Genomic DNA, 72,089 nt, shown 5'->3' with positions numbered 1-72,089 from the left:
GTCAAAGCTGCATCCCGACAACTGGAAATATGTGGCCATGTTGGGGTTTATGTTGAAAAGACATTTGACAACTTAAAGTGGTCATGGTTGTTCGAGATTCTGGAAAAAATGTCATTTATGGGAAAGTTTATATCATTTTTAAAAACTATGTATCACTCCCCTAAAGACAAATTGGCTCTACAGGGCTCAATCTCTTGGGTTTTTGGAGTGTAGACAGGTATGGGACAAGGATGCCCTCTGTGGCCACTGCTATTTTCCAGGATTAAGGTCACTATTTTCCCCAAACATTAGGCATATTTGGCAGTCATTAGGTGTATTGCATATGGCAGCTTTATAATATTTTAGAGATGGATCTGAAATTTTATTTGATGAAATGGAAAATATCTATCAATTCCTAAAATCACATTTTCTTTTAATGCCTGGATTATAGGTTTATAAGGATCAGGTAAAAATAGCTTAAAAAATAATAGGAAAATCTCATATTGTTGGAGAATTTATTAATTATAAAGCATAAGAGATATCTAAAATATATAATGTTCAGAGGTCATAAATCAAATCAAAGGAGGAGCTAGTCATAGACATCTCACTAAGGCCCCCTTCACATGTTTGTGTTTCTGGTATGTGTGGTGTCCGTTTTCACATGTACCGGAGACATGTTCACACAGACACACAGACACACAGACACACACACACACACAGACAAACACACACACACACACACACACACACAGACACACACACACAGACACACATACACACACATATACACACAGACACACACACACACACACAGAGACACACACAGACACACACACACAGACACACACACACACACACAGACACACACACACACACACAGACACACACACACACACACACACACACACACACACACACAGACATACAGACACACAGACACACACACACACACACACACAAACACACACACACACACACACACACGCCACACACACACACACGCACACACACACACACACACACACACACTCATTAAAATCAATGGGAATCATCACATCTTCATGTGAACCACCTGTGTGTCTGTGAGATCCACATGGAGACATGTCCATTTTTTACCGTCGACTTGGATAAAAAAGGTCAGTGGAAGTCTAGGAGGCTAAAGGAAGGCTCAAGCTGTACATAGGGGCTATGTGAGGGAAAATACTGTATATATGGGCTATGTGGGGGGCTCATACTGTATATAGAGGGGCTATGTGGAGCTCATACTGTGTATAGGAGGAGGAATGAAGGTTTTACCCAGCTCACCTGCTTGATAGGAGACCGAGACCTGTGGACCGTGCAAGGAAAAAGTCAGCAATTCTTTGGTAATGATGAAGGAAGATATTCCAGCAACTTGAGTCCAAACAGGAAATTCTTTAAAACGTTGATTCTTTATTATTTACATATTAAAAAGTCCATGTTGGGGTGAAACAAACCCAGGACAGAGGGGACGCGTTTCAAACACTTGGTTCTCAGTCAATCTCTAAAGCATGTACTCACAGGACTTGTTTAAAAAGGAGGGAGTAAAGACCCAAACATGTGTTTAATCAAATGGAAAGAGCTTTTCACTAAAGCATTAACCCTGTGAGGGGAACATTTTTTATGCAGGTATTCACACACGGTAACATAGGAGTGAATATCAAAAAGAATAGCCGCATTAGTAAGCAAACAGTATTTCATTTCTTTTGTTTAAACCTGTGGGAGTTCTGATACCCATTAGAAAAATCCACTTAATTTCCCTCTGAAAAAGAATATCCTTTAAGTTTCCTCCTCTCTTAGGAAGTTTTACTTTCTCAATAGCGCAAACTTTCATGCCCTCAAAACTACCGGCATGTACATCACGAAAGTGCTGGGAGGCGCTAGACAACTTCCTAGATGTAACATTATTCACATCATAGATGTGTTCGGATATTCTTTTTCTTAGGGAACATGAAGTGCGGCCAATATACTGCAGTTGACACATCGTGCAAGAAATCAAATAAACCACATGGTCTGAACCACAGTTAATCATAGAAGTAATTTGGTACGTTTTTTTATCGGCATAGGAAGAAATTTTTTTTACATTCAACATATAATGACAAAGTCCACATTTCTTGTGTCCACACTTGTATGATCCTGTGGAGGTAACCAATTACGGGCAATTTTTTCATCCTTAATAAAATCGCTTCTGCTAGTGTGATCACTCGGTGATAGGATGGAACTTAAAGTCGTGTTTCTCTTGGAAACAAACTTCACTCCATCCCTTAATATATGATGTAAAGTGTCATCTGTAGACAAAATTGGAAGATATTTTTTAACAATTCTGATCACATCATAGTAGTTGCTGCTGTATTTTGTGGAAAAAACTACCGGTAATTTGTTCTGAAAGTTACCTTTATTTTTATCCTTATTGTTCATTTCAAGATATTGGGATCTGTTTTTAATATTCGCTTTGATTTTTGCCCTCTGAAGATTTTGAAAATTATACCCTCTGGCCAAGAACCTTCTATCACTACTACTGCATTCTGCCTCAAAACTTTCCTGACTGCTGCAGCACCTCTTTGCGCGTATATATTCACCTGTGGGGATATTCTCCACCACATGCTTGGGGTGACAACTTTTAGCATGTAGTAGAGAATTGCCTGATATGGGTTTGCGATATAAACTACAGTCAATTTTGCCACTATCAATGTTTCCATGGAGTGACATATCCAAAAAATTTATTTTCGTTTGATCATGAAAAAAAATACTGTATATATGGGCTATGTGGGGGCTCATACTGTATATAGGAGGCTATGTGAGGGCTATGTGAGGCCTGATACTGCATATAAGGGATCTGTTGAGGCTCATACTGTATATAGGGGGTTATGAGAGGGCTCATACAGGAAGCTAGATGGGGGCTGATACTGTATATAGAGCTATGTGGATCTCATACTGAATATAGGGGCTATGCTGATCTCATACTGAATATAGGGCCTATGTGGGACCTCATGCTGTATATAGGAAACTATGTGGAGGCTCATGCTGTATATAGGAGACTATGTGGAGGCCCACACTGTATGTAGAGGTGCTATTTGGGGATACATACTGTATATAGGGGGCTATGTGGAGGCGCATGCTGTATATAGGAGACTATGTGAGGGTTAATGCTGTGTATAAGGGACTATGTGAGAGCTCATGCTGCATATAAAGGGTATGTGGGGCTCATACTGTATATAAAAGGCTATGTGTGGGCTCATACTGTATATATGAGGGCTCATACTGTATATATTAGGCTATGTGGGGGCTCATATATATAGGAATCCATGTGGGGGCTCATACTGTATATAGGGGCTATGTGAGGGTTCATATATATATATATATATATATATATATATATATAGGGGCTATGCCCTTGCTTACAAATTCTGAGGTAAAAAAAACCCCTCAGAAATATTCATATGCACATGGCATCAATGTGACTATCTCAGCATCCGTCAACAAGGAGATGGATTGATATGCTGGTGTGACGCCCCTGGACTATCAGGTCGTCACAGGGTACTGCACAATCTGCCCTTCTGTGTGGTATTCCACCTCCCTCTTGGTTCTGGGTCCCTATCTTAGTGGTCTTGCCTCCAACAGCAAATCAAATCCTAGATACACCCTGCACCACACCCACCAGGCACACCAGTGGACGGCTTGAGTGGAATAGAGTCGCCCACCTGGGGGGTCAGGGAGGGGAAGTGAGGAGTGTAGTGAGTGAAGAGTTGGAGTTGAGAGAGGAAGTCGGGAGCGGTGGCTCCTGGAGAAGTTATCCAGGTTGCAGACGGTGGTCTGGGCCTAGGGGTGTTGGACCCCCGGTCGCAGGGGATTGCGGCGAGGTGTCTGGACCTGTCGAGGAGGACAGCCGGCAGCCTAGCACTGTCACCGGTCCGGGACCGAAGACACAACGGGGTACACGGACCCTAGGTCGGGGAGTAGCTACAGGCAACCCGACAATTCACTTGAGGAGAACAAAGCCTTTATGATCTGTTCCCACCCGCTCCAGAATCGGGGCACTAGCGCAACGAGGGGGATAGGACTTTCCAACCCAAAACAGTCCAGGAAATCCCAAGCGGGAGCCCTGAGGCTCCCATACTTAGCCACAGTGGGGAGTGGGACCCAGCAAGTTCCATACTACCGGGCCATCAAGTTAAAATTAAACTTAGTGCCAGGAGGCAGGTCACGGATCACCAGGCAACACCATAGGGGACGGGACACGGATGAGCTCCCCTTAGCGGCAGCGGTACTTAGAGAATTGGTTTACCCGGTTGTCAGCGTCTGCTTGTGAACTGAGTGAGTACGAAAGTGACCCCTGCATCCCATGGCACCATCACCACCCCACACCGAGTCCCGGAGCATTCCCTCTACCCGTGGAGGGCTACGACACCTTGCTGCCCCACTTCATCACCCCGGGTACTCCCAAAGGCAGCGGCGGTACTTCCAAATTACCGTACACCACGGGTGGCGTCACGAACTATACATCAAATCCCCTGTAAATATCCCCTTTCATTTGAGTGACCGCACGGCCCCCGGGTCCAGAGACCCTCGAGCCACAGCGAACCCGGATCCGAGCAGCTCGGCTGCTTCCACGAGGCGGCACACTGGGAGGTCCTTTCCTCTGGAAAAAAACTTTTGAGCTTGTACCAAATTGAGCATGCAGTGTGCAACATTAAATGATATAATTTTACTTATATTTTAAATTAAATTGATAAAATCAACTGGCAGAGAAAATACTCCAAAAAAATGGACTTTATAATTTCCATTGATCACACATTATCCCCTAAGAATTGATCATTATTGATACATATGCCGCACTCCATGCTACCTGCCACTTCCCGCCTGGAATCTTTCTTTCCTCCTTCCTTCCAGGTATCTATCATGTTTGTATTAATTCAGTAACATCACTTCACATGGACACGCCGCACGCTCCGTCATGTGCTGTAACTTGTTCCGTCAAGTGTCCTTTGTTTTACATGATATGTACAGTGAGATCATGTATTTAACTGCTCGCATCTTACAGAGAAGCCTCAGAAAACGGGATATTTCATAGAAGGAAAGAGCAGAAGGACGAGAAGCAGTGAGCTGTATGTAGCTATGTATATGATATTTAATAGGATTGCATTCTCCATGGCACTTATTTATTTTTCTTTTATATTTGTACTTTGCATTTTATGGGGGAGGGGGGGTTGCATTCTTTTGGTATAAGGCAGACACTGATAGAATCCCTGAGACTTCTGAGTATAGAAAAAGCCATTCTTAAAGGCACCTTGCATTTTATGTATTGGTAGCACAATATCTTACAAGTCTCTATGGCAAATAGATTTACAAAGGTGTAACCTTGATTTTTGTATTTGGTGTCCTATTACTAATTTTTAACTTTACTGTTTTGGTATTATCGTTACTATAGTTGTTATTACTCAACACGGTTGTTTGCAGGAGTATCTATGAATATCTAAATATTTGGATCTTCAGCAGCTAATTTATATATTTAGTAAATTATATTTATTATTATTACTATTGTGTGATTATTTTATTTATTTTATTTTTATTTATTTTATTTTTATTTATTTTACTTTTTATGTATTAATTATAATTATTATTAATTTTTAAATTATTATTTATTATAAATTATTTGATTATTATTCATTATTTTTTATATTTAAAAATTGAGATCAGTATTAAAAAAAATTCATTACTGGTTAAATAAAAAATACAATATCCCCCAGTAATCCCCATTCTCCCATTCCAAAGCTAACCCATCCCCATTAGTTTCATCTCAAAAAGGCAGAGTATGTTCAGATAAGGTTGTCCTAGGTGAAGCCTTTTCAGGAAAAAGCTGACGGTCTCTTACTGGAATGGACTCGCGGGCGGTTTTTCTGTCGTATTTCAATTGGCTCTTCTCTCAATATAATTTTTCTCTATAGTTTATACTATATGTGTGGATACCTACCGGAAACCACATGAAGAAGGACCATGCTGCTTCTTTTAATCCCCTCACAGTTTTCTTACCTTGAAGAGGTTAAAATAAGTGAAAAAACTCTTAACGTGTGATTTTTACATTACTGCACACTATGTTAATTTTTTTCCAGTGGTTTTGCAACACTTTTGTTAGCGGATTCCAGGCAGAATCTGCCTGAAAAAGATGTTGTGTGCACATACCGTTAAAGGGGTTTTCCCATGAAAAAAATGAAAATAAAATAAAATAAAAAAAAGAAAAGTTCATTTTAATCAATAGATCTTGGAATGATAAGTTCCACAATTGGATGTGTTTAAAAATAATGTTCCTGTGCTGAGATAATCTAATACATGTGCCCCTTCTATGTACTGTGTAATGGCCGTGTCTGACCCTACAGGACATGGTCTGATGATCCCACATAACACAGATGGACGTCCAGACAAAATATCAGAGACAACAAGTCGCTCATCACAAGGTCTATCAGTTCTGGTGACACCCGGCAGTGGAGGCGGCTCGTGCTCCATAATAGTGAGATCACAGACGTCCATGAAAGCACCAAGCGACGCACGTTACACAAGTCTGGAATGGTGGCCCGAAAAGAGGTGAAGACGCCTCAACTCCAATATCATTGTAAGACGCGGTGGCTGGAGTTTGTAAAAAAGTACAAGAAGTGGAAGATTGGAAACGAGTGATTTGGAGACATGAAATGAAAGTCAATAGACGGCTCTGATGGTGACAAATGGGTCTGGAAGAAACAAGGGAAAGAAGGGTGAACGGATCGAGAAATTGAAGGAACTGTCAAGTGAAGGAAGTTTGATGATATGGATTTTTTTCACAGCCAAAGGCATTGGATACTTGACCAGGATGGATGGTGGTCTCAATGCTGAGATATATGTGAGGATCCTACAAGATAAGTTACTTCATACACTCAAATATTATGGGTATGAGAAGGACGAGATAGTGTTCCAGCAGGACAATGACCCGAAGCATACGGCGAGATTGGGGAAGAAATAGTTCAATGACAATGAAGTAGATGAGCTTGATTGTCCCCACAGTCCCCAGACCTCAACCCAATCCAACATTTGTGGGTGAAGAATAAGCTGTATACATCCCCCAAGAGACAACCAGTATACACCAACACTGGGAACGTATAGAAGAGACCTGACCAGTATACACCAACACTGGGAACGTGGAGAAGAAACCAAACCAGTATACACCAACACTGGGAACATGAAGAAGAGACCAGACCAGTATACACCAACACTGGAAACGTGTAGAAGAGGCCTGACCAGTATACACCAACACTGGGAACATGGAGAGGAGACCTGACCAGTATACACCAACACTGGGAACGTGTAGAAGAGGCCTGACCAGTATACACCAACACTGGGAACGTGGAGAAGAGACCTGACCAGTAAACACCAACACTGGGAACATGGAGAAGAGACCTGACCAGTATACACCAACACTGGGAACATGGAGAAGAGACCTGACCAGTATACACAAACACTGGGAACGTGGAGAAGAGACCTGACCAGTATACACCAACACTGGGAACGTGGAGAAGAGACCTGACCAGTATACACCAACACTGGGAACGTGGAGAAGAGACCTGACCAGTAAACACCAACACTGGGAATGTGGAGACCTGACCAGTATCCACCAACACTGGGAACATGGAGAAGAGACCTGACCAGTATACACCAACACTGGGAACATGGAGAAGAGACCTGACCAGTATACACCAACACTGGGAACGTGGAGAAGAGGCCTGACCAGTATACACCAACACTGGGAACATAGAGAAGAGACCTGACCAGTATACACCAACACTGGGAATGTGGAGAAGAGACCTGACCAGTATACACCAACACTGGGAATGTGTAAGAGACCTGACCAGTATACACCAACACTGGGAACATGGAGAAAAGACCTGACCAGTATACACCAACAGTGGGAACGTGGAGAAGAGACCTGACCAGTATACACCAACACTGGGAACGTGTAGAAGAGGCCTGACCAGTATACACCAACACTGTGAACGTGGAGAAGAGACCTGACCAGTATACACCAACACTGGGAACATGGAGAAGAGACCAGACCAGTATACACCAACACTGGGAACATGGAGAAGAGACCAGACCAGTATACACTGTGAAGATGTAATTTACCCTCTCACTGTATATGCTGTGATACTATGTCATGATATGCATATTTCCCTGGTTGTATTAGTTGTAATTCATGTATTTCCTTGGGGGAGCTACTGATCTCAATGTGTCTCTCTCATACAATTGTAGTCTTGGCATCTAATGTGATTATGTAAATAGCCTGTCCTCTTCTATCCAGAGTTGTGTATCTAATCTGTAATTGAATTGGCCAGTGAAGGAATAGTCATTGTTCTGCACAGCAGGGGATCCCTTCATCTACTGTGGCTGGCAGACATATCGGAGCCCTGTGATGGACCAAACCATTGATGATAGGATGTGTGACCCCCACCCCCTGAACATGGTGGGCTGGTCAAGGAGCACAGACAATGCATTTTCCCTTTTTGTAACTTCAGAGTGAGCTGAAACTTGAAGGGAGCAGGAGCTCCAGCCTGTGTGGCTGTGGACACGGACGGAGCTAGGCCTGTGTGGCGGCCCGTGGGATTGTGTGGAACTCTTTGGACTACTGTAAGGACGATTGCTTTGTAATCCGGTCCGAGGATTGTCGGGAAGGGCCCCCGAATCTGTTTTACGTGGACTTATCGTGTGCTGTTCCAGTGTTCTTGTGAATAAACCTGTTGGATCGTTCCTCGGCCTGTTGTCTCTCCTTGCTCTGCTGTACACCCCGTCACAAACTGGTTGGCAGCGCTGGGATCAGAGCAGAAGGAATGGAGGACAATGGCTCAACATCAGGAACCAACACTGCAGAGTACAAGACCTGGACTTTGGGGAGCCTGCAATCAAAGGCCCGTGAAGTAGGAGTTCGTTTCAAAGGACTCTCCAAGGAGCAGCTGATTGAGGCGCTAGAAGGAGTCTGCTCGCAAAATGACGTGGAGGAAGGATCCTCACAGCAAACGGAGCAAAGACGGGAGCCGGAGGTGAATACCCAAAAAAGTCAATGGGTTGTGTGGTACAAGGAAAAGATGGCACTGCTTGGAGATGAGGCCACCATAGAAGATAAGAGGGAGGCCATGCGTGGAGCTGAAGAGAAGGAGCGCAGGATGGAGGAGATGGCATTGCTGGATAAGCAGCTCGCTGTGGAAGCCGCGAGAGGTTCCAGACAGACTGTAACCCCAGCACCCATCATGAGGGAACTTCCCAGGGTGTCCCGCAAAGACTTTAAGCCGTTTAATGAGGCTGCAGGCGACATTGAGGGCTTCTTCCAGGACTTTGAGCATCAGTGTCGATTAATGGAAGTCCCGGACAGGGAGCGTGTCCGGCATCTGGTTGGGCTCCTAGAGGGGGGAGCTGCTGAAGCCTATAGAGCTATGGACCCTCGGTGGAACTGTGAGTATGCGGATATTAAACAGACTATTCTAGAACATTATGCTGTGACCCCAGACACTTACAGGACTCAGTTCCGTGCTTTAGCCTGTGATGGGGAAGTGTCTTTTAAGATATATGCTCATAGACTCAAACAAATATGTAATCGCTGGCTGGAGGCAGAAGAGGCCTTATCTTGGGAGACCTTCCTGCAGGTCATCCTAAAAGAACAATTCTTTGCCCAGTGCCCCGCTGAGATCCGGGAATGGGTGCGTGAGAGAAAACCAGCGACAGTGGAGGAAGCTGCTGCTCTCGCTGATGAGGCTCTCACCATCAAGCCTCAGTGGAGGGTTCTGTTGGAGGATGGAGAGACGCCTAACAGCTCCACAACACCGGATGCCCCCAGTTATTCTGTCCCCATTGTTCCCCGTTCCTCTAAGCCACCACATGTTGATACCCGTGTTAATGTGCCTTCAGTTGCTTCTACTGCACTTTCTGGAATACGCCGGGGAGAGGAAGTAACAGAGCACAGGTGTTATGTTTGTAGGCATCCCGGGCATTTGCAGGCCTCATGCCCAGCCAGCCCATGCAGGAATCATCCTCAAACCCCTACAGCACCTTCAGGTGGGAGTCGGCCTCCAAGTTCCCCTACCCCTTACCCAAGAGGACGCCTTGGATGGAGGGAGACCCAGCTCAGATGCTATCAATGTGGACAGCCAGGGCATCGGCAAGTCTCCTGCCCAGCTGTTCAAATGAGGACTGATCCTGCGCCCAATAGGATTGTTAATTATTTACAGCCCAGCGCCATGGAGGAAGATGTGGCACCGCTATGTGAGGACTGGCCTAGTGACTCAGCCCATGTTGCACCACCAGGAGTTTACGGGGTGCGACCTGCAGTTATGACGACTTCTGCTCATCGAGGTAAGCACTTGCAGGAGGTTGTGCTGGATGGACAGAGACTTGTTGGATTTTGTGACTCGGGTGCTTTCCTCACACTGGCTGGTCCCCGAGTGGTTCGGCCTGAGGCAATCCATAGAGGACCTGGGATTGTCATTGAACTGGCTGGTGGACAATGGAGGACTATTCCCACAGCCACTGTGGATCTGAACTTTGGTTTTGGGGTCAGGCGATGTGTGGTTGGGGTGATGGGTGGTCTGCCTGCAGCTGTTCTCCTGGGCAATGATGTGGGAGAGCTACGATGCCAATTCGTGGCTGCATGAAGCCACATGTAAGTAACGCTCTGCCTGTGTGTACTTAACCAGTGACCTGTAGAGGTCCCTAGTACGTACACAAGTTGGGAGGGGGAGGGATTGTGAAGATGTAATTTACCCTCTCACTGTATATGCTGTGATACTATGTCATGATATGCATATTTCCCTGGTTGTATTAGTTGTAATTCATGTATTTCCTTGGGGGAGCTACTGATCTCAATGTGTCTCTCTCATACAATTGTAGTCTTGGCATCTAATGTGATTATGTAAATAGCCTGTCCTCTTCTATCCAGAGTTGTGTATCTAATCTGTAATTGAATTGGCCAGTGAAGGAATAGTCATTGTTCTGCACAGCAGGGGATCCCTTCATCTACTGTGGCTGGCAGACATATCGGAGCCCTGTGATGGACCAAACCATTGATGATAGGATGTGTGACCCCCACCCCCTGAACATGGTGGGCTGGTCAAGGAGCACAGACAATGCATTTTCCCTTTTTGTAACTTCAGAGTGAGCTGAAACTTGAAGGGAGCAGGAGCTCCAGCCTGTGTGGCTGTGGACACGGACGGAGCTAGGCCTGTGTGGCGGCCCGTGGGATTGTGTGGAACTCTTTGGACTACTGTAAGGACGATTGCTTTGTAATCCGGTCCGAGGATTGTCGGGAAGGGCCCCCGAATCTGTTTTACGTGGACTTATCGTGTGCTGTTCCAGTGTTCTTGTGAATAAACCTGTTGGATCGTTCCTCGGCCTGTTGTCTCTCCTTGCTCTGCTGTACACCCCGTCACATACACCAATACTGGGAACGTGTAGAAGAGGCCTGACCAGTATACACCAACACTGGGAACGTGGAGAAGAGACCTGACCAGTATACACCAACACTGGGAACATGGAAAAGAGACCAGACCAGTATACACCAACACTGGGAACATGGAGAAGAGGCCTGACCAGTATACACCAACACTGGGAACGTGGAGAAGAGACCTGACCAGTATTCACCAACACTGGGAACATGGAGAAGAGACCTGACCAGTATACACCAACACTGGGAACGTGTAGAAGAGGCCTGACCAGTATAAACCAACACTGGGAACGTGGAGAAGAGACCTGACCAGTATACACCAACACTGGGAACATGGAGAAGAGACCTGACCAGTATTCACCAACACTGGGAACGTGGAGAAGAGACCTGACCAGTATACACCAACACTGGGAACGTGGAGAAGAGACCTGACCAGTATGCACCAACACTGGGAATGTGGAGACCTGACCAGTATACACCAACACTGGGAACATGGAGAAGAGACCTGACCAGTATACACCAACACTGGGAACATGGAGAAGAGACCTGACCAGTATACACCAACAATGGGAACATGGAGAAGAGACCTGACCAGTATACACCAACACTGGGAACGTGGAGAAGAGACCTGACCAGTATACACCAACACTGGGAATGTGGAGAAGAGACCTGACCAGTATACACCAACACTGGGAATGTGGAGAAGAGACCTGACCAGTATACACCAACACTGGGAACATGGAGAAGAGACCTGACCAGTATACACCAACACTGGGAACGTGGAGAAGAGACCTGACCAGTATACACCAACACTGGGAACATGGAGAAGAGACCTAACCAGTATACACCAACACTGGGAACATGGAGAAGAGACCTGACCAGTATACACCAACACTGGGAACATGGAGAAGAGACCTGACCAGTATACACCAACACTGGGAACGTGGAGAAGAGACCTGACCAGTATACATCAACACTGGGAACATGGAGAAGAGACCTGACCAGTATACACCAACACTGGGAATGTGGAGAAGAGACCTGACCAGTATACACCAACACTGGGAACGTGGAGAAGAGACCTGACCAGTATACATCAACACTGGGAACATGGAGAAGAGACCTAACCAGTATACATCAACACTGGGAACGTGGAGAAGAGACCTGGGATCAGATTTTCAGTGGATACATGATTGAATCTGATGAAGAACATGCACAAAAGGATTCAGAGGGGGGGAAAGCCAAAGGTGGATTTATAAAATACTAACAAAATAGTAAAAATGTAAATTTAGATTTTTGTGAACAAAACAGTAACAATGCAGTGACAGGACATGAATCTGCATAACTAATCTTATGCTACATAACTGCAAGTCACATTTATGTATACGATAGCCAAAATGATTGTCTATAAAATAAAGGTCGTCTCACACTCAAAGCTGTAGAGGATGGTGAGATATGGAGCCTAGAGGTCAAAAGTGCAAAACATTGTTACCCTTTTGCTCGACAGTTTAAGCCTTTAAGAAACTGCTCAGAAAACACAATACTCACAGCCAAAAGCCTAAAAATGGCACCTAAATGCCATAAAAATACATTTAGTCTTCACCACAATTTGGCATAGACCATAATGAAACATTGGGTTCCAGCATTTTTTAAAAATGCAGGTAAACATTTCAATGTAAATACCACAAAATGGATCAGATCACTGTGTGTGAATCCAGTCTCACACTGATCGGCTAGTACTGATAGCTAGCCTCTGTTAGCCCCGTGGCTTCATAATTAGTCCATTATTCAGCAATCTGTCTTCATTATGCTCTTCAGCTCCTCCTAGTGGTGGCTGAAGACAGACAGAATCAAGTAAACTGTAGAATGTGTTATCTACTTCTTATTAAAGGTGCACTCCAGGAAAAATATACATATTATCTGTAAAGGTAGATGATGTTTATTAATAATAATAATAATAATAATACTAATAATATATATATATATATATATATATATATATATATATATATATATATATATATATATATATATACCTGTATTACTCCTTTTTTCAGACTAAATATGACCCTCAAAAAATGCAATAACCCGATGGAAGAAAGACGCATGAACCTAATGGGCTCTCTGGCAAATCCATGGAAATTTCACAATCAGGACTTTGAAAACTTAAAAGAGTTTCACCTAAAGAAGAAGACCCTGTTTACAGATGAGTATTTCTCTGCAAACATGAACAGTATTGGATCACGCCTGAAGAATGTGGTTGATACTAGCAAAATAGTATGGAAGAGACCTAAGGTTAGTAATGTGTGTTATACTGTAAGGTACTGATTTTAAAGATCTGATCACTATGACTAAGGAATACAAAAACTGAAAGAGCAGGGATTACTGAGAAATCTAAAACTCAGAGCAGAATTCTGAATGCAGCTCTGGAGGAGCCTAATTTTGTAAAAGGAGATCCATACAGTGAGAGCGATGTACTCAATATGAAGTATAATGCTCTTTATGCAGTTTATGTAGTCTGGAAATGATTGTTAAAGGTTCTCTAAAGCTTAAATATCTTTCTAGACAGATCTACATTTTTTTCATAAAGATCTCCAATTATATGGTGGCAGGTTATTATTCCCTCTACACAATTTTTTGTGTCGCCACTTGTCTAAAGTTGAGCCATCAAGACCAAGACTGATACTGGTACCTGACAAGGGGCAATTAAGAAAAAAAAAGTTTATTAGTAAAAGTTCTTATATAAATACATATAAACACATTTAAAGGTTTTAATACTTTGTTTTTGCAAAAATTCTATGTAGCTGCAGACTCCACTAGGAGGATCACAGTATTACTGAAGCTGCAGACTCCACTAGGAGGATCACAGTATTGCTGTAGCTGCAGACTCCACTAGGAGGATCACAGTATTGCTGTAGCTGCAGACTCCACTAGGAGGATCACAGTATTACTGTAGCTGCAGACTCCACTAGGAGGATCAAAGTATTACTGTAGCTGCAGACTCCACTAGGAGGATCACAGTATTACTGAAGCTGCAGACTCCACTAGGAGGATCACAGTATTGCTGTAGCTGCGGACTCCACTAGGAGGATCACAGTATTACTGTAGCTGCAGACTCCACTAGGAGGATCACAGTATTACTGTAGCTGCAGACTCCACTAGGAGGATCAAAGTATTACTGTAGCTGCAGACTCCACTAGGAGGATCACAGTATTGCTGTAGCTGCAGACTCCACTAGGAGGATCACAGTATTACTGTAGCTGCAGACTCCACTAGGAGGATCACAGTATTACTGTAGCTGCAGACTCCACTAGGAGGATCACAGTATTGCTGTAGCTGCAGACTCCACTAGGAGGATCACAGTATTACTGAAGCTGCAGACTCCACTAGGAGGATCACAGTATTACTGTAGCTGCAGACTCCACTAGGAGGATCACAGTATTACTGTAGCTGCAGACTCCACTAGGAGGATCACAGTATTACTGTAGCTGCAGACTGCACTAAGAGGATCACAGTATTACTGAAGCTGCAGACTCCACTAGGAGGATCACAGTATTACTGTAGCTGCAGACTCCACTAGGAGGATCACAGTATTACTGTAGCTGCAGTCTCCACTAGGAGGATCACAGTATTACTGTAGCTGCAGACTCCACTAGGAGGATCACAGTATTGCTGTAGCTGCAGACTCCACTAGGAGGATCACAGTATTACTGTAGCTGCAGACTCCACTAGGAGGATCACAGTATTACCGTAGCTGCAGACTCCACTAGGAGGATCACACTATATTGCTGTAGCTGCAGACTCCACTAGGAGGATCACAGTATTGCTGTAGCTGCAGACTCCACTAGGAGGATCACAGTATTACTGTAGCTGCAGACTCCACTAGGAGGATCACAGTATTACTGTAGCTGCAGACTCCACTAGGAGGATCACAGTATTACTGAAGCTGCAGACTCCACTAGGAGGATCACAGTATTGCTGTAGCTGCAGACTCCACTAGGAGGATCACAGTATTACTGTAGCTGCAGTCTCCACTAGGAGGATCACAGTATTACTGTAGCTGCAGACTCCACTAGGAGGATCACAGTATTGCTGTAGCTGCAGACTCCACTAGGAGGATCACAGTATTACTGTAGCTGCAGACTCCACTAGGAGGATCACAGTATTACTGTAGCTGCAGTCTCCACTAGGAGGATCACAGTATTACTGTAGCTGCAGACTCCACTAGGAGGATCACAGTATTACTGTAGCTGCAGACTCCACTAGGAGGATCACAGTATTACCGTAGCTGCAGACTCCACTAGGAGGATCACACTATATTGCTGTAGCTGCAGACTCCACTAGGAGGATCACAGTATTGCTGTAGCTGCAGACTCCACTAGGAGGATCACAGTATTACTGTAGCTGCAGACTCCACTAGGAGGATCACAGTATTACTGTAGCTGCAGACTCCACTAGGAGGATCACAGTATTACTGAAGCTGCAGACTCCACTAGGAGGATCACAGTATTGCTGTAGCTGCAGACTCCACTAGGAGGATCACAGTATTACTGTAGCTGCAGTCTCCACTAGGAGGATCACAGTATTACTGTAGCTGCAGACTCCACTAGGAGGATCACAGTATTGCTGTAGCTGCAGACTCCACTAGGAGGATCACAGTATTACTGTAGCTGCAGACTCCACTAGGAGGATCACAGTATTACTGTAGCTGCAGTCTCCACTAGGAGGATCACAGTATTACTGTAGCTGCAGACTCCACTAGGAGGATCACAGTATTGCTGTAGCTGCAGACTCCACTAGGAGGATCACAGTATTACCGTAGCTGCAGACTCCACTAGGAGGATCACACTATATTGCTGTAGCTGCAGACTCCACTAGGAGGATCACAGTATTGCTGTAGCTGCAGTCTCCACTAGGAGGATCACAGTATTACTGTAGCTGCAGACTCCACTAGGAGGATCACAGTATTACCGTAGCTGCAGACTCCACTAGGAGGATCACACTATATTGCTGTAGCTGCAGACTCCACTAGGAGGATCACAGTATTGCTGTAGCTGCAGACTCCACTAGGAGGATCACAGTATTACTGTAGCTGCAGACTCCACTAGGAGGATCACAGTATTACTGTAGCTGCAGACTCCACTAGGAGGATCACAGTATTACTGAAGCTGCAGACTCCACTAGGAGGATCACAGTATTACTGTAGCTGCAGACTCCACTAGGAGGATCACAGTATTACTGTAGCTGCAGTCTCCACTAGGAGGATCACAGTATTACTGTAGCTGCAGACTCCACTAGGAGGATCACAGTATTACTGTAGCTGCAGTCTCCACTAGGAGAATCACAGTATTACTGTAGCTGCAGACTCCACTAGGAGAATCACAGTATTACTGTAGCTGCAGTCTCCACTAGGAGAATCACAGTATTACTGTAGCTGCAGACTCCACTAGGAGGATCACAGTATTACTGTAGCTGCAGACTCCACTAGGAGGATCACAGTATTACTGTAGCTGCAGTCTCCACTAGGAGAATCACAGTATTACTGTAGCTGCAGTCTCCACTAGGAGGATCACAGTATTACTGTAGCTGCAGTCTCCACTAGGAGAATCACAGTATTGCTGTAGCTGCAGACTCCACTAGGAGGATCACAGTATTACTGTAGCTGCAGTCTCCACTAGGAGGATCACAGTATTACTGTAGCTGCAGACTCCACTAGGAGGATCACAGTATTGCTGTAGCTGCAGACTCCACTAGGAGGATCACAGTATTACTGTAGCTGCAGACTCCACTAGGAGGATCACAGTATTGCTGTAGCTGCAGACTCCACTAGGAGGATCACAGTATTACTGTAGCTGCAGTCTCCACTAGGAGGATCACAGTATTACTGTAGCTGCAGACTCCACTAGGAGGATCACAGTATTGCTGTAGCTGCAGACTCCACTAGGAGGATCACAGTATTACTGTAGCTGCAGACTCCACTAGGAGGATCACAGTATTACTGTAGCTGCAGACTCCACTAGGAGGATCACAATATTACTGTAGCTGCAGACTCCACTAGGAGGATCACAGTATTACTGTAGCTGCAGACTCCACTAGGAGGATCACATTATTACTATAGCTGCAGACTCCACTAGGAGGATCACATTATTACTGTAGCTGCAGACTCCACTAGGAGGATCACATTATTACTGTAGCTGCAGACTCCACTAGGAGGATTACAGTATTACTGTAGCTGCAGACTCCACTAGGAGGATTACAGTATTACTGTAGCTGCAGACTCCACTAGAAGGACCACAATATTACTATAGCTGCAGACTCCACTAGGAGGATTACAGTATTACTGTAGCTGCAGACTCCACTAGGAGGATCACAGTATTACTATAGCTGCAGACTCCACTAGGAGGATCACAGTATTACTGTAGCTGCAGACTCCACTAGGAGGATCACAGTATTACTGTAGCTGCAGACTCCACTAGGAGGATCACAATATTACTGTAGCTGCAGACTCCACTAGGAGGATCACAGCATTACTGTAGCTGCAGACTCCACTAGGAGGATCACATTATTACTATAGCTGCAGACTCCACTAGGAGGATCACATTATTACTGTAGCTGCAGACTCCACTAGGAGGATCACATTATTACTGTAGCTGCAGACTCCACTAGGAGGATTACAGTATTACTGTAGCTGCAGACTCCACTAGGAGGATTACAGTATTACTGTAGCTGCAGACTCCACTAGAAGGACCACAATATTACTATAGCTGCAGACTCCACTAGGAGGATTACAGTATTACCGTAGCTGCAGACTCCACTAGGAGGATCATAGTATTGCTGTAGCTGCAGACTCCACTAGGAGGATCACAGTATATAGCTGTAGCTACAGACTCCACTAGGAGGATCACAATATTACTGTAGCTGCAGACTCCACTAGAAGGACCACAATATTACTATAGCTGCAGACTCCACTAGGAGGATCACAGTATTACTGTAGCTGCAGACTCCACTAGGAGGATCATAGTATTACTATAGCTGCAGATTCCACTAGAAGGACCACAATATTACTATAGCTGCAGACTCCACTAGGAGGATTACAGTATTACCGTAGCTGCAGACTCCACTAGGAGGATCACAGTATTACTGAAGCTGCAGACTCCACTAGGAGGATCACAGTATTGCTGTAGCTGCAGATTCCACTAGGAGGATCACAATATTACTATAGCTGCAGACTCCACTAGGAGGATCACAGTATTACTGTAGCTGCAGACTCCACTAGGAGGATCACAGTATTACTGTAGCTGCAGACTCCACTAGGAGGATCACAGTATTACTATAGCTGCAGACTCCACTAGGAGGATCACAGTATTGCTGTAGCTGCAGACTCCACTAGGAGGATCACAGTATTACTGTAGCTGCAGACTCCACTAGGAGGATCACAGTATTACTATAGCTGCAGACTCCACTAGGAAGATCACAGTATTACTGTAGCTGCAGACTCCACTAGGAGGATCACAGTATTACTATAGCTGCAGACACCACTAGGAGGATCACAGTATTACTATAGCTGCAGACTCCACTAGGAGGATCACAGTATTACTATAGCTGCAGACACCACTAGGAGGATCACAGTATTACTATAGCTGCAGACTCCACTAGGAGGATCACAGTATTGCTGTAGCTGCAGACTCCACTAGGAGGATTACAGTATTACTATAGCTGCAGACACCACTAGGAGGATCACAGTATTACTATAGCTGCAGACTCCACTAGGAGGATTACAGTATTACTGTAGCTGCAGACTCCACTAGGAGGATTACAGTATTACTGTAGCTGCAGACTCCACTAGGAGGATCACAGTATTACTGTAGCTGCAGACTCCACTAGGAGGATCACAGTATTACTGTAGCTGCAGACTCCACTAGGAGGATCACAGTATTGCTGTAGCTGCAGACTCCACTAGGAGGATCACAGTATTACTATAGCTGCAGACTCCACTAGGAGGATTACAGTATTACTGTAGCTGCAGACTCCACTAGGAGGATTACAGTATTACTGTAGCTGCAGACTCCACTAGGAGGATCACAGTATTGCTGTAGCTGCAGACTCCACTAGGAGGATCACAGTATTACTGTAGCTGCAGACTCCACTAGGAGGATCACAGTATTACTATAGCTGCAGACTCCACTAGGAGGATCACAGTATTACTATAGCTGCAGACACCACTAGGAGGATCACAGTATTACTATAGCTGCAGACTCCACTAGGAGGATCACAGTATTGCTGTAGCTGCAGACTCCACTAGGAGGATTACAGTATTACTATAGCTGCAGACACCACTAGGAGGATCACAGTATTACTATAGCTGCAGACTCCACTAGGAGGATTACAGTATTACTGTAGCTGCAGACTCCACTAGGAGGATTACAGTATTACTGTAGCTGCAGACTCCACTAGGAGGATCACAGTATTACTGTAGCTGCAGACTCCACTAGGAGGATCACAGTATTACTGTAGCTGCAGACTCCACTAGGAGGATCACAGTATTACTGTAGCTGCAGACTCCACTAGGAGGATCACAGTATTACTATAGCTGCAGACACCACTAGGAGGATCACAGTATTACTATAGCTGCAGACTCCACTAGGAGGATCACAGTATTGCTGTAGCTGCAGACTCCACTAGGAGGATTACAGTATTACTATAGCTGCAGACACCACTAGGAGGATCACAGTATTACTATAGCTGCAGACTCCACTAGGAGGATTACAGTATTGCTGTAGCTGCAGACTCCACTAGGAGGATTACAGTATTACTGTAGCTGCAGACTCCACTAGGAGGATCACAGTATTACTGTAGCTGCAGACTCCACTAGGAGGATCACAGTATTACTGTAGCTGCAGACTCCACTAGGAGGATCACAGTATTGCTGTAGCTGCAGACTCCACTAGGAGGATCACAGTATTACTGTAGCTGCAGACTCCACTAGGAGGATCACAGTATTACTGTAGCTGCAGATTCCACTAGGAGGATCACAGTATTACTGTAGCTGCAGACTCCACTAGGAGGATCACAATATTACTATAGCTGCAGACTCCACTAGGAGGATCACAGTATTACTGTAGCTGCAGACTCCACTAGGAGGATCACAGTATTACTGTAGCTGCAGACTCCACTAGGAGGATCACAGTATTACTGTAGCTGCAGACTCCACTAGGAGGATCACAATATTACTGTAGCTGCAGACTCCACTAGGAGGATCACACTATATTGCTGTAGCTGCAGACTCCACTAGGAGGATCACAGTATTACATTCAGTGTATGGTCTGTTTGAAGGCAGACGTTTATGTGGATCTTTATCTATTTTTATCTTAAGACTTGAAGGTCATTCTTTTTAGGAGCTGGATTTAGTTATATTTTTTGTTCTTTCATGCAGGATATATGCAAGGAGCCGCGCTTCACTGTGGATGGGTTTAGCCCCTTTGACATTGTGCAAAGGAGACTGGGTAAGAATGGTTTCTCAAAGCAGCTAACTGGGTGCACAATTGTGTTTTGAAAACCAAGTCCTTTATGTAAATTCTCTGGCCAAGGCAGACTGCCCCCCTGATGAAGAAGCGAGGCCAGGGGCGCGGTCTGGGCCCAAATATGGTTGCGGGCAAGGGACTTCCTCTGCAACCACTCCCTCTTCTTGGCCTACTCCCTAGTTCCCTCCACAGGACATGGGGGAAAGGATGGTTGTGGGTGGCGGGGTTCCTGGTGGGTTTTGTGGACTTTGTGAGTGCAAGCCATACTTCTATTCAGGCCCACTTTCGAACCAGGAGTCTACCGCCGAGGATTAAAGGGCACGGATGCATTGTTCTCATTCAACAGTCTTTTACTGAAAGTTATGCACGTGATTTCATTCACATCATTACTGTGGGTATGTGACGCCCTGGCACAGCCAGGTTGTCACAGAAAGAGTTAATCCTCCTTGGTAATCTGATCTCACACCGGTGCAGCCAGACAAGCACAGCCCCCAGTGTAAGGGAAAAGCAGAGGAGAGGGGAGGGGCTGGAGCAGAGAGTGTGTGGAGGGCAGACAGGACAGAGGTCTGGAGTTAGCTCCCAGGCTGGGAGTGAAGCGTTCTCCAAAAGGGCCGGGGCAGGCCGTAGTGAGGAAGGGGCCAGAACAGGTAGCCGGAGCCGGGCGGTGGCCCCTCGGTACCTGGGTACCCGGATCACTACAGGGGAGAGGATTCCCCGTTCCCGGCTGAGGAGAAAGAGGAAGAGAGAGGAGAAAAAGACACTTTGCTGCAGGGAAGGAACAACAAGGGCTGCTGCACCGTGTGTGGGACCCTAACACCCCCGTACCGGAGGCCGCGGACACCGGCAATTCTTAGTTCACCAGTGACTCCGTGTGACTTTCTTGTGAGTACACCCGTGCCCTCGGGCACCGCACTGCAGTACTGCGCCCTACTCCCTGCTTATCCCATCACCGGGCCCCGGGATCACCAACCCCTACCCACGGAGGGGCAACACAACACCTAGCTGCTCCGCTTCACCATCCCCGGGATCCCCGTATTGAGCAGCGGTGGTGCTACACATCACCACAACCGTGGGTGGCGTCACGGACAATATCCCAACACCCAAATACCCCTTTTACTGTGGAGCCTGGGATCACAGACCGGGTCACGCCACCGTGATACCCGCAGAAGTGACTCTGTGGCCCGGATCTGAGTACCCCTGGTCCCCGGGCGACACAGGTACAACACTTGAACATTGTAGGTGCTGAACACAAAGCACACTTCTACCACAGGCTGGTCCATGGTTCCTGGTACTACTGCTGCTTTTCCACTGTCCTCTCCCTTAGTATCTGACACCCCGGTTCCACTCAGTAAAGTGATGGAGTGCTGCACAGCCATGGTCGGCTTCGACCCTTGGGTCCCGTTCCTACTAACAGTTTCTGACCTTGTCTACTGGGCTTCTCCATGCCGACCTGGTCAGTTCTTTGCTATTGGACTAGCACCACTGGAAATAGTTGCGACCTCTGGGGTAGGGGAACTCTGCTCTCCTGTTCTGCGCTGAGTCTCTAACACTGGTTTTGGGCCTGTCCACAACCACCCAGTCTCTGGCCCTCCAGTATTCGGCTGGCCTGCACACAACTTGTTTTAACTTTTCTCTCTTTCCAACTCCATGTATTTTGTCTCTCCAAAATTATATTGAATCTAACTGCTCTCACTATTCTTAACTGTCCACTTTCTCACCGCCTCTATCACTAGGCGACCTCTGAAACCTTGCCATGGAGCAATATCTATGACTGGCCACTAGATGGCCACATACATACAATAAGCATTAACACCTTATTAAATTCAATACTACATCATTGTCTTGTTGCGGGTGGCCATGATTGACATCTTCAGGGCAGGACACACGTGCCCAGCACCTCCTTGCACTACAACCCAGAATTGGGTGCACATGTTCCTCCTGCCCCTGCTTAGGTTTAGCTCTAGTACAGCAGGACCATAAAAGAAGGTGGAGATGTCAGTGTTTTGGGAATGATGGGGGTGATGCTTGATTGGTTGGTAATGTTAGTTTTAAAATGTTTAGCTTTGTTCACATTTGCACTTGGAGCCCATTATTTTGCCAGAGTCTGAACCTACTGGAAAATCCTGAGTGTTCCCCTTGGTGACACTTGACTCTTTATTTTAAATACTAGCTGTACTACTCGGCTTCGCCCGGGTTAATAACTGCTGTTAAGACAATAGAATGTATTAACAAAAATTTATTCTGCACACAAAAACCACAAAACAAATAGATATAAATGTAATTATTAAAAGGCAAAAACTAAGCTAATAGTAGCATTTGATAACATATATTTCAACACCACAGATATTCCACACAGATTTAACTAAATTGGCCAAGGAATGTGCTCCGTCTGTCTCTTTCCAGGGCTGCCTCTTTCCTCGTCTGCCTCTTTCCTCGTCTGCCTCTTTCCTCGTCTGCCTCTTTCCTCGTCTGCCTCTTTCCTCGTCTGCCTGTCTCTGTCTCTTTGTTTCTTTCCCCATCTGTCTCTTTCCAGGTCTGACTCCCCGTCTCTTTGTCTGTGTCTTTTCCTGTCTGTCTCTTTCCATGTCTGCTTATCTTTGTCTGTCTCTATTTCTCTGTCTCTGTCCCCGTTTGTCTCTATCAAGGTCTGTGTCTTTCCCCATCTATCTTTGTCTGTCTCTCTGGCTGTCTCCTCCTTCCCTGTCTGCATGTCTGTCTTTCTCTTTCCCCATCTGTCTCTTTCCAGGTCTGTCTCTTTCCCCGGCCGTCTCTTTCCCCGGCTGTCTCTTTCCCCGTCTGTCTCTGTCTGTCTTTTTCACCGTCTGTCTCCGTGTCTGTTTCACCGTTTGTCTCTGTCTGTCTCTTTCCCTGTCTGTCTCTATCTCTCTGTCTCTTTCCCTGTCTGTCTCTGTCTGTCTCTCTCTGTCTGTCTCTCTCTGTCTCTCTCTATCCGTCTCCCCACCGACATCTTATTACCTCACATATAAGCTTCTTATACTATGAATGTCTTTTGTTCCTATAGCAACCACTCACAGGTCCTACTAATAACCTGTAGTTCCAGGCTCCATTTACTTTAATGAAGGCATGTGTTTTGGAGAGTAACTGTAAAGCGTGGGGTTAAATTTTCCTGTCAAAACATAGTCTACGACGTTCCCTGGGTCACATGAGGTGTCTGTGCAAAATTTTGTGATTGTAAATGCGACGGTGCAGATACACTTTTCGTTTCACTTTTTCCCCCATTATATAGATAGGGGCAAAATTGATTGGTAAATTGGAACACGCTGGGTTAAAATTTCGCCTCAGAAAATAGCCTATGATGCTCTCGGGGTCCAGACGTGTGAGTGTGCAAAATTTCGTGATTGTAAATGCGACGGTGCAGATGCCAATCCCGGACACACACACACGGACACACACACACGGACACACGGACACACACACACACACGCACACACGGACACACACACACACACGGACACACACGGACACACACACACACACACACGGACACACACACACACGGACACACACACACACACAAACGGACACACACGGACACACACACACACACACACGGACACACACACACACACGGACACACACACACACACGGACACACACACATGGACACACACACACACACGGACACACACACACACACACACACACGGACACACACACATGGACACACACACACACACGGACACACACACATGGACACACACACACACACACAGCTTTATATATTAGATGAACACGCTCTGATCTTTAGATATTAATGTGCTTCATACCTATGTGCCCTGGTGACTCCACTGGGTCTGATAAGGATGAGTAACCAGATTACTAACCGTGTATTTCACAGGTAATTGCTGGGTGTTATCTGCTATTGGATCCGTTACCTTGCAACATGAAGCACTGGAAAGAATCATTCCTGACAACCAAGGATTCGGGAAACACTATGCTGGAATCTTCCACTTTAGAGTAAGATCCCATGGATTGTATGTTTTTTTTATTTCCAGGGGATACAAATGAATTCCAAAAATGTTCAGACAGGCTAAAATATTACACACACTGAGGAGCATAAGGCTATGTGCCCACGCTGCGGAAAATGCGCGGATTTTGCCGCGGATTTTTCGCAGAAAAGCCGCGGATTTTCCGGAAATCTGCAGCACAGCTACTCCCCAGCCATTTCTATGGCATTTGGGAAATGCTGTGCCCACGCTGCGGATTTTTCCGGAGCGGAAATCGTGCGGATTTCTGTGCGGAAAAATCTGCAGCATGTCAATTATTGTAGTGGATTTCTCCGCAGGGTCCCATATACTTACCTGCCTTGATAGAGACCCGTGTCACTTTCTCCGTCTGGTGTAGCGGCAGCGCGGTGGATCCAGGTACAGGAAGGAAGAGGTGGGCGGAGCCTGCACGAGCTCCGGTCATGTGACAGCCGGAGCTAGTTCAGGCCCGCCCACTTCCAGCACAGTGAAACCAGACGCTGCCTGACAGTGACCCGGCCGCCGGAAAGCGAGGTGCTGCATGATGGAGGTAAGTATAAACTTCCCCGATCACGGCAGCACTTGTTCTGCATTGAGGATGCAGTGCCGAAGCCATGGTACTGTATCCTCAATGCAGAATGCCTGTACCATATCCTCAGGACATTCCGCAGCATGGAAAGAGACAAAAGTTGTGGTGCTATTTCCTGGGAGCTCCTGCGGAATGTCGTGCGGATATATCCGCAGGACACTTTCCCCGTGGGCACATAAGGCTATGTTCACACTAGAAAAATGATTTTTCTTAAGAAATTTCTTAAGAGTGAAGGATTAGTGCACCTGCGTTAAAAAAACGCACCAAAAACGCACCTGCGTTTTTGCCGCGTTTTCGGTGCGTTTTTTTGTGCGTTTTTACCGCTGGTTGCTCCCTGCATTATTGTGCCAATTATATATGGCAAAAAACGCAGTTAGCTGCAGAAAAGAAGTGACATGCTCATTCTTTTTCTTAAGAAAATCTACTGAAAGAATTTTCTTAAGAAAAAAACGCAGTGTGCGCACAGCTAATTTTTTTTGCCATAGGTTTTGCTGGGGAATGTCTGCAGAAAGGTTACAAGAATTTCTCAAGAAATTTCTGCAGCAAAAACGGACCAAAAACGCAGGTAAAAAACGCAGTGTGTGAACATAGCCTAAAGCGGGCTTTACACGCTACGACATCGCTAATGCGGAGTCGTTGGGGTCACGGAATTCGTGACGCACATCCGGCCGCATTAGCGATGCCGTTGCGTGTGACATCGATTAGCGATTTTGCATCGTTGCAAAACAGTGAAAAATCGCTAATCGGCGACACAGGGGTCCATTCCCAATTATCGTTACTTCAGCAGTAACGAGGTTGTTCCTCGTTCCTGCGGCATCACACATCGCTGCGTGTGACGCCGCAGGAGCGAGGAACGTCTCCCTACCTGCCTCCCGGCCGCTATGCAGAAGGAAGGAGGTGGGCGGGATGTTACGTCCCGCTCATCTCCGCCCCTCCGCTGCGATTGGGCGGCGGTTCAGTGACGTCGCTGTGACGCCGCACGGACCGCCCCCTTAGAAAGGAGGCGGTTCGCCGGTCACAGCGACGTCGCCGGACAGGTAAGTATGTGTGACGGCTCTGGGCGATGTTGTGCGGCACGGGCAGCGATTTGCCCGTGTCGCGCAACAGATGGGGGCGGGTACGCACACTAGCGATATCGGGACCGATATCGCAGTGTGTAAAGTAGCCTTTAGGGTAACAATTTTTTGCACTTTTGAATTTAGGCTTCATATCACACCACCCACTACAGCTTTGCATGAGATGACCTTCAGTTTCATCTTGGCCATCTCATACATAAATGTGATTTGCAATTATTTAGCATATTATTAGTTCTGCAGATTGTCATGTCACTGCATTGTTACTATTTTGCTCTTTTTCTTCCTGTATACTACAAATTACAACCTGTTCTCACATTCCCTAATAGTGCATTGTGTAATTTGGTTGATTTCCAACTAGCTGATGCTAGCGGCAGATGCTGGGTGTATAACACAGCCGACATTTGCAGCATATGATGCAAGCTCAGCTTTTTGGTGACGTATGACAAAAATGTACATTATAGTTCATAAAGTAGTTTAAGATTTCATATGCTGGAATCAGTTTACTAACACTTAATTTTTCTATCCCTGCCTATAAATACTCAAAAAGCTTTTCAGTCACAAAAATGACAATAACTAAAATCAAGAATAAAAAGAGATGGATGGGTCAGGAGGGGGATGCAGCTGCATTTACTTAGCCTATAGCGGGCTTTACACGCTACGATATCGTTAATGAATTATCGTCGAGGTCACGTTGTTTGTGACGCACATCCGGCATCATTAACGATATCGCAGTGTGTGACACTTATGAGCAACCTTAAACGATCGCAAAAGCGGTCAAAATCGTTTGCCGCGGAGAGGTCGTCCTGAAACAAAAAATCTTTTTCTTTTTGTTAGCGATGTTGTTCCTCGTTCCTGCGGCAGCACTCATCGCTGTGTATGAAGCCGCAGGAGCGACAAACATCTCCTTACCTGCCTCCACCGGCAATGCGGAAGGAAGGAGGTGGGCGGGATGTTTACGTCCCGCTCATCTCCGCCCCTCCGCTTCTATTGGACGCCTGCCGTGTGACGTCGCTGTGACGCCGCACGAACCGCCCCCTTAGAAAAGAGGCGGGTTGCCGGCAGAGCAGGTATGTGCGTGTGACACTGCCGTAGCGATAATGTTCGCTACAGCAGCGATCACACAATATCGCACATACGACGGGGGCGGGTACTATCGCGCTCGACATCGCTAGCCGATGCTAGCGATGTCGCAGCGTGTTCCCCCGCTTAAGACTCCCTGCTATGAGAGGGTAGAGGGAGCATCCGATTGGCAAAAGCACACAGCGCACCTCTCCAGCTCCACAGCATGAATATCCCACCCTTTTAGCACAGTTATAGTTAGAAAAGTCACATTTACAGAAATGATTGAGAAGGAATGCAACAACCAAAATAACTGGGGGAAGTAATTGAGGATAATGAGTATAGATGGAGGGGAGAGGAGGGGGATGAAGCTGCATTTACATAGCCTTAGACTTTCTGCCATGAGAGGTGAGAGGGAGCATCCATTTGGCAAGAGGACACAGCGCACCTCTTGAGCTCCACAGCAGGAAGATCCCACCCTTTCAACACAGTTATAGAGAGAAAAGTCACATTTACAGGAATGATAGATGGAAGGAAGCAACCCAAAATATCTGGGGGAAGTAACTGAGGACAATAAGGGGAGAGGAGGGGGATGAAGCTGCAGTCAATCAGCCTTAGATTCAAGCTATGAGAGGGGAGAGTGAGCATCCGATTGGCAAGAGCACACAGCGCACCTCTCCAGCTCCACAGAAGGAAGATCCCGCCCTTTCAACACAGTTATAGAGAGAAAAGTCACATTTACAAAAATTAGAAAAAGGAATGGAGTAGAACCAAGCACAGTCACCATTACAGCTGCCTCTATTTGTCATCCAAGTCTAGTACGTCAAAGGCAGAAACATCAGAGATCTGACAATATAAACAGGCACATTGTTATTCGTGTGCCCCCTCTGGATGTTATATTACTGGTTAGGGCAGTTGTCATTCAATGTTACAAAAAACAATAATAACAGCTCTAAGTTTTACTATTTTTTGCCCCAAAATATTATGACCACTTTTCAGACTTTGCTTAGACATCCAGAAGGTGTTTATTGATCTTCTGTTTTTGTTTTCCAGTTTTGGCACCTTGGAGAGTGGATGGATGTTGTGATAGATGACCGGCTGCCATTCCTAGATGATAATTATTTGTCTGTGCAGCCATCCTGCGAAAATGAGTTCTGGCCGTGCCTTCTGGAGAAAGCTTATGCAAAGTAATTATTCATCTTCTCAAATCCCTGATAATTGAAGGGCCTTTATGAATAAAATCCATTGTCACACATGATGTGAAGTCACTTGATGGTTTCTTTGGCCAACTGAGGGTTCTCGAGGGTTTCTCAAAGAACTACCGAGTCCTCGAGGCTCTGCGGGTCCATAAATGTATTATGTAGCATTGAAATAATGACCACAACATTTTTACTGAGAGTTGTACCTGGGTCTTCTTGATCAATGCTGGGGGGAATCCATGTTAATGACTTGGCTTCATGTAAGGCTTCAAGCACGCAACATGTACAGTGGAACGTAGAGTGCCTACAAATCCATATTACAGACTGGCTGGTGCTCCATGTGTCATCATCAGGCGTCACACTCACAATACTTCTAGATGAGAAGAGCTTTGCAAGGATATTGTCACGCTAGATACGAGGAAGTACCAAGCAAATGGCGAAAGGGAGGGGAAGGGAAACTGTCATGGTTTGCCTACCCGTCCACATGGCTAGGGGGCGGAGCCTTCATTCGGGCCTCACTTCCGGACCCTGGATGCCTTAAAAGCTGACATTTCAAGTGAACCAGCGCCGGCTATAAGCTTAGCACTGCTTTGCCTGTGATTGCTGGTCCTGTGAATGATATCCTGATCTGTCTGTTCCTGTGCCCCCGTGCCCTTGTTTGTGTTCCATCCCCTGGTCGTCCCTCCTGTCCTGTGTCCCCTCTCCTATTTCCCCACTCGGTTGCTTCCTCTGGTACTGACCTTGGCCTGACTTTGACTCCGTTTCTGCTCGTTCCTCCGGTCCTGCTTCTGCCCGTACTGTGTTTGACCCATCCTGCCTGACTATTCCTTGCATGTCCTGCAGCTCTGCTTCTCAGCTGTGCTTTGAGGTAGTGTATGAGAACGCTGTGTATTCACTTCCTGGTTCTCATTGCTCTGTGTAGTGTCTTCTGCTGCAGAGCTCTGGCTCCCCCTGGTGGCAGCATTACAGAAACCCTTTGTCTAGGGGAGAGGGAGATGGTGACCCCTGACCAAATCTACAGCTGGTGCCTGGGTTCCCTCAGCACGCTAGATAGGTTCCGCACCTATGCCCTGAGCCGAATACCTGACCCTAGGTATCCCTAGTGCTGGGCTCTGGGGCCCTCACCACCCTAGATAGGTTCCACACCTATGTGCCGAGCAGGATACCTGACCCTAGGTTTCCCTAGTGCTGGGCTCTAAATAGGGAATGGGTGGGATGAGCTCTTTGTTAACCACACTAAACACTAGAGAAGACACAAGGAGGACACATGGGGGGAAAAAGCATGGCCTACATATCTACAGATGACACTGGTAGAAGTTCAGCAAAGTTTTCAGCAACAATACCACAGAGGAGTACAAGCCACCTGCTTGCAACCAAGACTTGAATGAACTGAAAATATCAGCAGCACCAGTCCAAGAAAATAATGGGTTTATAAGCACCAAGAGAATACTGATGATCAGCAGCTGGGTGGAAGACGAGCTCCTGCTGGGTCCAAAAGAGAGAGAGATGAATCCAGCAGGAAAGCCACCTATACCAATTGATACTGACAGCAGGAACAATAAAAAGTCAGGGAGCATTCTGCGTAGCTAAAGGCTGTGACCTTCTCTAGCCAGAAACCACAGGACTGTCTGTAACGTGTGACACATCTGTGACAGATAAAGCCAATATAATAAAAAAAAGGTATAAAAAATTCGACTTTTTAATTAATTGATATTTTTGCTTTAGATTTTTGGGATCATATGAAAATTTACACTGGGGAAATCCAGCAGGGGCCTTTATGAACCTGACCGGTGGGATGACCATGACATTTGATCTGAAGAGCAGCGAGGCCCACACTTACTGGAACATGATTAGTTTGGCAAGTCCAGACACCATGATGGCCTGTATCAGTGACAAACAGGTAATGTAAAGGGGGTCTTGGCTGTATAAAGGTAGATGCAGAATATTGAGCTTGGAGGGATCACAACACTTTTTGCTGAATTTTCTACATTTTCTTTGTATTCTCCAGCTAAGAGAAAGTTTACCAAGCTATTTTTTTTTTCATTTTTAATCTTCACTTCATTTTTAATGTTTTCTGATTTATAGGATCCTAGCAGGAGGAACCAAAATTTAAGGCCGGTAAGATGATTGACTGATTCCATATTATTGTATCGCATGTATTACTTCAGTTCGCCTGTGGAGGCAGTGTAGGGTAATCATAGCACTTCTAGAAGAGAAGACCTTCATGATCAGATTCTGGTCAGCTGGTCTCTCTGTATCTCTGCAAAAGGATTCCCAGTGATCATTAACTTATTTTACTCTATTTCTTTGTCGCTCCTAATTGGGAGACCCAGACAATTGGGTGTATAGCTATGCCTCCGGAGGCCACACAAAGTATTACACTAAAAAGTGTAAGGCCCCTCCCCTTCAGCCTATACACCCCCCGTACTGCTACGGGCTCATCAGTTTTTATGCTTTGTGCGAAGGAGGTCAGACATCCACGCATAGCTCCACAGCTTAGTCAGCAGCAGCTGCTGACTATGTCGGATGGAAGAAAAGAGGGCCCATAACAGGGCCCCCAGCATGCTCCCTTCTCACCCCACTCTTGTCGGCGTGTTGTTAAGGTTGAGGTATCCATTGCGGGTACGGAGGCTGGAGCCCACATGCCGCTTTCCTTCCCCATCCCTCAATTAGGGCTCTGGGTGAAGTGGGATCCCATCGGTCTCCAGGCACAGGAGACCGTGCTCCATCCACAGCTCCTGAGGACCCTGCTGGATAGGAGCCGAGTATCGTTCAGGGACATGGCCCTGCTACTTGGAGGTACTCTGTGTCCCCGTGGGGACCGCGCACAGCAACACTCCAGCATTGCTGGGTGTGCTAGTGCACCGGGGACAGCAGCGCTGGCTGCATTTGTGCCACTATACACTTCAGCGTCGCTGAGTGTATTTGTGTAGGGGGACTGCCGCGCTGACCGCCGCTGCCATGGTTATCACTGTGGCGCGGCTGGGACTGTTAGTGCGCCGGGGACTTCCGCGCCGACCGCGCTTATACGGCGGCCGCGCTTATAACTATAGTCCCCGGCTTCTGCGGCCTAGTCTCATTCTTTTCCCGCCCCCAGCCCTGCCAGTCAGGGGAAGGGCGGGACGCTGTACAGGACGGCAGCACTGAGGGCTGGAGCATGCTTTGCATACTCCACCCCCCTCACTCTGCACAGTGGGGCACCAGTTCCCGCACTTTTCTGGGTCACGCCCACGGCTCCCTCCTCTCCCCAGGACGCTGGCAGCCATTCCTCTCAGCTCTGCTAACGCTGGAGAGGAGAGACAAGCTCAAAGAGACCCAGGCAGGAATTCTGGTGCCCACACAAACGCTTTGCGCAGGCGGTAAGCAGCACCTGTGGTGCTGGCCCCACTAGTGCAGAAGTGTATTTACAGTTTATATGATTATAGTCTATACTTTACACTGTAGGGTGCACTGTTGATTTGTGGCTATTTACCCTCCTGTATTGCTCAGAGGAGACAACATACTATGCTGCCTGTGCAGCATGTACGGCTATACTGCCGGCAGGTTCCACTGACCCTCATTGTGTGCAATGCTCGGCCCCTGTGGCACTTTCTCAGCCGGAGCCTCTGCTAGGGGTGGCCCAGGGAGAACCACCTGTTAACACTGTCCAGGTGACAGGGACGGAGTTTGCAGTTTTTACTGAAAGACTTTCTGAGACTATGGCTAAGATATTAGAAGCCTTGCAGTCCAGGCCGGCATCTCAAGCCAGGGGCACTGTGGTATCATTGTCCCCTGGTTCCCCTCAGTTGGAACAGCAATGTCTTCCCGGGGTGTCTCATGGATCCCAGGGTGAGGTCTCTGACACGGACCGCAGCCCCAGACCGACTAAGCGAGCTCGCTATGAAATTCCCTCGACATCATCACAATGTTCAGGGTCTCAGCGAGAGGACTCTCTGTATGATGAAGCGGAGGTAGCTGATCAGGATTCTGATCCTGAAGCCGCTCTCAACCTTGATACTCCTGATGGGGACGCCATAGTGAATGATCTTATTGCGTCCATCAATGAAATGTTGAATTTTTCTCCCTCAGCTCCTCCAGTGGAGGAGTCAGCTTCTCAGCAGGAGAAATTCCGTTTCAGGTTTCCCAAGCGTACAAAGAGTATGTTTCTGGACCACTCTGACTTCAGAGAGGCAGTCCAGAAACACCGAGCTTATCCAGATAAGCGTTTTTCCAAGCGCCTTAAGGATACACGTTACCCTTTTTCCCCTGACGTGGTCAAGGGCTGGACTCAGTGTCCCAAGGTGGATCCTCCAATCTCCAGACTGGCGGCTAGATCCATAGTTGCAGTGGAAGATGGAGCTTCACTCAAGGATGCCACTGACAGACAGATGGAGCTCTGGTTGAAATCCATCTATGAAGCTATCGGCGCGTCTTTTGCTCCAGCATTCGCAGCCGTATGGGCACTCCAAGCTATCTCAGCTGGTCAGGCGCAAATTGACGCACTCACGTACGTCTGCGCCGCAGGTGGCGTCCATAACCTCTCAAACGTCGGCATTTGCGTCCTACGCTATTAATGCTGTCCTGGACTCTGCGACCCGTACGGCGGTTGCAGACGCCAATTCGGTGGTAATACGCAGGGCCTTATGGCTGCGGGAATGGAAGGCAGATTCGGCTTCCAAAAAGTGCTTAACTGGATTGCCATTTTCTGGCGACCGTTTGTTTGGTGAGAGATTGGATGAAATCATCAAACAATCCAAGGGAAAGGAAACATCCTTACCCCAAGCCAAACCAAAAACACCTCAACAGAGGAGGGGACAGTCGAGGTTTCGGTCCTTTCGGGGTGCGGGCAGGTCACAATTCTCCTCGTCCAAAAGGCCTCAGAAGGATCAGAGGAACGCCGACGCATGGCGGTCTAAATCACGCCCTAAAAAGGCCGCCGGAGGTGCCGCTACCAAGGCGGCTTCCTCATGACTTACGGCCTCCTCACACCGCATCCTCGGTCGGTGGCAGGCTCTCCCGCTTTTGCGACACCTGGCTGCCACAAGTAAAAGACCGTTGGGTGAGAGACATTTTGTCTCACGGTTACAGGATAGAGTTCAGCTCTCGTCCTCCGACTCGATTCTTCAGAACATCTCCGCCTCCCGAGCGAGCCGAGGCTCTTCTGCAGGCGGTGGGCATTCTGAAGGCAGAAGGAGTGGTGGTCCCGGTTCCTCTTCAGCAACAGGGTCACGGTTTCTACTCCAACCTGTTTGTGGTTCCAAAGAAGGACGGGTCCTTCCGTCCTGTTTTGGACCTAAAACTGCTCAACAAACACGTAAGGACCAGGCGGTTCCGGATGGAATCCCTCCGCTCCGTCATCGCCTCAATGTCCCAAGGAGATTTCCTAGCATCGATCGATATCAAGGATGCTTATCTCCACGTACCAATTGCTCCAGAGCATCAGCGCTTCTTGCGCTTCGCCATAGGAGACGAACACCTTCAGTTCGCGGCACTGCCGTTCGGCCTGGCGACAGCCCCAAGGGTTTTCACCAAGGTCATGGCTACAGTAGTTGCGGTCCTCCACTCTCAGGGTCACTCAGTGATACCTTACTTAGACGATCTGCTGGTCAAGGCACCCTCTCAAGAGGCATGCCAACACAGCCTCAACGTTACTCTGGAGATTCTCCAGAGTTTCGGGTGGATCATCAATTTTCCAAAGTCAAATCTGACACCGGTCCAATCACTGACATATCTTGGCATGGAGTTTCATACTCTTCCAGCGATAGTGAAGCTTCCGCTGGACAAACAGCGTTCACTACACACAGGGGTACAATCTCTCCTTCAAGGTCGGTCACACCCCTTGAGGCACCTCATGCACTTCCTGGGGAAGATGGTGGCAGCAATGGAAGCAGTCCCTTTCGCGCAGTTTCACCTGCGTCCTCTTCAATGGGACATCCTACGCAAGTGGGACAGGAGGCCGACGTCCCTAGACAGGAACGTCTCCCTCTCTCAAGCAACCAAAGCTTCCCTTCGGTGGTGGCTTCTTCCCACCTCATTATCGAAAGGGAAATCCTTCCTACCCCCATCCTGGGCGGTGGTCACGACGGACGCGAGCCTGTCAGGGTGGGGAGCAGTTTTTCTCCACCACAGGGCTCAAGATAAGTGGACTCAGCAAGAGTCCTCACTTCAGATCAATGTTCTGGACATCAGGGCAGTGTTTCTTGCCCTAAAAGCGTTCCAGCAGTGGCTGGAAGGCAAGCAGATCCGAATTCAGTCGGACAACTCCACAGCGGTGGCTTACATCAACCACCAAGGTGGGACACGCAGTCGGCAAGCCTTCCGGGAAGTCCGGAGGATTCTGCTGTGGGTGGAAGCCACAGCATCCACCATATCCGCAGTTCACATCCCGGGCGTAGAAAACTGGGAAGCAGACTTTCTCAGTCGCCAGGGCATGGACGCAGGGGAATGGTCCCTTCACCCGGACGTGTTTCAGGACATCTGTTGCCGCTGGGGGATGCCGGACGTCGACCTAATGGCGTCACGGCACAACAACAAGGTCCCAACATTCATGGCTCGATCTCAAGATCACAGAGCTCTGGCGGCAGACGCCTTAGTTCAGGATTGGTCGCAGTTTCAGCTCCTTATGTGTTTCTTCCTCTGGCTCTGTTGCCCAGAGTGTTACGCAAGATAAGAGCCGACTGCCGCCGCGCCATCCTCGTCGCTCCAGACTGGCCGAGGAGGTCGTGGTACCCGGATCTGTGGCATCTCACGGTCGGCCAACCGTGGGCACTGCCAGACCGACCAGATTTGCTGTCTCAAGGGCCGTTTTTCTATCTGAATTCTGCGGCCCTCAACCTGACTGTGTGGCCATTGAGTCCTGGATCCTAGCGTCTTCAGGATTATCTCAAGAGGTCATTGCCACTATGAGACAGGCGAGGAAACCAACGTCCGCCAAGATCTACCACAGGACGTGGAAAATATTCCTGTCGTGGTGCTCTGCTCAGGCGATTTCTCCCTGGCCATTTGCCTTGCCCACTTTTCATCTCAATCAGGACATCTCCTTACCCTCGTTTTGTCCTCATCCAGTTCACCAATGTGAAAAGGATTTGCACTTGTTAGATCTGGTGAGAGCACTCAGACTCTACATTTCTCGTACGGCGCCCCTGCGCCGCTCCGATGCTCTCTTTGTCCTTGTCGCTGGCCAGCGTAAAGGGACACAAGCTTCCAAATCAACCCTGGCTCGGTGGATCAAGGAACCAATTCTCGAAGCTTACCGTTCCTCGGGGCTTCCGGTTCCCTCAGGACTGAAGGCCCATTCTACCAGGGCCGTGGGAGCGTCCTGGGCCTTGCGACACCAGGCTACGGCTCAGCAGATGTGTCAGGCAGCTACCTGGTCGAGCCTGCACACTGTCACGAAACACTATCAGATGCATACCTATGCTTCGGCAGATGCCAGCCTAGGTAGGCGAGTCCTTCAGGCGGCAGTTGCCCACCTGTAGGACGGAGCCGTTACGGCTCTATTATGAGGTATTATTTACCCACCCAGGGACTGCTTTTGGACGTCCCAATTGTCTGGGTCTCCCAATTAGGAGCGACAAAGAAGAAGGGAATTTTGTTTACTTACCGTAAATTCCTTTTCTTCTAGCTCCAATTGGGAGACCCAGCACCCGCCCCTGTTTTTTGTATACACATGTTGTTCATGTTAAATGGTTTCAGTTCTCCGATATTCCTTCGGATTGAATTTACTTTAAACCAGTTTATAATTTTTTCCTCCTTCTGGCTTTTGCACCAAAACTGATGAGCCCGTAGCAGTACGGGGGGTGTATAGGCTGAAGGGGAGGGGCTTTACACTTTTAGTGTAATACTTTGTGTGGCCTCCGGAGGCAGTAGCTATACACCCAATTGTCTGGGTCTCCCAATTGGAGCTAGAAGAAAAGGAATTTACGGTAAGTAAACAAAATTCCCTTCTTTATGCTTAATTTATCCAAAACAGAGTACTCTTAGCTTGTAATTTTTTTTATTTCTTTTCTTATCTCTTCATTAGTTTATGTTGATGTTTTTGGATATTATGTCAACCCTTCTAATGATATAAATCTGTATCTTACAGAGGCTCTATGCAAGAAACCGGAGCAACAATGTAATCAAGAACGTAAGTAAACAACCCTCATATATGACAATATGAGGTGAATGTGAAGCTTCTCGGCCCAAAATCAAAATTATGATTCACAGATCAAAGATACAATTAGGGTGGCAGAAACAAATAAAATAATAATAATACTACAAATAACAGAAATTAAAAATAAAATAATAATAATAACATAACTAATAATAAAACTAATAAAAATAAACGTAAAAAAAATGAAAATTAGTAATAAAAACTGAAATAATATTAAAATGATAATTAAAAAAATTAAAATAAAAAAAAAATATATACTGCTCAAAAAATTGAAGGGAACACTCAAATAACACAAAAGATCTGAATGAATGAAATATTCTCTTTGAATACTTTGCTTTGTACAAAGTTGAATGTGCTGACAACAAAATCACACAAAAGTCATCAATGGAAATCAGATGTTTTAACCAATTGAGGCCTGGATTTGAAGACACACACAAAATGAAAGTGGAAACAAGTCAAAATGAGGCTCAGTATTGTGTGTGGCCTCCACGTGCCTGTATGACCTCCCTACAATGCCTGGGAATGCTCCTGAAAAAATACCCTGGAGACAGGGAAAGATAGAAAGAGACAAACGCGGCTCCAATCTGGGTGTAGTGAGTTTTTTATATATAAAGGTGTTGAAATAGTGGAACTTTCACCTGGTTCAGAGGTTAGAAAGCCTGGAATAATCCAAAAGGAGATGATCCACCTTCCAATAAGATTATGGTGCAGTAAGCAGCAATCGCACTGGATACTATAGAAGAGCCCTCCAGCAGGTCCACTTAGTGAAAGACTGATAATTGCCTTGGGAATGCTCCTGATGAGGCTCAGTAGTGTGTGTGGCCTCGACGTGCCTGTATGACCTCCATACAACACCTGGCCATGCTCCTGATGAGGCTCAGTAGTGTGTGTGGCCTCGACGTGCCTGTATGACCTCCATACAACACCTGGCCATGCTCCTGATGAGGCTCAGTAGTGTGTGTGGCCTCGCCGTGCCTGTATGACCTCCATACAACACCTGGCCATGCTCCTGATGAGGCTCAGTAGTGTGTGTGGCCTCGACGTGCCTGTATGACCTACATACAACCCCTGGCCATGCTCCTGATGAGGTTACGGATGGTCTCATGAGGAATCTCCTCCCAAACCTGGACTAAAGCATCCGCCAACTGCTGGACAGTCTGTGGTGCAACGTGACGTTTGTGGATGGAGGGAGACATGATGTCCCAGATGTGGTCAGTCGGATTCAGGTCTGGGGAACGGGCGGCCCAGTCCATAGCTTCAATGCCTTCATCTTGCAGGAACTGCTGACACACCACAGCTACATGAGGTCTGGCATTGTCCTGCATTAGGCAGAACCCAGGGCCAACCGCCCTAGCATATGGTCTCACAGGGTCTGAGGATCTAATGGCAGTCAGGGTACCTCTATCTAGCACATGGAGGGCTGTGCAGGCTCCAAAGAAATGCCTTTCTACACCATTACTGACTCAATGCCAAACCAGTCATGCTGAAAGATGTTGCAGGCAGCAGATCTCTCTCCACGGCGTCTTCAGACTGTCACATCTGTCACATGTGCTCAGTGTGAACCTGCTCTCATCTGTGAAGAGCACAGGGTGCCAGTGGTTGCCAATCCTGGTGTTCTGTGGCAAATGCCAAGCATCCTGCACGGTGTTGGTCAGTGAGCACAACCCCCATCTGTGGACGTCGGGCTCTCATGCCATCTTCATGGAGTCGGTTTCTAACTGTCTGTGCAGGCACATGCACATTTGTGGCTGCTGGAGGTCATTTTGCAGGGCTCTGGCAGTGCTCCTCTTGTTTCTCCTTGCACAAAGGCGGAGGTAGCGGTCCTGCTGCTGGGTTCTTGCTCTCCTACGGCTGTCTCTGTGTCACCTGGTGTACTGGCCTGTCTCCTGGAAGCGCCTCCATCCTCTAGACACTATGCTGACTGACACAGCAAACCTTCTTGCCACAGCTCGCATTGATGTGCCATCCTGGATGAGCTGCACTACCTGTGCCATTTGTGTGGGTTGTAGAGTCCGTCTCGTGCTGCCACGAGTGTGAGAGCACAACCAACATCCAAAAGTGACCAAACATCAGCCAGAGAGCATCGTACTGAGACGTGGTCTGTGCTCCCCACCTGCAGAAACACTCCTTTATTGAGGGGGTCTTGATAATTGCCAATAATTTCCATCTGACGTCTATTCCATTTACACAACAGCATGTGAAATTGATTGTCAATCAGTGTTGCTTCCTAAGTGGACAGTTTAATTTCACAGAAGTTTAATTAGCTATGAACTATATATATATAAATAATCGGACCAAGAGGAATCAATTCAGTGTTCTGTCCCCACTTAAAGGCGATGGAAGGTGCGTAGTTGTGAGAGGTTGTGAGAGTCTTACCTTCGTTTTTCCTATAGGTGGGGCAGACAGGACCTTGAGCACTCCAGAGTGAAAACATGCACAAGCTGAGATGAAACAATGGTGGTTTATTTTCTCCAAAGGTCAGGACATGCAGAGTGCAGTAATCCAAGTACCTGGCATTGAAATCTCGAGTGATGCTTGCCTCTGTAGCTACTACGTGTGGTCAGAAGACTTTGCTCCTAGTAGCTCAAGTAAGGGATGTTGCTCTCACAAAAGCTCTGACTGGAATGACAAGCCAGGAAGTGATGCAAGAGGGTCATCAGACACTCCCATGGGCTGAGCAAAAGAAACAGAGGAGCTGAAAAGTCTGACCAGTAGATGGCAGCAGAGACAGGCATGAAAAACATTAAATAACAGTTTTAACTAAGACAAATAGAACAGCACACTCCCCGTCTGAAATTCACTTTGGGGATTTCACTATTGAGTCCATAATACAACCTGAAAGGAAAGGCATGTTAAATGCAAAAACCAGCTCAATTGAGTCCAAAACAAGAAGGATGGCTCAAAGTTCAGGTCCGGTAGCGTTCATCCTGTAGGGACGCTCTCTATGGGAGATGTCCTCAGCAGAAAGGGCTTTATGGCAGACATGCCAGCGATGACAGTCTTTGGTTTTAAGGTCAGTACGACAGCATCTGGCGATATGCACTAACCTAGCGACAGTCCTGACGAGCCTCATCCAGCTGGAGAAACGTTCAAAACGTTGGCAACCGAGGTTGGAAGTTTTTTCTGCACTAGTGGCCAGGGTATTGACTTCAGCTCGGACATCTGGATCGTTGTCTGGATCTAGGATGCTGAAGGCTTCCTGGACACCTTCTTCTGACTGTCTCAGCAGGAACTCTGGACCCGTAAGCCAAGAAGAGTTAGCAAAAGAACTTATAGACATAGGTCTAGTTGCGTGATCTGCTGGATTCAGTTCAGATGGTACATAACGCCATTGTTCTGGTTTGGAGGATCTCCTGATCCTTTCAATGCGGTTACTGACGTACACATAAAATCGTCTTGATTGATTGTAGATGTAACCTAAAACGACCTTACTGTCAGTGTAGTATTGGACCTCATCTATTTCGACACACAGTTCTTGTCGTATGACGTCGGCAATTTCCACTGCCAAAACGGTGCCACAGAGTTCCAGTCTGGGAATGGTATGGTCGGGCTTCGGGGCCAGCTTCGCCTTGCCAAATACAAATCCAACGTAGTTTTGTCCGTTGGGGTCTGTCACTTTCAGGTATGCAACTGCTGCTATAGCTTCTGTGGAGGAGTCTGAGAAGATGTGCAGTTCCTTCTTTATGCTAGAGGTGAGGGAGATTTTGAGATAACATCTTGAGATGTGGATGTTGTTCAACCCACACAACGACTGTTTCCAAGCTTCCCATTTTTGCTGTTTGTCAGAAGGGAGTGGGGTATCCCAGTCCTTGACGGTTTCAGAGAATTGTCTCAGCAAGGATTTGCCTTGTATAGTGATAGGCGCCACAAATCCCAGTGGGTCGAACAAGCTGTTCACTATAGAGAGGACACCACGTTTTGTGAATGGCTTGTCTGAGCAACTTACTTGAAATCCGAAGGAGTCGGCTGCAAGATCCCATCTGATGCCCAGGCTCCTCTGCACGGGTGGACTGTCTAGCCCCAAGTCAATGTCCTTGAATCCAGGGGCGTGATCACCCGACTCAAAGGCTCTCATTACGGTCAGGCTATTGGAAGCAATTTTGTGTAACCTGAGTTTTGCCTGGGACAGCATGCCTTGAGTCCTTTTGAGCAAATCAATGGCTTCTTCCTCGGTGGGTAGTGATTTGAGCCCATCGTCTACATAAAAGTCTTTCTCAACAAAGCCTCTGGCATCTGTTCCATACTCGGACTCTCCCTCTAATGCGGTTCTCCGGAGACCATAGGTTGCAACTGCGGGTGAAGGGCTGTTTCCAAACACGTGGACCCTCATACGATATTCCACCATCTCTTTATTGGTGTCATTATCCTTGTACCACAGAAATCTGAGGAAGTTCCGGTGGTCCTCTCTGACTAGGAAACAGTGGAACATCTGTTCAATATCGGCAGTGATGGCGACAAGCTCTTTTCTGAACCTCAGCAATACTCCTACCAAGTTGTTTGTTAGGTTAGGACCTGTGAGGAGAACATCGTTAAGGGATACACCTTCATGTTTGGCGCTGGAGTCGAAGACAACCCTGATTTGATTCGGTTTTCGTGGGTGGTATACACCGAATGAAGGCAGATACCAACACTCTTCGTTCTTCTTCAAGAATGGAGCAGGTTCTGCGTGGTTGTTGCGGAATATTTTGTCCATAAAGGCAACAATATGTTCTCTCATTTCAGGTTTGCTGCTCATAGAACGCTGAAGAGAGTTAAATCTGGTCTGAGCTTGAGCTCGGTTGTTTGGGAGTCTTACCCTGGTAGATCGGAAGGGTAATGGAGAGACCCAATGGTTGGTTTTGTCTTTAGAAAACTCACAGTCCATTATTCCGATGAATTCTCTGTCCTCTACTGACAAGGCTACTTTATCGTCGTCCTTGGTTGTGAGAAAGACTGATCTTCCCAAGTTGTCGATATGCAGAGAAGAAGCGATGTCAGGTAGCTGTATTGTGTCTGGAGACTTCTCTTTCACTTCATAGTGATGAGGACATGGCTTTAAGCAGGTTGTGCGCCCATCTCCATGCACATAAGTCTTGAAGGAATCAATTTCTGATCGATCAACGCACACATTTCCTATGACTACCCATCCCAAGTCCAGTCTCTGGGCGTATGGTGCATAGTCAGGCCCATTACACTGCTGTCGCACCTTGTGTACCCTTAGATTGTCTCTGCCGAGCAGGAGTAGAATCTCTGCGTTATTGTCCAGAGGTGGAATAACACTAGCGAGGTGTCTTAGGTGTGGTTGATGAAATGCAGCTTCTGGGGTAGGAATTTCATTCCTGTGGCTGGGTATTTGGTCACATTCAACGAGCGTTGGTAGAGGTATTTCAGTCTTCCCATTGATAGGAGAAGCAATGAATCCCTGGGCTCTTCTGCCGCTAGTCTCAATGCGACCTGAGCAGGTGTTCAAGGTGTAGGGTTCTGATGGTCCATTAATTCCGAAGGCTTCAAAGAATTTGGTTCCTGCTAGGGACCGGTTGCTTTGGTCGTCTATGATGGCATACACCTTCATTGCCTTTTCTGGATGTCCCTCAGGATAAACCTTGATGAGGCATATTCGGGCACAACATTTCTGTGTTTGGCCCTCTCCACATACCTCTGAGCATGAGCAGGAGACGGCTGTGGTGGTGTCAGTCTGATTCTTGGGCTCCCCGCCATGACTTGGAGTGGGAGTGGTGGTGACTGCAGCCGGTGTGTCTCTAGCTAGCTGGGTTGGGTGCATGGCTGAAACGTGTTTTTCACTGTGACACTCCTCACACTTGACAATGGATTTACAGTCCTTGGCCATGTGTTCAAGTGATGCGCAGCATTTGAAACAGATCCCAAGCTCTGTGAGGACTTTCTTGCGCTCCTGTAGGGTTTTAGATCTAAACCCTCTGCACTTGTTCAGTGAATGCGGTTTTTTATGGATGGGACATTCTTGATTGAAAGACTTATCTCGTGATGAGATGGTGTTCTGTTTATCTGTGCGTGCTGCAGGTGATGGTAGCTCAGTCTTCCTGACACTCACAGTGTTCTTAATGTCTCTGCGTTTGTGTATGGCACCTTCATACCTTGATGATGATGATGTTGCAGCTGCCGAAGTGTTGAACTCTAGGAAGTCGAGGCTGGGGTCGTTCCTCATCTGGGCCTGCTCATCAATGAACTTGCAGAACTGAATAAATGGGGGAAAGGTGACGTCATTCATTCTTTTGTACCTTGAGACTGACGTTGCCCATTTCTCCTGCAGACTGTATGGCAGCTTCACCACGATTGGGTTCACTCCATGAGCTGTATCCAGGTAGCACAGCCCAGACAGACGAGGGTCTCTTTTGGCGAGCTCCAGCTCCATGAGCAGATCACTTAGGTCTTGAAGCTTGTGGACTTCTTTAAGGTTGATCTTTGGGATGTCCTGCAGTCTCTTGAATAGGGCTTTCTCTATTGCTTCTGCGCTGCCAAAGGTGCGTTCCAGTCTCTGCCATGCAGCAGCGAGACCTGCTTCTGCTTGTCCCACATAGACGGTTCTGAGGCTCTTGATACGGTTTGTAGAGCCTGGGCCCAACCACTTGATCAGGAGGTCGAGCTCCTGTTCCGCAGTGAAGTTGAGATTTGTGATGGCTGCCTTGAAAGTTGCTTTCCAGGCCCTGTAGCTCTCTGCACGATCATCGAATTTCGTGAGACTAGTGTTGATTAGCTCTCTGCTCACCATGAACCTGGCAAACTCAGACATATCTGATTTCTCACCACTTGTTGCCACGACGACTCGTGATGCCCCTGGGGCGTATGGGCTGCCTGGCATGAATGGATGAGATGTTCCCGGGTAAAATGACGTTGCTGCAGGGTTGAGCTGTGGTTTAGCCTCTGTAGATTCTGATGACCGCTGCTTGAGCTGTGGAAGTGGGTCAGGAAACACTTGGTTGCCATCTTGCTGTGGTGGCTGTGTTTGAGAGGGCACCTTTTGGTGACTGTTATTAATTTGCTTGGGTGCTTTAGGTGGCACTGGCACTGGTAGAGGTAAGTTGGAGGTTTCGGTGTTGTCGGCTTGGACGGTACTGCAAACCGGGGTTGCTACAGGTAACTGATTCAGTACATAGTCTCTTGTGCGATCAACTGGATTGTCTGCTTCCAGTGGTGGCGAGTCAGCTGGATCAGGACCTTGGATCAATGCTTGCTCAAGTAGTCTCACTTTAGCTAGCGCAACTTCCTCTTCCATCTGTGACTGAAGAATCTTTATCCGAGCCTCCGCTTCTGCCCTTTTGGCTTCTTCCTCTACTTCTCTTTCTGTGAAGGAACGTCTCACCTTGGATTCCTCTGCTCTTATGCGGGCCTCTAGTATCCTGTCGCTCAGGGCTGAGCTTCTTGAGGATGATGACCCGGATGACCGAGAGGAACGTCTAGATGAGGTTGATCGGTGTGATCTGGTTTCTTGCTGGTGAGAGATACGGTGTTCTGCCTTGTCTATGGCATTTTGCACCTTGGCATCTCTTTCTTTGTCCACCTCTTCTGCCTTGCTCAGGTCTGAAAGCGCTTCGTCAATTTTAGAGTCTTTTAGAAAGGTAATGTACCTTGTTGACAGTCTCTTGTATCTTTCATGAGCTGTGTTCAGCCGTTCCAGAGCGGCTTGTAAGCATGTGGCATCACCTGATGAGGATTGAAATCTTGACATGTAATAGGTGACTCGTTCCGACTGTTCTTCCAGGTGTTCACATAGCTCATCTTTCATAGTGTGATAGTTTTCAGTGGCCTTTATCGTGGGTTTGGAAGAGTGCTTCGGTCGGACAACTTGGTCTGCTGAAAGCATGGGCTCTGCCTCCTGGGCTTCATAATGGACAGTATCAGGTTGTATTTGCTCTGTTTCAGCAGTGGGGAACTGTCCGAGGTCTTTTTCGGCCATTTTTATATAAGGTGTACTGTCTCTTTAAGAAACTTGACTTTTGAATAGGGGTCCAAAAATCGTTGTGCAGCTCTGCAAGGACTCCCTGATGAGATTCCCAAGGTGTCTTTAGTAAAACTTGGGGTTCGCAGTGCAGCGGTGTGCAGTAATGGGGTATAATGTACTGCAAGTCTATAGAAGGAGTATAGCAAGAGAGAAACAGCAGGTGCATAAACTGTCCCTTTACAATGCAAGCAGAGGTGACACAGGACGTGGCAGATTGGAGAGCTTCCCCTTAGGCTTGTCCAGGCATGCACTGTGCAGGCAGACTAGTGCACAAGGCTTGTTGCTAGGCAGATTACATGGGAAGTTACAGGGCTCTTAGGGATCTGTAGCCGGGGTATTGAGCTCTTAAGCAGTCTTCTGACTGTTCTGTCCCCACTTAAAGGCGATGGAAGGTGCGTAGTTGTGAGAGGTTGTGAGAGTCTTACCTTCGTTTTTCCTATAGGTGGGGCAGACAGGACCTTGAGCACTCCAGAGTGAAAACATGCACAAGCTGAGATGAAACAATGGTGGTTTATTTTCTCCAAAGGTCAGGACATGCAGAGTGCAGTAATCCAAGTACCTGGCATTGAAATCTCGAGTGATGCTTGCCTCTGTAGCTACTACGTGTGGTCAGAAGACTTTGCTCCTAGTAGCTCAAGTAAGGGATGTTGCTCTCACAAAAGCTCTGACTGGAATGACAAGCCAGGAAGTGATGCAAGAGGGTCATCAGACACTCCCATGGGCTGAGCAAAAGAAACAGAGGAGCTGAAAAGTCTGACCAGTAGATGGCAGCAGAGACAGGCATGAAAAACATTAAATAACAGTTTTAACTAAGACAAATAGAACAGCACATTCAGAACTTTTTCTACCTTTTAGTATTGCACATAATCTGTACAAATTCAATGAGAAACAAATGTGGTTGCATAAGTTTGCATACCTTCTTGTAATTGGGGATATGGTTGTGCTTAGAATTAGGCCGGTTTCACACATCCGGCTTTTCACCGATTTGCCGGATCCGCCGCTCTCCCATACAGTGACTACAGTACAGTGACAGCGCAACAAGTGCCGGTCACATGCTGTCATGTGACCGGCGCATGTGACCCGGAAGTTACAGCGCTGTCACTGTACTGTATTGTCTGTACGGGAGAGCGCCGGATCCGGCAAACCGGCGAAAAGCCGGATGTGTGAAACCGGCCTAATTCTAATCACAACCATATGTGTGAAACCGGCCTTAGTCAATCACATTTACACTCATAGTCAGTCCTCGGCCGCCATCATTTAAAGAGATTTTACCTAATACCATAGAAGGTTTTGCTCTTCTAGGAGAATTTTCCTGACATGTTCTTAGTTGTGTTTTTAGGAAAAGCCATAGTCTGTCAATGGCTGACAACACAGCAAAGGGATCTTTGTCAGTAAATATGTCAGGAGAAAGTGCAAAACATTTTACATAGCATTAAATCTACCATAGACTCTGTGGCTTAAATTTGCCCCAACAGTGACATTATCGAGAACTGAATGTCCCTCAAAACTGAAGACAATACAAGAAATAAATTGACTTGGGAGGCTGACAAGAGGGCAACAGCATCATTAAAGGAGCTGCAGGCATTTCTGGCCAGTACTAATTGTGTACTGCATGTGATAGAAATCTCCCATATTCTTCATATGTTTACCTAAGGGGTAAAGTATAATGAGGGAAGCCTTTCTTACAAAGAAGACCATCCAGGCCCGGCTACATTTTGTCAAAACCTACATAAATTCTCCCAAAAGGTGTGGGAAATCGTGTTATGTCTGATGAGAACTAAGGTGCAACTTTTTAGTCATAATTTCAAAAGGTGCAAAGCCAACACCGCATCACCAGAAGATGAGCATCCCTACAGTAAAGCATAGTGGAGGCAGAACTGTGCTTTTTGGCAGTTTTTTTGGCAGCTATAACTTTTTATTTAGTCGGGTAGAGGGAATTATGGACAGTTCCAAATATCTATCAATCTTGCAAAAAAACCTTCAAGTTAAAAAGCTGAATAGGAATTTCACATTTCAGCACGATATCGACCCTAAAGGTCCAGTCACACTAAGCAACTTACCAGCGATCCCAACAACGATAGGGATCGCTGGTAAGTTGCTAGGAGGTTGCTGGTGAGATGTCACACTGCAACGCTCCAGCGATCCCACCAGCAACCTGACCTGGCAGGGATCGCTGGAGCGTGGCTACAGAAGTTGCTGGTGAGCTCACCAGCAACCAGTGACAAGCCCCCAGCGCCGCTTGGAAGATGCTGCGCTTGGTAACTAAGGTAAATATCGGGTAACCAACCCGATATTTACCTTGGTTACCACCGCACGGAGCTACACGTGCAGAGAGCAGGGAGCAGCGCACACTGAGCGCTGGCTCCCTGCTCTCCTAGTTACAGCACACATGGGGTTAATTTCCCGATGTGTGCTGTAGCTACATGTGCACAGAGCAGGGAGCAGCGCACACTGCTTAGCGCTGGCTCCCTGCTCTCCTAGTTACAGCACACATGGGGTTAATTACCCGATGTGTGCTGCAGCTACATGTGCACAGAGCAGGGAGCAGCGCACAATGCTTAGCGCTGGCTCCTTGCTCTTCTAGTTACAGCACACATGGGGTTAATTAACCCGATGTGTGCTGCAGCTAAATGTGCACACAGCAGGAGCCGGCACTGACAGTGAGAGCGGCGGAGGCTGGTAACAAAGGTAAATATCGGGTAACCAAGGACAGGGCTTCTTGGTTACCCGATGTTTACATTGGTTACCAGCCTCCGCAGAAGCCGGCTCCTGCTGCCTGCACATTTAGTTGTTGCTGTCTCGCTGTCACACACAGCGATCTGTGCTTCACAGCGGGACAGCAACAACTAAATAATGGCCCAGGACATTCAGCAACAACCAACGACCTCACAGCAGGGGCCAGGTTGTTGCTGGATGTCACACACAGCAACATCGCTAGCAACATCACAAAAGTTGTTCGTTAGCAGCGATGTTGCTAGCGATGTTGCTGTGTGTGACGGGGCCTTAAGTGACCTCTATATCAGCACAGAATCACGGTCAGAAGAAAGTCAAGACTTTGGAATTGTCCAGCCAGAGCCCAGACCTGAATCCAATTAATAATCTATAGGTGACCTGGAGAATTCGCTGTACACAAAAGATTCCTCCACAACCTGACAAATGTGAAGCCACTGCAAAGAGGAGATGGCACAGATCGGCAATTCTAGATGTGCCGTGTGATAGACTCTGACTCAGATTTACCTGGTGTTGGTGAAGTTCATTTCTTGAGTTGAAATAGGTATTAAATGTTCGACATAAGCAAAACTTTCCTAATGTGTAACTGTCCTGTCTCTTCCCTCCAGAAACTCCGAGAAAATGTCCTCCAGGAGAACGGCCTTGTGGAGCGTCATGCCTATGCTATAACCAAGTGTGCAGAGGTAAATAATGATGACGTGCTAATAAACTTTATTGTTCAGTGTGCGACACAACATTGGGTACATGGAAACCAACAGCAAGTAGATCCTCATTTAGCTCAATTTTGGAGCAGAAATACGGACTGACATTTTATAGGACTGACTGCAATGCCAAAAGTTTTTAAAACATTTTGTAATATTAAAGGGGTTTTCTGGGACAATGGATATTAATGGATCGGTCATCAAATAATGTGGGGTCCGGCTCCAATCAGACAAATTAACGTTCCTTTGTGTGACTGGGGCATTATTAAGAGACCACAGAGTTATGGTCATAATTACCTACTGTTTCTGTCCTTCTGATGCAAGGTAGAATTTAGAAATTCATCCAGTTGTGCAAAAATAATTAAAGTAATGTTTAAGTCTTGTCACAGGTTGCCTTTCGGAACGGATTTGTCAGACTCATTCGATTGTGGAATCCATGGGGGTCTGGAGAATGGAATGGGAACTGGAATGACAGGTAACGCGGACTATCGATGGTGTCGTAAGACGCTTTCAAATTATGTGTAAAAGGCTCCAAATTATTCACATTGTGATATATATATATAGCTCTGGCAAAAATTAAGAGACCGCTGCAAAATTGTCAGTTTTTCTGATTTTTCTCTTTATATTTTTGAGTAAAATGTAAATTGTACTTTTATTCTATAAACTACTGACAACATCTCCGAATTTCCAAGCAATACATTTTGTATTTATTTTCTGAAAATAAGAAATGGTCAAGACCTCAACTACTGCAAAGAAAACAAGGTCATATTCATTTGGAAACAACAATACTAATAATGTTTTACCAAAAACCAATTTCAGTTATATAAAGATTAGAGGATCACTTGAAAACCAGAAAAAACTCTCTAAAACATCACTTTTATTAATACTGTTAAAATACTAAAATAGTACTGGATTCTGGAATAATATCCAGAAGTAAGAATATCAACAAGTCGTGCTTAGTGATAACTAGAACAGGTCTTGAAGGAGGGGACAGGGGACAGGGGGTGTACACCGCCTATTATATTGAATTAATTTTGATAATTATGAGGATAAGGTAGTGGGTCTAGTAGTCCCTGATGTTATTCCCTACCTAACCACGGAGGTCAAAAACACCTTAATTTACTGGGTGCCCCCCGTTCCTCGGCGGCTAGCCCTATCTGCCCCTGTAACTACTCCTGACCTTAACCCACCACCAAGTGAATTGTGCAGCGGTGCATAACAGTCATGTGTCATAGATCATAGCTAATTACAAATATGAACCCAAATCTCATATACAAATGAAGGATTTCAAATCACAGTTTTACAAATTACCTATATGGCTACAAAACTGGGATGATACATGAAATTAGGGGTCTAGGCAAAGGATGATGGACCTGTGGTCCTAATATTTATCCTGCCAGGACTAACTTGATCCCAGCCCAAATCTCATATACAAATGAAAGATTTCAAGTCACAGCTTTACAAAATACCTATATGGCTACAAAACTGGGATGATACATGAAATTAAGGGTCTAGGGAAAAGATGATGGACCTGTGGTCCTAGTACTTATCCTGCCAGGACTAACTTGATCCCGACGCGTTTCCCTCCAACGTCTTGGGGTTCATCAGGGGATATAGATATATCAAAATATCTCTAGTCTGTTAAGGCCATCAATCTCCTCATTGTTCATATTCTCCATAAAACCAGGGTCCTGTATGGTCCTTAAAATAGGTCCAGTTAGAATGCCGTACCCCCCCAAAATAGGTGCTGGATTTTCAATGAAAAATCCCTTCCAACGGTACCAGGAAGGCTCTCTAAACAGTAGGTGTCTGTAATGACAACCTTTCACCGTGGCATCAGGTCCCTTGTTGATATTCTTACTTCTGGATATTATTCCAGAATCCAGTACTATTTTAGTATTTTAACAGTATTAATAAAAGTGATGTTTTAGAGAGTTTTTTCTGGTTTTCTAATAATGTTTTACCTCAGAAATCAATATTTTATGTAATAACCATGATGGTTAATCACAGCTTTCATGCGTCTTGGCTGCTTTCCACCAGTCTGTCGCACGGCTTTTGGGTGACCTTATGCCACTCCTGGCGCAAAAGTTTAAGCAGTTCTTCTTTGTTTGATGGCTTGTGACTATCCATCTTCCTCTTGATTACATTCCAGAGGTTTTCAATGGGGTTCAGGTCTGGAGATTGGGTTGGCTATGACAGGGTTTTAATGTGGTGGTCCTTCATCCACACATTGATTGACCTAGCTGTGTGGCATGGCCCATTGTCCTGCTAGAAAAAAACAGTCCTCAGAGTTGGGGATCATTACCTGAGCAGAAGTAAGCAATTGTTTTTCAAGGATAACCTTATAAGCGGCTTCATTCATACGTCCTTCGCAAAGTTGAATCTGCTCAATTCCAGCCTTGCTGAAGCATCCCCAGATCATCACCGATCCGCCACCACAGTGGGTGCAAGACGTGGCTTGTACGCCTCTCCAGGTCTCCGTCTAACCATTAGATGACCAGGTGTTAGGTAAAGCTGAAAATTAGACTCTCCAGAGAAGATTACCTTACTGCAGTCCTCTATGCTCCAATCCTTATGGTTTTTGGCAAACTTCAGCTTGGCTCTTCTTTGCTTCTCATTGATGAAAGGCTTTTTTCTAGCCTTACATGACTTGAGTCCTGCCTCTAAGAGCCTGTTACGGACTGTTCTTGCCGTGCACTTCACCTCAGCTGCCATTTGACATTCCTTTTGTAGGTTACTGTCATGACCAGCCCAATCTTCAGACCTGAACCCCATTGAAAACCTCTGCAATGTAATCAAGAAGAAGATGGATATTCACAAGCCATCAAACAAAGAAGAGCTGCTTACATTTTTGCTCCAAAAGTGGCATAAGGTCACCCAAAAGCAGTGTAAAAGACTGGTGGAAAGCAGCCAAGACGCATGAAAGCTTTGAATACAAATCAGCGATAGTGGCTGGACCGCCCCCTAGGTGAGAATTATAAAAGTGATATTTACATTCTACAGAGTGGCCTGAGCTCTTATATGCAGTATTCTAGTATGCTGTATATAAGGGCTCACTGGTGGTGGCCGCAGCTCATAAGGGAAAAACCTGGTGACAAGTTCCCTTTAAATTTAAAATCAGTGAAGTGCACACATCCTTAGGTCAAATTACTGCAACGAGTTTTTGACATGGAGTATTTTGCTGCGCAACAAACGCTATGTCTTACAGTTCTAGCAAAGTGGATGGGATTTATAGAAATATCCTGCCAGCTGGGCTTGTGTTTTTTTTTTTTCTTTCTACATCAAGTAAACTTACCTGCAGTGCAATTTGTAAACCCACAACCTGTCAACTTCGCTGAATTTTCTGTTCAAATTTTCCTCATCGAATTGTATTAGATATGAAATATCTGCAGGTATAAAAAAGTATATGTGTTTTTGTTGCGGGCGGGGAGGGGACGCTGCGCTCACCCACTGCTCGGGTCCGGCTGCTGCTGCTCGGTGGCTCGAGTGGTGGGCCGGATCCCGGGGACTCGAGCGGCGCTAGTCGCCCGTGAGTGAAAGGGGGTGGTTTGGTTTAGGGATATTGTTCGTGACGCCACCCACGGTTGTGGTGAGGTTGTGGCACCACCGCTGCTCTGGACGGGGATCCCGGGAGCGGTGACAGGGAGCAGCTTGGATGTTGTTTCTCCCCTCCGTGGATAGGGGGGTTGGTTGTCCCGGGGCCCGGTGAGGGAGGGATGGCAGGCGGGTTACGGGGCCTGGTGAGGTGCAGGGTCACGGGGGCAGCGCGGTGCCGCACGGCACGGTGGTACTCACTCAGCCAATAATGAATGCAAAGTCTCCAGTAAAGCAAACGGCTGGATGGACGGGTCCCACAGACGGCTGCGGTAGTTCTCCCGGTAGGTTGGCGGTTGGCTGTGTTATGTTCACGGTTCCAATGGCTTCCCACCGGTAACCCGCTCCCCAGCTTAGATGGAGGCTGAGGGAGCCCCTTTTGCCCGCAGGCTCTGGCCCTGGGAGCTGTAGCCTTGGCGGTGACTGTATTTCCCTTCACGGTTTGAGCTGTTGCCTTCAATCGGGTCTTGACTGCTGGGAAACCCCGGAGGTTCCCTTCGCTAACGGATTTGACCGGTTTTACGGCGACTCCTAGCCTGGTCGGGGTCCGTAAGCCCTGCCGAATGGTGCTGGCTTCTCTTCGCTCCCCGATCCGGTACCAGCGGGCCACCGCCCGTCCCCGGTCCTTACGGTTTACGTCAATCAGCCTCTCCTGCAGACGGTCACCACCGTCTGCCAACCTTGCTGTATGTGCCCGGGCCACGCACCCGGACACGGTCAGTCTCCTCTAGTACCACTTCACTCCTCAACTCCTCAAACTCAAAACTAAACTGACTTCCTTTTCCCGCCTCCAGGACTGTGAACTCCTCGGTGGGTGGGGCCAACCGCCTGGCTCCACCCCCTGGTGTGGACATCAGCCCCTGGAGGGAGGCAACAAGGATTTTTGTTTGACTTCGGTGTGCCTAGCCGGGGTGTGGGGTGTGTTGTTGTAGTACCTGTGACGTCCTGGCTTGTCCAGGGCGCCACATTTTTAGTGCGTTTCCAAAGCAGAAATACACTAAAACCGCATGTATTCCACTCATGACTGGATCAATAAAGTTCTTTCAAAGCCATGTAGCAGGAAGTAACAAAAAAAACCTTAACTTAAACTTGAATCTTAACTTAAAGGTATGGTCAGAAGGCCAAAGTAATTTTTCTCCTAAATCCCTATCTATTTAGTGTCATAGTCTAAACTATTTTCTAATATGGCTGCATTACAAATTCCCTACCATTCTTTCACTAGACTGTTATTCTGTTTTATTTCCACGTCTTCTCTGATGACGCTTCATATGAGACTCCCAGTGCAGGCTGGGATACTCAAACTAAGCGTCATCAGAGGGCAGAGGCAGCAGTCACTTCCACAGCCTCTGTCCACTCCCTGAAATGAAGAGTCATCAGTGACACTCGTTTCAGGGTCTGGTCTGGTACCTGTGCCTGTGCAATTTGCATAATGATAGCGCAGTCTCCGAAGCCAGCTCAGTTCAGCAGCAATGAGCCAGCAGCAGAGCACACAGTCAGAGCAGAGTCAAAGTGCCCAACATGCAGACACCGGTGACATCACTGGCAGGGGGCAGTGCTGGTCTCTGCAAGCCGGGTATTCTGACAACGCCCTCTCCTGCTGGTTTGTTGATCTGAGCTGACAACAGAATGCATAGTGCACCGAACATACAAACAGAGCAGGGACGAGCCCAGCCCCTGAAACAAGTGGAACTGATGACGCTTCATTTCAGGGAGTAGGCAGAGGATGTGACAGCGACTGCAGCCTCTGTCCCCTGATGATGCTTTGTTTGAGTATCCAAGAATGCACCAGGATTCTCAAATGAAGCATCATGAGAGATGAAATAAGGAAAAAATATATAATAGCTGTTAGATAGTGTAGATAGGGAGGACAGGGAATTTTTAATGCAAGTATATTAGAAATTAATTTAGATTATGGCACTAAAAAGATAGGGATTTAGAATGAAGATCACTCTACCTTCAGACCAACTTAAAATATGACATTCCAAAAAGAGACAAAAAATGCAGCGTCAATAAAAACACATGTAAAAGAAATATGCAAGTAACTTAATTTAGTTAAAAGGTGCAGAAAATCTGCAGCATAAAAACTCACCGAATACTCGATATTGGCTTTAAAAAATAAAGAACTCCAAAAAACATAATTTCATGATTTACTCCTCTTAGGTGCCCATTATGGAATGAAGTGAGAGAGAAGGACAGATGGAGTCTGCAGAGAATCGATGATGATGATGGGGAGTTCTGGTGAGATTCAATACTAAGTTAGGACTGATGTAAGTGATAGCACTCACTGGAGAGTCTCGCCCTCTGCTCGCCCATCGTATTCAGCTCTATTATGGCTGGAAAGTCAATAATCGGAGCAGTATTGGACTGGGGTAGCCGGCACCCACCGGTAACATTGACTCTGGGGGTCCGCTTTTTGGCTACATGCAAATATCACTTCACCCGCTATCATAAATTTACCTCTGCTTCTATATTAATAAACTGAATAGTTTGCTAAATAAATGATGATTGTCTTTACATAGTTGCTACTGCTGCTCATGTAGGGGACAGGTGGTCCCACTTCTAAAGTGGGGCCCACCAGGGGTTTCTCCTGTCTCCCTGTGCGCTAGTCGGAGCCTGAATCACAGATTGGACAAGCCTCCTTTTATGATGCTGGTCTGAATTTCCAAACCAGTAATCCCAAAGTTTAAGTTTACTCTTCTGTTATTAAAGACTAATGTTGAGCGGACCCTGATCGGCAAAATCCGGATCCGCGCGGTTTGAGCGGCAGATCCGAGTCCGACCGGGACGCGGGATTCCGGGAGCGCGATCCAGATTTGGCAATCCGGGTCCCAATTTTTATTTTTTTTTCTCTCTCTCTCTCTCTCACTCTCACTCACTCACTCACTCTCAGTCTCTCTCGTCCCGGATTCCGCTCCCCAATGACATATATGGGCCCGGATTTCGGATCGGATCCGGACTTCTTTGTCAACCCGACGCTGATCCGCCGGACCCGGATTATTGCCAGTCCGCTCAACTCTATTAAAGACCCATTGACCCATCTGAAAATTTAAGCTTCACCTATAACAAAGGGAACATGGACATATTATACCATATATATTAAAAATACATTTTTATAAAAATGCATAAAACTTGTCTCAGTACAACATGGTGGCCTTTGGTGCCTGTGTGGCTTCCTGTGCAGCCCTGGGACAGCGCACCATATTTAACAACTGCTACTCACCCCCACTACTAGCTAGCTATGATGCAGACATGTTCTGCTGGACTCTTCAGCTCAACTCTTTATTCCAGGCTGTTTGTTGGCATGTGTCTGACCTCTATTGTCAAAATACTGAAACTTTTTATGCTATCATATTATTAGAGGAGTGGGCACACATTCTAATGCTGAACCTATGCTGTCCTATGACACAGGAATGTCACCAGCACCTTAGTACATTTGATCTTTAAAGGACACAGTGCAAATCCCCCTCTCCTAATGACCGGTACTGTGACACCCATTGTCATGCTCATGACTCAAGTGGCTGGTAAACCCCGTTCTGCTCCCCCACGTGTCATATCACCTCATGAGTTGCTCCTGGCAACATATTTGTGACGCCCTGGGCAAGCCAGGGGTCACAGGTCATTACACCACCACACCCTACACCCCAGTTAGGAACACCAAGGCTACCAAAATCCTTGTTGCCTTCCTCCAGGGGCTGATGTTCACACCAGGGGGTGGGCCAGGCGGTTGGCTCCGCCCACCAAGGAGTACACCGCCCTGGAGGCGGGGAGAAGCAGGCAGTTCAAGCTAGGGGAGTGAAGTGGAAGGAAGTAGTAGTGGAGCAAAGAAGAAAAGAGTAAAAGTGAGAGTAGAGAAGAGTGAAGTTGGTCCAGCTGTGTGCAGGACAGAGTCAGCAAGGTCAGTAACGGCGGTGACAGTCTGGAGGGGGATTGCTCGGAGGTTGCTGGAAAGACCGCGGACAGGTAGTGGCCCGGCGGTCTGGAGCAGTATACGAAGAACAGTCAGCACCAGGGCAGGGGCCTCTCGGACCCCGGCAAGGCTAGGAGTCGCCGTAAATTTGCCAAATCCGTCAGTGAAGGGGACTTCTGTCTCCAAACAACCAAGTCCCGACTGAAGGCAACAGTCCAACCATTGAGGAGAGACACCGCCAGGGCACCAGTTTCTCAGGGCCAGCGCCTGCGGGCAAAGTAGGGCTCCTCCGGCCCATATCCAAGCCGGGGAGCGGGTTACCGGTGGGAACCCATCGCTACCAACACAGAAATATTAGGTGCAGGACAAAGGGACATCACCGTCACCTACTGGGAGAGCAAGTGCAGCCGTCCGTGGGAACCGTCTTTCCAGCCGTGTGGCTTACCGAAAAACTGTGTCAACGTCTCAGGCTGAGTGAGTACCACAGTGCCGCAAGGCACAGCGCTGCTCCCGCGTCCCTGTGCCCACCAAGCCCTGCATCTCCCAACTCATCACTGGGCCCCGGGATCACCAACCCCTACCCACGGAGGGGCAACACAACAACTGGCTGCTCCATACCATCCTTCCCGGGATCCCCAGACAGAGCAGCGGTGGTGCTAACAAATCACCACAACCGTGGGTGGCGTCACGGACAATAACCAATCCCTATACCCAAAACCCCCTTTCACTCACGGGCGAGGAGCGCCGCTAGAGTCCCCGGGATCCGGCCCATCGCTCGAGCCACCGAGCAGCAGCAGGCCGCAGCAGCCGCAGCAGCCGGACCCGAGCAGCAGTGGGAGAGCGCGGCGTCCCCTCCTCCGCCCGCGACATAGTCAGCTCAGCTACATCCTCCTGTTGATGGAGAGTTTCCACCCGGCTGCAGTAAGACATGGCCAGACTCTGCAGGTGCAGGTGTGCAATCTTGTGCCTCCTGAAAGTGTCCCGGCTCTGACCTATCTGCTGTCAGTAGTGAATTTATTAGACAGGTCTTCCCATCAATCCTTGCCTGATCGTAGTTCCTAGTCAGTTTGTCTTCTAGTGTCCCATGTGTGCGCTTGTCAGTATTAATTTTCCAGTTATTGGCCTGCCTCGTATACCTGTCCTGTCTGACCTCTCTGCTCCTGACCTCGGCTTTGTACTCTGATCCTGTGACCCGACCTAGGACCATCTGACTACGTATTTCTCTTGCCCTCCTAAGTTGCTGCAGTCCCAGAAACTACCCTGGAGTGGTACCTGGTGTCTATCAGCAGCCCAGACTATCCTCACCATCAGAGACTCTGGTGAAGACCCAGTAGACACTTAGTAACGCACCTTGTATACAGAAATGCTATGACTACAACATGTAAAACTCACAAAGCTGCGGACGTGAAGCGATACCTCATGGTGGAGGGGTCGCATATGTACCGCCCTGCGCTCGGCTGCAGCCGAGTCGCTCGGATCCGGGCTAGTTTGTAGGTGGCTTGAGCGCCTCCGGATCGGGGGTCACTTCGCTCTGAAAGGGGCTGGCGCTTCGAGGGGGGGTTAGGGTTACGGCCGAGGCCGTGGTTTTTGTTTGAGTTCGTGACACCACCCACGGGTTGTGGTGAATGTGGACACCACCGCTGCTGTTTACTAGGCACCCGGGGGAGATGTTGTGCAGCAAAGGTGTTAACCCCTCCGTGGGCAGGGGTGATGGCCCCCGGGACCCGATTGATGTGATATGTCAGTGCTTGGCGGTGCAGGGCGATGCGTGGCCCGAGGGCACAGTTGTACTCACTATTACAGTACACAAGAGTCTCTGGTAAACCAAGGAGATGGTGGTCGGTGCCCGCAGCTGGCTGCGTCTGGTCCCCCTACTCGGGTTGGTGGTCTCCGCCTTTCTCCTGCACTTCCTTTGTAGCTGTGGACAGCCCGTGCTTCAGCAACGGGAGCCCGCTCCCTGGCGTTGTGTGTGTCGGGAGAGCCCGTCTGCCCGCAGACGCTGGCCCGTGGGATCTCTTTGCCTGGGCGGTGGCTTTTTATCCCCCTCTGTGGGCTGTTGTCTTCAGTCGGGACTTGGGTGGGAAAGGACCTAAAGTCCAGACCTCAATCAGTTAATTAACTGGGTCCACTGGTTTATGGACCGAGTTTCAGGGTCTGAGTACCCCCCTTTGTGCTCTGGTTTCTAGTCGGTTCCCCCGGTTTGGTACCGGCGGGCCACTACCCTGTCCCGGTCCCTTACGGTTCCACCAAGCCATCTTCCCGACTCCTGCAGGCTGAGGCCACCGTATGCCTCCTAGCCAGAGGTGACTGGGCTCCGACCCAGACACCTGACGTTAGACTATGGCAGACCTGGGCACTTGAACTTCACTCTTCTCTACTCCAAAACTATCTAACTACTGTTTTCCTGCCTCAAGAGCTGTGAACCCCTTGGTGGGCATGTCTAACCGCCTGGGCATGCCCCCTGGTGTGTTAATCAAACCCTGAGGGAGGTGACTAGGGTTTTCAGGGTGGCTGCTGACACCTTTTTAGGGGACGGGTGTTATGCAAGGGCCTACCTGTGACTACCTGGCTAGTCCAGGGCGTCACACATACACCTGCTGTTTGATGTGACCTCACAAAAAGAAGTCTAATGGGGTCAGGTCAGGTGAGCGTGGAGGCCACTCCACACAGCCACCATACCCAATGACTTGTAGGAAGGTCTCCATGAGGTATCGCTTCACGTCCGCAGCCTTGTGAGTTTTACACGTTCTAATCATAGCATTTCTGTATGCAAGGTGTCGATTCGTATTGAATTGATGATGCCCTACAACTTTGTAATTCACTTTTTTTCTCTATCTCCTTTCGTTTTCGAGGTAATAATGCTAACTCCGTTGTTTTCCACCAGGTGGCGCTATAGGTGGTTTCATTGTGTAGCGCATGGCTACTTTACTATACCTAGACACCACTTCTATGCCTATAGCTGCCGCCGTTCCTAAGTTAATGGCGGTGGACAGGATATGGGTGGACACACTGTCTATACAATATAGTGCATACCTAACTGTATTAGACATGCTGCTACGGTTATATGCTCACCTGATGAGGTGGGTTCTCTAAGCCGTAGGTCAGTATTTGTAACACGGACTGGCGACTATTGCCCAGAGAGCTGGCTTTGCCAGATGGTACTTTTAGTAGTGAGGAATGGGACAGCAGAGTATGCAGGTTGGCAGGCAGACATGGGTAGTAGAGAACACGAGGAGACAAAGAGCCAGGAGTTTTTGCTCTACACAGGAACTGTAGACATATAGTCATAGAACTTCTCGCATTGCACTCTGACTGATGTTAGTCAATGAGGCAGAGCAGGTGGTCAGCTTTTCTCGTACAGATTCTGGATGCGAGAAAAGTCGCATCATGCTGTGATTTTCTGCTAGAGCCGTACACCTCGCACCCATTCAAGTGAATGGGTGCGAGAGAAACATCAGACTGCACTCGGATGTTATCCCAGTTCAGTGCGATATACGCACAGACTGACAATGGAGGAGATGGGGGGATTAATCCCTCCCTCTCCTCTGCAGCGCATTCCCTCTCCTTCACAGTCGCATGACACTCGGCTCAGGCTCGCAGCAGAACCTGAGCCGAGTGTCATTAGCATATCGTATCCGATCCTCTTGCATCACATGCCATACACTCGTGTGAGTCCAGCCTAATGGACATTGACAGCGATGCAGACAGTAGGATACCCAATGGGGCACTTGTGGAACAAGTCCTTACATTTTGTAAGATGGTGGGGGACCCATTTTCAACCTTTTTACAGCCCATTTTCTCTATGCCATATGTAACAGCCTGCACAAAGTAAAAAACGACTTGGGCCATAAGCTAACGTGGCTGTGATAGTGGACCATGTGGGGTTTGAGAGGGGAATTAGGGAAGTAAATACTAATACAATTTAGGTTCCAGAAAATTAGCGAATGATGTAGACAAAAGAAAAGAAAATGTTCCCACTTGATCAAGATCATTTTGGTGATGTGGGTTCTCCACCATGATGCAGATCCTTCTAGATTTCTGAAGAGCCACAGGCCACCAAAAGGACGTGGTCACAACCAAACTGGCCAACACTCAGTAAAATAGTCTTTATATCAAATGCACCAGCAATATCAGGGATCGACTCGCACAACCCACGCGGTACTGTACCATTTTGAGACCACAGTAAATGACACGATAGGTGGTCTCTTTACCAAACCTAAAAGAGACAAAAAAATTCTCAAAATATACAATGGCCTGATTTTCTCAAGACCGGAGTTCTACATCAATTTCCACCTCTGAATGCTGATAATCACAAGTTCACTATAGTTTGTATTTTTTTTCAGGATTTGTTGGGAGGATTTCATTAATAAATTTTCCAAGCTCATTATCTGCAATCAAGTTCCTGATTTTTTTGATCATGCAGATCAACACAAGAAATGGGACAGAAAAATGTTCCGAAGACGATGGACGAAAGAGAACATTTCCTGGAATAAAATGGATAAAGGTATTCATGTCCAAAATTTGGGGACCTCTATAGTGGAAACACTATGGGTGCTGCTATTTAAGATGATACAATAGAGGTTAAGCTGTGCTCAACTGCTATGGCACTGGTGCACGGGAGAAAAAACTCCAATAATCAAAATATGTACCCCGGTACACAGTAAGGAAAATGAAAAAAGACAGTCCAGGTATTGTGGTATGCTTGTGCTTTTTTTGTTATTAAATCTTGTGGAAAACCATTCTGTCCGACGTTGCGGCTCATACAAGAGCCTTCATCGGAGACAGGTAAGTACTGGGACATACATGGTATATAAAAGAGAAAAAAAGATGTTTTTACAATCACATCATAATATGGCATCATCCTATTTAAGAGGAGTCATCTCAGATATAATTCCTTATAGAATGTGACCGATGGGACAATAAGCTGAGTGATTCCGGTCCCACTCCGTGCACCCCCAACAAACAGTCTCCTAGTATTAGACTGTGATAATCTAGATGAATAGCTATGACTTTAATAAAAGGACGATTTAAATCTGTTATTGTCACAATGATCGAGGAGAACAGGGGACCGGTGCTCCTAGACTGACCCTCACACAAGGCAACCCTAGCTATACCTGACCTAAGAGTTACCTCTGAAAGTGAGGATGTCTGAGCCACCTACTTGACCCTGCTCCTGACCAGCCCTGATCTTATTTCCCCTCCCCACAACCCTTGGGTAGGGCCGGGGTAGGAGTGATAAAGCCAACAGAAATAAGCAAACAGTGAAACCAAAACTCTATCTCTCCCACTCACACAGAAGCATGAGACAATAAGAGCTTAAGAGAAAAATAAAAGCAGGGAGGAAACAACAAGACAGCAGGAGAACTCCACAACAACTCCAAGCACAAAGCAATACAATTATCAAAAGGACTGGGACACAACAGCACACAAAACAACACAGCAATAAACTATAGTCGGCGTGGGAATACAGATTCCACCATCTTAAAAAGGTGAGAAGTAAATGTGATAGGCTTTCAAAAACATGTGATCCTAGAGCTAACTCTTGCCAGCCTGACCATTAATGATCACACAGCTGATCAACGCTTGAGCATGCCAGTGTAACCCAGACACACCAGAAAAACCATAGTGTGGAGTGTCAGAATCCTTAGTATGAACAGCGTCTGATGTCACCATGACATTCGGCGAGTTTTGCGCAAACCTCTGTGTGACAATTAGAATGTTCAGGCTCATAGAGTGGGGTTCTGAGATAGGAAGATCCCTCTGTGATATCCATATGCCCTAATAGAGTAATAGAGCAAATAGCCAGGGAATGGGACTGCAACTTTGAGAAATGACAGCATTCTTTTGTCTGTAGCACCATACATAGTCCTTGGACAAAAGTGGCACTATTTATGACTGCAGTACCAGACACAGCCTGTGGGCAAAAGGGGTGCTGTTTGTTTTTTGGATTTTCTTTTAAACAAGACTCTTGTTTCTTACATCTCTTTTACTTTAGAGTTCCTCAACAAGAATCCTATGTACAAAATAACAGTGACCGCATGTGATAAAGCTGATAGAGGAGTAAACGTGGTTGTGTCTCTCATGCAAGCCAGCAGAAACCGCCACAAATATGGCGACTGGCTGCCGATCGGCTTCGTGGTGTTTAAGGTATGTGGCGCCTCGCCGAATGATAGCTGATTTGCAAGTATAAAAGGAAAATAGAGAAAATGTCTGAATATGATGAGATAGACGGGAGACAAGCCTACAACCTGCCATAACCCTCAGTCTGATACAGCGCCGCACTATCAGCTCTACCCTCACCTACTCTATCCTCACCTATCCCTTGTAGACTGTGAGCCCTCGCGGGCAGGGACCTCTATCTTCCTGTAGACTTTGAGCCCTCGCGGGCAGGGACCTCTATCCTCCTGTAGACTTTGAGCCCTCGCGGGCAGGGACCTCTATCCTCCTGTAGACTGTGAGCCCTCGCAGGCAGGGACCTCTATCCTCCTGTACCTGTCCGTGTCTTGTATTGTTTATGATTATTGTACTTGTCCCTATTATGTATACCCCTTTCACATGTAAAGCGCCATGGAATTGATGGCACTATAATAATAAATAATAATAATAATAACTAAAGCTGATTCTACAATCTGATAATTGTCCCAGCAATCAGCCGCAGAATACAATGTGTCAACACAGAGTGTGTAGCTGAAAGCTGCATTGATTACATTGCTTGTCCTTATTGATCACGGCTTTTAAATTTATAGCCGTTAATATGGTACTGTCATGTTAGAAGACTGGTCTCCCTCATATGGGACAAACAAAACCGATGCCGCTGCATCCCTCTTTAATGCCCTGTGGCACACTACTCTTCTTCTGCAGAGCAGAATTCCTGTGATGGGTACAGTGTGTGGTTTACTATTGTCTTGCTGAAATATACAAGGTCTTTCATGAAATAGACATTGTCTGGATAGAGATATGTTATTCTAACACCTTTATATAATACATAGCATTAATCGCAGCTTTCATGTGTAAGCTGCCCCTGCCATAGGCACTAATTCAGCCCTATATATCAGAGATACAGGTACTGTGTACTGAACACGCAGGGCACATTGCATGAGGTTTCCATATAGAATTTCACATTTTGATTCATCCGCCCACAGAACACTTTACCATTGTGGGCAGGAAACATGGCACCGTTTCTGGGTCATGTTGATATTTGGCTTCTTCTTTGATGATAGAACTATAACTTGCATTAGTGGTTTGTAGGGCAACCTGTGATATTAGGCAATGATTTCTGTATTCCTGAGCCCACACAGTGATTTACAAGACTAAGGCGGGCTTTGCACACTACGACATCGCAAGCCGATGCTGCGATGCCGAGCGCGATAGTGCCCGCCCCCGTCGCAGCTGCGATATCCTTGTGATAGCTGCCGTAGCGAACTTTATCGCTACGGCAGCTTCACATGGACTCACCTGTCCTGCGACCGTCGCTCTGGCCGGCGACCCGCCTCCTTATTAAGGGGGCGGGTCGTATGGCGTCACTGCAACGTCACACGGCAAGCGGCCAATAGGAGCGGAGGGGCGGAGATAAGCGGGATGTAAACATCCCACCCACCTCCTTCCTTCCGCATATCCTACGGGAGCCGCGGTGACGCCGGTAGGAGATGTTCCTCGCTCCTGCGGCTTCACACACAGCGATGTGCGCAGCCGCAGGAGCGAGGAACAACATCGGACCGTCGCGTCAGCATAATTATGGATTGCACCGACGCTGCACCGATGATACGATTACGACGCTTTTGCGCTCGTTAATCGTATCATCTGGGCTTTACACACTATGATATCGCCTGCGACGCCGGATGTGCGTCACTTTCAATTTGACCCCACCGACATCGCACTTGCGATGTCGTAGTGTGCAAAGCCCGCCTTAGTCATGGCTTTATTTAATGGAGTGACTTCTGAGGGCCCATAGATTACAAGTATCCAATACTGACCATCGGCCTTGTCCCTTGTGCACTATGAATCTTTTGATGATATGTTCTGTAGATGGTAAATAATCAAAGTCTTTGCAATTTTTCACTGAGGAGCATTTTTCTGAAATTGTTGTATAATTTTTATACGCAGTTGTCCATGGACTAGTAAAGCTCTGACCATCTTTGCTTCTGAGAGACTCTGCCTCTCTAACAAGCTCTTTTTTACACAAAGTCATGTGGCCGAGTTGAAAATTTACCCTCTGGCTGTTTTTCATTAGTACCACCTACTTTTTCATCATTTTGTTAACCCTGTCACCAACTTTTTAAGCTGTTTTGCCTCCATCAATTTTTAAATGAGTTAATTTTTTTCAAATGAAATGGAAAAATTACATAGATAATGAATCTGGTTTTCCTTACATTTCAGTTTCCAGGCTCTCAAGATAAAATCCCAGATTCCCTCTTGACACCTGAGAAAATATCCACTATTAAGTCTTCAAGGACGTACAATATCTCTGAGGCGTTCCACCTGGCACCGGGGCGGTACGGCATCATACCGTATACCACGCAGAAGCAGCACGAATCTGCTTTCCTCTTTCAAGTTTTCCTGAAGACTGAAGGCTGCGCTGAGTAAGTAATTCTAGGCCTCTTCAGCATCGGATCCTGTGGACATTATTAGTTTTAATAACAATGGCTCCAAATCTCATGTTATTTGAGTCAGGAGACCGAAATAGCATTTACATAAGTTATTTACTAGAAAACATGATTGCAATACCCTAATGTGTGTTCTCCCAGTAACCAGAGTTGCTAACTTGATTTTTGTTTATGGATGTGTCCAAAAATTATGGATAACTCGTCCAAAAATTATGGAAAGCCAATGTTTTTTTACAGATTCTTTGCCAATCTCTAACAAATCATTACAATTTTAAATTAGAACTATAACTAAGCACATAATATGTAATTGGGAACTGTGATTGTCATGATAATTTGCACCAGCTTTTCCAGCTTCTAAAAAATTTCAGACATTTTTTATTTAAAGGGAACCTGTCACCAGATTTTTCCCTATTAAACTAAAATAATCCCCTTCTGCAGCTCCTGGGCTGGTTTCTATGAAGGTGCTCCTTGGCCCTGACTCCCCTCTCAGACCCCAAAAATAACTTTATAAAACTTGGCCCTTAGGTATGCTAATTACGTGTGTTGGCCAGATGGGCGGGCTCATTTTCTGCTCCATTCCCCCCTCCTGCCGCTGATCGCCGTCCTCCTGTCTTGATTGACGGGATGACGCCCTGCGTCATCCTCCTCGTCGCATTTTTAAATTTCGCGCCTGTGCAGTTAGGTCGGCTCGCGCAGGCGCAGTTCACTCTGCCATATCGCGGGTAGAGCAGAAAACATAGCTGCCCTCGCTCGCGCTGGTGAACTAAATGCACTCTGTGTGCGCTCTTCTGAGGTAGAATGGGCAAGAATTTCAGTCTCTCCATGTGCAAAACTGATAGACACATACCCCAAGAGACTGTGCTGTAATCGCAGCATAAGGTGGTGCTACAAAGTATTAATTTAAAGGGGATGAATAATATTGCACGCCCCAAATTTCAGTTATTTATTTTTTAAAAAAGTTTAAAATAAGCAATAAATATCGTTCAACTTCACAATTGTGTCCACTTGTTGTTGATTCTTCACCATAATATTAAAATTTTTATCTTTATGTTTGAAGCCTGAAATGTGGGAAAAGGTTGAAAAATTCAAGGACCGAATACTTTCACAAGGCACTGTATTACTGCCTGCTCCAAATTAGACAGTGAAATACATTTCTAGGTATTGCTAGTTACTGTTGTAAATTTGCTAGAGAAGTAGCTAAAAAGGTCTTGGCAGTTTTCACTGCCTGCTCAAAATTACTCATGATTGTTTGTAGCAGTCAGGTAACCCATGATGCTCCATTCTAGTTACCTGTTCACTGCAGCAAATCATGGGCCTCGGTGGTCATGTGATCAAAGAATGCCATCACTTCCTGTGCCACCAAAGATCAATGCAGCTGCCAGTGCTGAATCCACAGGCCTCAAAGCAGGTCATTTTATTGGTTTAAAACAGACCCTTCCATCTTTGAGTTGTTCCTAGAAGTTGGACAACCCCTTTAATCATAAACAATATTCCAAGCTATTCAATAAATTGCATATTTTAGTGTTCACTTATTACCAACAACACCTTCTCTATAAATATTATAGAAATTAATTATTTTTATTAAACGTATTTTTTTTTTATTTATTTATTTCAGTGGCTTCAATTAATGATGTAGAATTAATTTATTATCCGAATCAACACTGAATATATAAAGAATGGATGAACAAAGCTTGGGTAACACCAGATTGGTGGGAATTGACCAAAACCAGAAAGAATTGCGCAAATCCTGAATATATAAGAGCATATCAATAAATTAGAAAACAAATAAAAACTTAATTTCAGTAATTCAATACAAAAAGTGAAACGCAAATATTATATTATAAATATTATATTACACACAGAGGGATCTATTTCACATTTATTATATATTATATAGAGTCATTACACACAGAGGAATCTATTTTAGGTGTTTATTATATACTAGAAGGTGGCCCGATTCTACGCATCGGGTATTCTAGAATTTACGTATTGTGTAGTTCATGTATGATTTTTGTTATATATATATATATATATAGATGTTGTTGTGTGTAGTTACCAAGTGTTTGTGTAGGCGCTGTACATGTTCTGAGTGTCGCGGGGGGTGAGAGCGGTGTTGTATGTGTGTTGTGTGTGTTGCGTTGTTTGTGGAGCGCTGTGTGTCTGTAGCGTTGTGTGTGTGTGTGTGTGTGTGTTGTGCGGTTTGTGTGTGTGTGGTGTGTTTTGGGGGGAGGTATGTTTTGAGCAATGTGTGTGTTGTGCAGTATGTGCGTATATTTGTGTGTGCAGCGTTGTCTGTGTGTGTGGGTGTCTGTGTAGGGCGTTGTTTGTGATTCCTAGTGTGTGTGTGTTGTGCAGTGCGCGTGTGTGTGTGTGTTGGGGGGAGGTGTGCACCTCCCATCGTGCTCCATCCCCCATGCTGCGCACCCCCCATCGCGCTGCATCCCCCATGCTGCGCACTCCCAAACGTGCTCCATCCGCCATGCTGCGCACTCCCAAACGTGGTCCATCCGCCATGCTGCGCACTCCCAAACGTGCTCCATCCGCCATACTGCGCACTCCCCATCGTGCTGCATCCCCCATGCTGCGCACTCCCAAACGTGCTCCATCCGCCATGCTGCGCACTCCCCATCGTGCTCTATCCGCCATGCTGCACACTCCCAAACGTGCTCCATCCGCCATGCTGCGCACTCCCAAACGTGCTCCATCCGCCATGCTGCGCACCCCCTATCATGCTCCATCCGCCATGCTCCGCACTCCCAAACGTGCTCCACCCGCCATGCTGCGCACTCCCAAACGTGCTCCATCCGCCATGCTGCGCACTCCCAAACGTGCTCCATCCGCCATGCTGCGCACTCCCAAACGTGCTCCATCCGCCATGCTGCGCACTCCCAAACGTGCTCCATCCGCCATGCTGCGCACTCCCAAACGTGCTCCATCCGCCATACTGCGCACTCCCCATCGTGCACCATCCGGCATGCTGCGCACTCCCAAACGTGCTCCATCCGCCATGCTGCGCACTCCCAAACGTGCTCCATCCGCCATGCTGCGCACTCCCAAACGTGCTCCATCCGCCATGCTGCGCACTCCCAAACGTGCTCCATCCGCCATGCTGCGCGCTCCCAAACGTGGTCCATCCGCCATGCTGCGCGCTCCCAAACGTGCTCCATCCGCCATGCTGCGCACTCCGAAACGTGCTCCATCCGCCATACTGCGCACTCCCAAACGTGCTCCATCTGCCATACTGCGCACTCCCAAACGTGCTCCATCCGTCATGCTGCGCACTCCCAAACGTGCTCCATCCGTCATGCTGCGCACTCCCAAACGTGCTCCATCCGCCATGCTGCGCACTCCCAAACGTGCTCCATCCGCCATGCTGCGTACCCCCCATCATGCTCCATCCGCTTGGGAGTGCGCAGCATGGCGGATGGTGCACGATGGGGAGTGCGCAGTATGGCGGATGGAGCACGTTTGGGAGTGTGCAGCATGGCGGATGGTGCACGATGGGGAGTGCGCAGTATGGCGGATGGAGCACGTTTGGGAGTGCGCAGTATGGCGGATGGAGCACGTTTGGGAGTGCGCAGCATGGGGGATGCAGCACGATGGGGAGTGCGCAGTATGGCGGATGGAGCACGTTTGCTCAGCCTCTCTCCTTCCAGCCTCCCTCAGCATCAGCCTCCCCCTCCCAGCCTTCCCCAAGATCAGCCTCTCTGCTCCCAGCCTCCTCCAGCACGCCGTGCTCCTCTGCCGACACTCACACACACCCGATCGCATCCACTCACACACACCCGATCGCATCCACTCACACACACCCGATCGCATCCACTCACACACACCCGATCGCATCCACTCACACACACCCGATCGCATACACTCACACACACCCGATCGCATCCACTCACACACACCCGATCGCATACACTCACACACACCCGATCGCATCCACTCACACACAACCGATCGCATCCACTCACACACACAACCGATCGCATCCACTCACACACACACCCGATCGCATACACTCACACACACACCCGATCGCATACACTCACACACACACCCGATCGCATACACTCACACACACACCCGATCGCATACACTCACACACACACCCGATCGCATACACTCACACACACAGACACTGACGATATTGCACATACGCGCTGATACTCACAACATCCGGGGATATCACATGCTTCTGGCCATGTGATCCTCCGTCAGGTCCTGGAAGCTCACAGCACAATATCGCCGCCGAGAAGCAAGCGATATCCCAGGATGTTGTGAGTATTTGGATGCGATGTGATGTGTGAGGTATGTGTGAGTGTGATCTGATTTGTGTGTGTGTGTGTGTGTGTGTGTGCTGTTATGTTATGTATGTTCCGCAGCTGCAGGACCTTGATGTGTGGATGCGATGTGATGTGTGTGTGATGTGTGTGTGATGTGTGTGTGAGTGTGAGCCGGTGTACACTGGTAACTATGATACACATCGGGTAACTAAGGGACCTTAGTTACCCGATGTGTATAATGGTTACCAGCTTTCACGGCCTCCGTTAAGATCCCAGCATCGCAAGGTTATGTGTGGCGCTGCCGGGATCCTGACGGAGCCGGTGTAGAAGCAAGCGATATCCCAGCATGTTGTGATGTGTGGATGTGATGTGTGGATGTGATGTGTGGATGTGAGTGTGTGGATGTGATGTGTGAGGTGTGTGTGAGGGTGAGTGTGATCTGATGTGTGTGTGTACTCACCTGGGAATCGGAGCCCCGTGTCAGTTGGGCCACAGCGAGCGTGCATTGCGTGAGGGGGCGGGGCCTGCAGAGAGCCGGGGCGAGAGGCCAATCCGTGTGGGGGGGCGGGGCCATGGCGAGCCCAGCGGCCAATCAGCTTTGTGTCACCGTAAGGACACAATTTCGGAGCATGACAGACAGACAGACAGATAGACAGACAGATAGACAGACAGACAGACAGAATAAGGCAATTATATATATAGATTATATGGAGTCATTACACACAGAGGGATCTATTTTACATGTTTATTATATAGACTCATTACACACAGAGGTTTTTTTTTCACATGTTTATTATATATTATATAGAGTCGAGTCATTACACACAGATGGATCTATTTCACATTTATTCTATATTATATAGAGTCATTACACACAGAGTGATCTATTCCGATATAGATATTTTATAGAGTCATTACACACAGAGGGATCTATTAGGCTACTTTCACACATCAGTTTTTTCCCATCAGGTACAATCCGGAAAAAAACACGGGTAAACCGGATCCGGTATCGCATCCGGTTTATCCCCATAGACTTGCATTGTAACCGGATTGTACCTGATGGCTTTGCGGTGCATCCGTTTTTTTCCGGATGCGGCAAAATAAATAAATGCGGCGGCCGGATAGAACGTTCCCTGCAACGTTTTTTGCTCCGGCAAAAAAAAACGCATCGCGCCGCATCCGGCCGCTGCGGCGCATTTTCAATGCATGCCTATGGATGCCGGATGCGGCGCGATGCGGAAAAAACCGCATCCAGCCGCCGCATGCGGTTTTTTCCACTGCGCATGCTCAGTAGCGTGCCGCAACCGGAAAAAAAAACGGACCGGCCGCATGTAACAACTTATGCAAAGGATGCGGTGTTTTCACCGCATCCGTTGCATAGGTTTCACAGCCGGATTGAGCCGCACTGCTAAAACCGGATGTGTGAAAGTAGCCTTCCTATATATTATATGGAGTCATTACACACAGAGGGAGCTATTCCTATATATTATATAGAGCCATTACACACAGAGGGATCTATTCCTATATATTATATAGAGTCATTACACACAGAGGGATCTATTTCACGTGTTTATTTCTGTTAATGTTGATGATTATGGCTTACAGGCAATGAAAACCCAAAAGTCATTATCTCAGAAAATTAGAATACTATATAAGACCAACTGAAAAAATTATTTTAATCTCAGAAATGTTGGCGCCTCCTGAAAAGTCTGTACAGTAAATGCCTCAATACTTGCTCGTGGCTCCTTTTGCATGAATTCCTGTATCAATGCGGCAATGTGGCATGGAGGTGATCAGCCTGTGGCACTGCTGAGGGGTTATGGAAGCCCAGGATGCTTTGGTCGCAGCCTTCAGCTCGTCTGCATTGATGGCTCTGGTGTCTCTCATAGATCTCTATGGGGTTTAGGTCAGGTGAGTTTGCTGCCAATCAAGCCCAGTGATACTGTGGTTAGTAAACCAGGTATTGGTACTTTTGGCAGTGTGGACAGGGGCCAAGTCCTGCTGGAAAATGACATTTCCATCTCCAGAAAGCTTGTCATCAGAGGGAAGCACAAAGTGCTGTTAAATTCCCTGGTAGACGGCTGCGCTGACTTTAGTCTTTATAAAGCACAGTGGAGCTACACCAGCAGATGACATGGCTCTCCAAACCATCACTGATTGTGGAGACTTCACACTAGACCTCAGCAGCTTGGATTGTGGCCTCTCCACTCTTCCTCCAGACTCCGGGACCGTGATTTCCAAATGAAATGCAAAATTTACTTTCACCTGAAAACATCACCTTGGACCTCTGAGCAACAGTCCAGTTCTTCTTCTCCTTGGCCCAGGTAAGACGCTTCTGGCGTTGTCTATTGGTCATGAGTGGCTTCACACAAGGAATGCGACACTTGTAGCCCATGTCCTGGATACGTCTGTGTGTGGTGGCTCTAGAAGCACTGACTCCAGCAGTGTCCACTCCTTGTGAATCTTCCCTACATTTTTGAATGGCCTTTTCTTACCAATCCTATCAAGGCTGCGGTTATCCCGCTGTGCACCTTTTTCTACCACACTTTTTCCTTCCACTCAACTTTCCATTAATATGCTTGAATACAGCACTCTGTGAACAGCCAGCTTCTTTAGCAATGACCTTTTGTGGCTTACCCTCCTTGTGGAGTGTGCCACTGACTGCCTTCTAGACATCTATCAAGTCAGCAGTCTTCGCCATGATTGTGTAGCCTACTGAGCCAGACTAAGGGACCATTTTAAATGCTTAGGAAGCGTTTGCAGGTGTTCTGTGGTAATTATTCTAATTTTCTGAGATAATGACTTTTGGGTTTTCATTGGCTGTAAGCCATAATCATCAACATTATCAGAAATAAATATGTGAGATAGATCCCTCTGTGTGTAATGACTCTACATAATATATAATAAACACGTGATATAGATCACTCTGTATATAATAACTCTATATAATAAACACGTGAAATAGATCCCTCTGTGTGTAATGATTCTATATAATATATAGGAATAGATCCCTCAGTGTGTAATGACTATATAATATATAGGAATAGATCCCTCTGTGTGTAATGATTCTATATAATATATAGGAATAGATCCCTCAGTGTGTAATGACTCCATATAATATATAGGAATAGACCTCTTTGTGTGTAATGACTATATAATATATAGGAATAGATCTCTCTGTGCGTAATGACTCTATATATAATACAGTATATATGAATAGATCCCTCTGTGTGTAATGACTCTATATAATACATGTTTCCCTTTTTGTATTATAATATGTAGGGATAGATCCATCTGTGTGTAA

General features: G+C 47.0%; 1 protein-coding gene across 1 annotated transcript; it reads left to right on the top strand.

The window, feature by feature from the left end:
• The first annotated feature begins 13,561 nt into the window (after window positions 1–13,561).
• On the top strand, window positions 13,562–64,482 carry LOC142295927 (calpain-13-like). The gene is made up of 13 exons (XM_075339053.1): window positions 13,562–13,741; window positions 20,880–20,949; window positions 24,827–24,945; window positions 28,731–28,864; window positions 30,602–30,776; window positions 30,962–30,994; window positions 36,942–36,983; window positions 48,306–48,380; window positions 48,788–48,873; window positions 54,153–54,230; window positions 60,243–60,403; window positions 61,895–62,046; window positions 64,276–64,482. The coding sequence occupies exons 1-13, from the start codon at window positions 13,562–13,564 to the stop codon at window positions 64,480–64,482; spliced, it is 1,512 nt and encodes a 503-aa protein (XP_075195168.1).
• The last annotated feature ends 7,607 nt before the right edge of the window (window positions 64,483–72,089 follow it).

Source organism: Anomaloglossus baeobatrachus, chromosome 3, assembly GCF_048569485.1.
Source record: "Anomaloglossus baeobatrachus isolate aAnoBae1 chromosome 3, aAnoBae1.hap1, whole genome shotgun sequence".
Classification (NCBI taxonomy): domain Eukaryota; kingdom Metazoa; phylum Chordata; class Amphibia; order Anura; family Aromobatidae; genus Anomaloglossus; species Anomaloglossus baeobatrachus.
Note: the sequence above shows the minus strand (reverse complement) of the source record. Positions and strands in the feature narration are given on the sequence as shown.

Excerpts from the sequence above, each read along its gene's own strand:
- LOC142295927 (XM_075339053.1), top strand. The coding sequence starts at position 13,562 with ATGGGCTCTCTGGCAAATCCATGGAAATTTCACAATCAGGACTTTGAA. Across the intron at positions 28,865-30,601 it reads CTGGAGAAAGCTTATGCAAA|ATTTTTGGGATCATATGAAA; the intron begins GTAATTATTCAT and ends TTTTTGCTTTAG. Across the intron at positions 48,874-54,152 it reads AATGGGAACTGGAATGACAG|GTGCCCATTATGGAATGAAG; the intron begins GTAACGCGGACT and ends TACTCCTCTTAG.